Source organism: Lepus europaeus, chromosome 18, assembly GCF_033115175.1.
Source record: "Lepus europaeus isolate LE1 chromosome 18, mLepTim1.pri, whole genome shotgun sequence".
In the NCBI taxonomy this organism is placed as follows: domain Eukaryota; kingdom Metazoa; phylum Chordata; class Mammalia; order Lagomorpha; family Leporidae; genus Lepus; species Lepus europaeus.
Window position 1 is genome coordinate 73,634,590 of NC_084844.1, and position 72,089 is coordinate 73,706,678.

The 72,089-nt window shown below is 42.0% G+C and overlaps 1 protein-coding gene across 1 annotated transcript; it reads left to right on the plus strand.

Annotated features, from left to right (window-relative positions):
• Positions 1 to 2,762: 2,762 nt before the first annotated feature.
• On the plus strand, positions 2,763 to 49,033 carry LOC133776748 (zinc finger protein 883-like). The gene is made up of 7 exons (XM_062215968.1): positions 2,763 to 4,359; positions 4,849 to 4,928; positions 10,842 to 10,971; positions 18,912 to 19,044; positions 43,957 to 44,083; positions 44,329 to 44,421; positions 46,527 to 49,033. The coding sequence occupies exons 5-7, from the start codon at positions 43,960 to 43,962 to the stop codon at positions 48,077 to 48,079; spliced, it is 1,770 nt and encodes a 589-aa protein (XP_062071952.1). The 5' UTR covers positions 2,763 to 4,359; positions 4,849 to 4,928; positions 10,842 to 10,971; positions 18,912 to 19,044; positions 43,957 to 43,959; the 3' UTR covers positions 48,080 to 49,033.
• The last annotated feature ends 23,056 nt before the right edge of the window (positions 49,034 to 72,089 follow it).

The window sequence follows — 72,089 nt, forward strand, 5'->3', positions numbered from 1 at the left end:
GTTATTTTCATCCTCAGACGGTTATCTTCCTCGTTTGTTATTTTCGCTCTGAGGTGGTATTAGCATGGATAGGCGTTTGTTATTTTCGTCCTCAGACGGTTACTCTCCTCGTTTGTTATTTTCGCTCTGAGGCGGTACTAGCATGGATAGGCGTTTGTTATTTTCGTCCTCAGACGGTTATCTTCCTCGTTTGTTATTTTCGCTCTGAGGTGGTATTAGCATGGTTAGGCGTTTGTTATTTTCGTCCTCAGATGGTTATCCTCCTTCATTTTTTTATTTTCGCTCTGAGGCGGTATTAGCATGGTTAGGCGTTTGTTATTTTCGTCCTCAGATGGTTATCTTCCTTGTTTGTTATTTTCGCTCTGAGGCGGTATTAGCATGGATAGGCGTTTGTTATTTTCGTCCTCAGATGGTTATCTTCCTTGTTTGTTATTTTCGCTCTGAGGTGGTATTAGCATGGTTAGGCGTTTGTTATTTTCGTCCTCAGACGGTTATCCTCCTTCGTTTTTTTATTTTCGTTCTGAGGCGGTATTAGCATGGTTTGGCGTTTGTTATTTTTGCTTCAGGACGCCTTTTTTTAACCTGTTTTTTTCTTTTTTTAATTTTTTTGTTTCTGAGCAAGGATTATAACAGTCTGAAATGACATTCTCAGACTGAGTGGTTTATATATCCTTGGTATGATTTATACACTAGACCCCATAACAGGCATAGCAGCACTAAAATGTCAGATCACCGGTTAAAGTAAATGATCAAAAATAAAAATAGGCCAAAGCTTAGCCCTATTTACCTTTTATCTCCCCAGGTTACAAAGTAGTTTAACTATAGGCAGCTCTACATGTGCTCATTTGGAGACTCCCTAGAAGATCTACACTTAATAATTGGGAGTCCCTTCAACTAAATCTGATTAAGAAATTATAGCTAATACAATATATCCATGTAAAATACTTAAAAATAATTAAGCTTGTAAAGAGCTGTGTCTGTTTTTATTTTCTCAGGTCCTGTAAAGTGGTATAGCTCTGCATGCACTCTTATGGAGTTACTTCGAAGGGTACAGTTTAAAATTTGCTATAAAATTACAAATCCCCTTGGGCTAGATGGTAATGTTAACATCTTAAGTTTTAAGGCAATCATATAGGTGGGATTAAGTGTTAGAGTGATCATGTCAATAGGATTAAGTGTTTATTATTAATAATAATAAATTTAAAAGGAATAAATGCTCCAACATGGGAAGGAGTCCATACAGCAGACTCATAGAATGGCAATCGCCTTAAGCACCACTCAGTGACTTCAAGATCAGCCCTAAAGGCATTCTGGTCTGGCTGGAAAGCCCACAAGAGAATTTCAGGCGTGGAATGCCAGGAGACTTGTGCAGAAGGTCTGTACGTGGAGAACCTCCTTGGGTGAGATCCCAGTGGAGAAGAGTGGCCATTGAAAGATAAACTTTTTTCTGGAGGGAGGAGAAAACTTTCATTTGCTTATGACCTTGTCTGAATACTGATGAGTTTGCGGAACTCAGAAGGCTTCCATGTCCTAGGCAGCTCATGTCAAGAACCTTGGGTGATCACTGATGTCACACATAAGAATGTTAATTGTTAAATTAACAACAAAAGTCACTGTGTACTAACTTCCCATGTAGGATCTCTGTTCTCAAAAAAACTACAGTATTAACTTTAATGACAAAACTTAATTCCAAAGGTTTACTTTGCTCTATTGTGTGATAGTATGCATCGTAAGTTCTAGTCATGTCTAAGTGTCAGACTCCATTAACTGTGTTTTTAGGTATTTAAGGTTTAGTAAGTGCCTCAAATGTAAAATCTTACATATGTGTTTCTCTGTAAAATTACTATCTAATATGTTTTAACATAGGGTCAGATATTTAAAGGTAGTTGAGGAGATTTCTGAGAATGGCAAAGTTCTATGGACTTCGGATTCCAAGATTTGGATTCCAGGCTTCTGTGTATAGCTTTAAAGATGCCCTGATACAGTACATACTGAAAAGGGTAGCTACAAAAGTTGTTCCAGAGAACTAAGGAGCTTCTAAATAAAAGCTCCAGTATTGGGAATTGCTGATGACAGGATTCTATGGAACTTGGATTCTAGGATTTGGATTCCGAACTTTTGTATACAGCTTTAAAAAGGCCCTGATGCAGACTCTGTACTGAAAAGGGTAGCTACAAGAGTTATGGATTCCAGGATCTGGATTCTAAGCCTTGTGTTTGCTTAAAAGCCTCTGAAACAGACACTGTGCTGGACAGGGGAGCTGCAAAGGTGTTCCAAGGAATCAAGGAGTTTTTAACAAAAACTCCAACATTAGAAATTCCTGAGCAAGCCATTCATATGAAGATCCTCTTCAGATCAGTTTCAGCTTAAATAAAAGGGACCTGACCAGGTGCTAGTGAACATGACTACTTCTGTAAAATTAGAACTAAACTTCTACCTCTTAAGTCTTCACAGGTGTATACAAAAGACATTCCTGACTATTCCTATAAGCCAATCAAAAACCTTAGAACTCGACTTCTGGGAGTAACTGACTATGCAGGGACACAGACCTTGGCAATGATTGAGACTGCTCCAACCCACAGAGCAAATTTGTTAGTTAGGATAGACAGAGACTTACAGACACTGGATAGGCAGGGACTGTACTACACCCCTCATGAACAGGAAGCAATCACAGAAGAAATGAGTTGATGGCAATCAACTCCCCTTAGGACTAAGGGGATGGAGTCTCTGAGGGGGGAATGAAGTAGGCAGGTGCACTCTAGTAGGCCAGACCTACGAGATGGGACCCTGGAAAATCCAGATGCCGAATGGTTTACTGATGGCAGCAGCTATATGAAGGAAGGAGTTAGAAAGGCAGACTATGCCATAGTGGATTTTACTCAGACATTAGAAGCCCAAGCACTACCACACAATACTTCAGCCCAAAAGGCGGAGCTTATTGCATTGACTAAGACTTTACAACTGGGAAAAGGTCAGCAAGTTAATATAAATAGATAGATAGGTAGATTCCAGATATGCTTTCCTTGTGCTACATGCACACACAGCCATCTGGAAAGAGAGGGGCTTACTGACCCCTGTTAAATATGGAAAAGAGATACTGGCTCTACTTCAGGCAGTACTGGAGCTTTTAGAGGTGGCTGTCATCCACTGCAAGGGACATCAGAAGGGAGATAATTATGTTAACCAGGGAAATGCATGAGCAGATAGAACAGCTATGCAGGAAAATTTGGAAAGGGCCCTTATACCTCAATCTGTGGAAGTCATTAAGGAACTGCACTATATGGAGCCGGAGTTGAATGGGCCCAACAGCAAGGCTATACTAAAAATGCAAATGGATGGTGGATGCTAAATCATAATTATGCTACCAATGGTCACTCAATGGAAAATTATAAAGTAGATACACAACTCTACCCACTTGGGAAGAGATACCTTAGTACAATTGGTCTCCCGAGCTTTTGGAGGAAAGGGACTAAATACAGTCATAAAGGAAATGACTCTCTCTTGGCCACTGTGTTTACAGAATAACCCTCCCCATGTAAGGCCACCTCCCCTGTTGACTCCTGTGCAGAGGAAGGGAACAGACAGGTGTAGATTGGCAGGTTGATTTTACCAATATGCTCCCAATTAGTAATTATAGGTACCTCCTAGTCTTTATTGTTACTCTTACAGGATGGATGGAGGCCTTTTCAACCCGAATGGAGAAAGCACACAAGGTGCTTAAAGCCATGTTAAAAGACATCGTGCCATGCTTTGGACTCCCACGGTCACTCCAGAGTTACAATGGAACCCGGCAACTTCTGAAAATAATGATGACCATGCAGGAGACAGTGAGAATGGCGGTGACTGAAGGAGATCCAGCTCGTGAAGTGAACTCATTAGATGAGATAGGCAGAGACTCCCAGACCGAGAACAGGCAGGGTCTGCGCCCCTAATCAGCAGGAAGTAGCTACAGAAGATGGAGACTCAACGCCCATCAACATCCCCTTAAGATTAAGGTCTGGAGTCTCTGAGGGGGGAATGAAGTAGGCAGGCATACAGGTTGGATTTGTGAACTGGAAGACCACGCCCCTGTGTGACCTCATGCTCCTACCTGATGCCTTGGCCACGCCCTTGTGTGGCTTCATTCCCCTACCTGGCCTTACCGGGGTGCCCACCAGCCAATCAGGTTAATTGACCACTCCCCTTTGGAGTGGGTTAAAAGCCTGGGGCACAGTGTGCCCAGCCTGCTCTTTTTCCCTGGCGTCTTGCTAGGAAGGGGCTTGCTGTAGCCCCACACCTCCAGGGCGCATGGCCTTCGGGCCATGTGCTCTGGGCATCCTGGCCTAGATGCTCTTCCACGTGGCTGGTTCCTGGTGCTTGGTATGAACCCCTAATTACCTCTTTCTACTGAATAAAAGCTTAAAATGTACCATGCTGCCTCGTTTATCTGTGCCGGTATTTAGAATTTTTCTCTAAATATTAGGCAAGAACCCTCTTGGGCTTATTAATATTGGGGATTTAGTAATAAGCCCGTGGTAAAATTGTAAGGCACCCCAAATTCTGGTAGTACATGTGGCACCCCGGCTAGCATGTCTATGGAACTTTAAGGGGCCACGTTTTAGTGTGAATTTTAGGGGGTCTTGTCCGATATCAAGGGCTCTAGGTATAGACTTATAAAACAAAATCTTGAAATCTGGTGCCTCTTTTTTTAGACAAAAGACTAGGGAAAAAATGATATCAGTTGTATATGGGGAAGATAAGTACTTTGAGGGGAACTAAATGATGGCTTCTGTGCTCCTATGGAAGGTGGGAGTGTCAGAAATATGGCATTGATCACATATTTCCCTTTCTAAAACATCTTCCCTACAGGTCCAGAAACTGCTCAGGTGTGGATGTAGGTGGTTGAGCAACAGGCAGTCCTGCCTTCTTGATTCCCCATAAAGATACAGGTACAGTTCATTTTCATATTTGCAGTGCTTAAGAGTTTCAGGGCATACAGTGCATGATCTTGATTTTGAATGTTTTCTGTGTTTCTGCTTAATGTCATGTGAAAAGTTTTTGAAGTTCCCTTTTTATTTGGTGTTAACATTTCAGCCACTTAAATCGGGTTTGCTGTTATTTCTACACGAAAGCTTCATTACCAAGTGTAATACATTCAGAACACTTTCCCCAGGCCTTTTGTTTCCTGCTAACATCTTGGGTCCTGTAAAATCTTTTGGGTTCTAGACTCTGGATGTGTAAATTCTGTTAGCTCTGAACTGTTCTTTGTGAAATGTCAATCATATCTGCTAGGTGCAATGCCAAGGAAATATTCTTAGAGTAGAAAAATGCTCTTCTCATTTGCTATTGTCCTTCTGGATGGGATGGAGGGTGGATGACTGGAGCTGCAGGAACCATTTTGTACCATGAGGGGATGTTATGGATAAGGCAACAAGGCAAATGAGCCTCTCCTGGAATGAATATCTTTGAATCCTTAAATGTGAGAGAAGTGTTAAGCTACAGGTGGTTTTATTTTTTTAGACATTATTTATTTAAAAGGCAGAGTTACAGAGAAAGAAAAGTCAGAGAGAGGTATCCTCCATCTGCTGGTTCACTCCTCAAATAGCTGCAGCCACTAGGACTTAGGCTGAAACTGTGAGCTAGCAGCTTCATCCAGGCCTCCCACCTGGGTGCAGGGACCTGAGTACTTGGATTATGCACTTTCCCAGGTGTATTAGCAGGGAGCTCCAGCAGAAGTGGAGCAGCCAAGACTAGAACTGTCACCCTATGGGATGCCTATCATAGGCTATGATTTAACCCACTATACCACAATGCTGGCCCCTAAGCTACACTTTTAAATATTTACTTTGTGTGCCACTCATAGCTGGAATAAACTATAATACACGTGAGTCATTTCATTTCTTTGATACTGACAATAACCCTCTAAACAAGCACTGTGATACTCTCCATGGGCAGGTGAGAAAGTGGAGCCATAGAATCTAAACACCTTTCTCAGGGCCACACAGCTGAGTGGGAAAACTGAGGTTCCTGCACTCCTTTTTAGGCACTACAGTACCTTCCTCAAATGGAAGATGAATCAAACAGAAGAAATCCTGGTGGCTTTGTCTTTGTACTAAGACAAAATTGTGAGTCCAACTCTTTAGTGGCCTATTAGGTGACCGTGGATAGTTTAGTTTAAAATCCTTCTCCCAGACATCTTGTAGAGAGTACATGGTGTTTTCACTGGGATGTTTTTAGTTCAGGTCACTAAGAGCCCATCTCCAACCAGCTTGAACAATGAGGAGAGCCAGACACAGTGGTCCTGGGCTTGATAAATTCAATGGCTGAGTGACGTCAGTGAGAACACGGGTTCTTTTCACCTCTGCTCTGTGACTCACAGCACTACCATTATCTGAAGTTGATTCTCTTTGTGGCAAAAGGAATTAGGTTTGGAGCAAGCAATTGAGATTATCCACACTCTTATTTATGGGTAATAGAAAGAGAATGGAATTCCTTGTCTTTCTTTAAAAACTGAGGTGGGGGTGTGCTTGGCCCTGTGGTTAAGACAGCTCTTGAGAAAATTCATCCCAAATTAAAGTGCCTGGTACAAGTCTTGGCACACTTGCAATTCCAACTTCCTGCTAATGTGCAACCTGGGAGGCACAGGTGATGGCTTATGTAGTTGGGTCCCTGCCAACCATGTGGGGAGACCAAATTGAGTTCTCTGATCCCACCCTCAGTGTGGCGCAGCCCTAAATATTTCAGGCCTTTGGAGAGTGAAATGGCAGATAGAAGATCTCTTTCTGTGTCTCAAATAAATAAACATATAAATATGTAAATAAATAAATAATATCAAAGTAGAGGGTGTTATGGTACAGTGGGGTAAGCTGCCACTTGGAATGCCCACAGCCAATATTGGAGGACCTAAAATCAGGTCCCACCTCTGCTTCCAGTTGAGCTTCTTGCTAATGCACCTGGGAAGCAATGGTGATAACCTAAGTGTGTGAACTCCTGACATCCATGTCGGGGAACAGGACGGAGTTCCTAGCTTCAGCCTGGCCCAGCCCTGACTTTGCAGACATTTGGGGAGTGAGCCAGTGATTGGAAGTGCTCTTTAATACATAAATCTTTTAAAACTCTAGGTAGGATTTTCTCACCAATCACCTCCTGTCCAACAGCAAAGTTTGGAGGTATCATCAGAGGTATCATCTGAAGTGGGACATTAATAGACAAATGACCATCAAGGCCAGGGGAGTGGGTGCAGACAGCACTGTAATGTTTTAAGAGGAATGCTCCCTCTGGACCAACTACTCAGAGATCTTTCCTGCAACCCTCCCTCCCTGCCCCAAGACACTGCTTTCAGAGCTGTCTGTGGCAACAGAGAAGAGGTGGTCTGGAGAGTGGTCACTGAGGAGAGAGGAAGGGCGGGGAACCCCAGGGTCCCCTTTCTCCTGGTCTGGAGCCCCTTCTCCTATGTCACAGCTCTGCAGCAGAGCATGCCTGTCACCTCCCTCAGCCTGTGACACAATCTATTAGCATTGCCCATGGTTACGTTAGACTTGGGGACCACAGTGTGGTGTCCACTATGTCAACTTGAACTTCTAGGTTGGGGCTGGCACTGTGGAGTCATGGATAAAGCTGCTGCCTGCAGTGCCGGCATCCCATATGGGTGCCAGTTCTAGTCCTGGCTGTTCCACTTGCAATCCAGCTTTCTGCTATGGCCTGGGAAAGCAGTAGAAGATGGTCCAAGTCCTTGGGCTCCTGGACCCGTGTGGGAAGACCCAGAGGAAGCTTCTGACTCCTGGCTTCAGATTGGCACAGCTCCAGCCTTTGTGACCAATTGGGGAGTGAAAGAGCAGATGGAAGGCCTTTCCTTCTCCCTCTCTCCCTCTCCCTCTCCCTGCCTTTCCTTCTCTCTCTGTGTAACTCTTTCAAAGAAATAAATAAATCTTAAAAAAAACTAGTTTTTCCATGAAGGTGACACCTGAGTGTGTCCCTCCCAGGCAGCAAGGTTGGGAAGAGCTTGTCAGCTAGAAAGACCAGGGAGGTGAGACCAGAGAGCTGCTAGCTGGTGGAGCCTTATGACCTGACCTGTGTTTGGTGGGGGGGTGTAGCCTGTCCCCATTCCCTCCATCTGAGTGGGAACTGTTCCCCCAGCACAGTTCTAGAGGAAGTTGCTGTGTTTAGCTCCTGGCCCAATCACTGTTGTCTGGAAGGATTCACCAATTAAGCCTCTGCAGTGTGTATGGGAAGGGTTATGGGAAGGGCTTTGCTGTCCCCATTAAAATGCAGTAATGGAGAAACTGTCCCCAAGCACTGCCAGGTGAGCTCCACACCAGCTCTGCCCTCTCCCAGGGATTCAGCCTCCCAAGATGCACCACATCCATAGGCCCCTCCAACTCTTCCTTTCTGTGGGGAGAGGGTAGGTGGCAGAAGGCTGCAGGCTCTGCCTGTTGCTAAGGGGAAGTAATGGCAGAGGACCAAAAGGACCATTCCCAGGAACACCAGGGTTCTGTGCCTGTCCTATTACTATGCTACTCAGGCAGTTTTCTTCTGGTTCCATTTGTGAACCATGTGTCTGTCATTTAGAGACTGGGAGTCTGTATCAGCTTCATAACACTTTGCCCAGGGCTCACTGGTTCAGGTGCTCTGCATTCTCCCACAGCCTCCATGCTGCCCCAGGGAGTCCTGCCCACATTATTTTGATAAGTACATCTCTAAAGCCATTTAAAGTAATTTGTGTTTAGAAATGAAACGAGGTCATCATTACTGGCTGACTAGATGGCTATTTAAATGACTAACTTTACCTTGACTTAATTACTGATCTCCCAGTTGGAAGTTAATACATAATTATTTTAAGTTTTTTTTTTTTTTAAAGATTTATTTATTTTATTTGAAAGGCAGAGTTACAGAGAAGCAGAGAGAAAGAGAGAGGTCTTCCATCCACTAGCTCACTTCCTAAATGGTCACAATGGTCAGAGCTGGGCTGATCCAAAGCTAGGAGCCAAGAGCTTTTCCCAGGCCTCCCATTTGGGTGCAGTGGCCCATGGTCTTGGACCATCCTCTACTGCCTTCCTAGGCCTCAGCAGAGAGCTGGATTGGAAGCAGAGCAGCTGGGTCTCAAACCATTACCTACATGGGATGGTGGCACTGCTGGCCTCCATCTATGTCACAGTACCAGTCCCAATATGTAATTTTTAAACCAACACTATCTATTAAACTCTAAAACACCGCTGCCTGTGTTCTACATAAAACTCCCTTAAGTGGCCTCTCCACACTACTACTTTACCATGGCATCCCTGATACCAGCATTTCTTGCACCTGAATTAGCATTTCTCCTGAATAAGTAACTGTGCACCTGTATTGCAAGAGGTCTTTTAAGTGCACAAGAATGTTTTTTAAAGATTTATTTATTTGAAAGTCACAGTTACAAAGAGATTTCCATTTGCTGATTCAGTCCCCAAATGGCCAAGCTGAAGCCAGGAGCTTCTTCTGAGTTTCCCACATGGTATAGGGGCCCAAGCATTTGGACCATCTTCCACTGCTTTCCCAGGCACATTAACAGGGAGCTGGATCAAAAGTGGAGCCAGGACTCAAACTGCTACCCATATAGGATGCTGGCACTGCAAAAGGTGGCTTAACCCTCAAGAATTTATTTTGAATGACCATCTTTGTGACACAGCAGGGTAAGCTGCCACATGTGAGGCCAACATCCCTTATTTGAGTGCGAGTTGCAGTCCTGGATGTTTTGCTTCCTACTAATGCTCCTGGCAGAAGAGCTCCTACCACCCCTGTGGGAGACTCATATGGACTTCTGGTTCCCATCTTCAGCCTGGGCCAGTCCTGGCTCTTGTGGTCATTTTGGGAGAACCAGAAAATGAAAGATCTGTATCTCCCCTTTCCACCCCCCTATAACTGTCTTTCATAAAAATAAACAAAGTTAATTTTCCACCTGTGGCATTGGCATCCCACATGGGTACCAGTTCTAGTCCCAGCTGCCCCTCTTCCATTCCAGTTCTCTGCTATGGCCTGGAAAAGCAATAGAAAATGGCCCAAGTGCTTGGGCCCTAGCACCCACATGAGAAACTGGGAAGAAGCACCTGGCTCCTGGCTTTGGTTCAGCACAGCTCCAGCTGTTGCGGCCATCTGGGGAGTGAAACAGCAGAAGGAAGACCTTTCTCTCTGTCTCTCTCTCACTCTTTGTAACTCTACCTCTTAAATAAATAAAAAATTAAAAATAAATGGATTTTCTTTAAAATTTTTTTTTGAAATCCATGTACCATTTTTGTATAATAGACATTTTCCATGAACTTTTTGAAGACCGTTCACATGCATAGATTTCAAAATTTGTTGCATAAAATAAGATTATCTTTTAATTCCATTTTCCACAAACTTTTGAAACTCTCTCATATTTGCTTTTATTTCTATTTTTCTATAAACAGTATATATATTTGATTTTATTTCTTGCAAAACATGGATTGCATTTCCTTCCTCATGCTTTCATTCCAGTTTTAGTTTCCTCTTTTCTGCACTCGTAATCTGTCTTGCAATTTCTTCTCATCTCAGTCTATCCTATGTGAGGTTATCAGATCAGACTCCTTGGAGAACAGTTTTCATCCTGTTACTCTCTTGTACAAAAGTGGTTAAAAAAATATCATCATACTTAAGAATGAGGTATGCCTCCTAAGTAGTGGTTTATCCTGCTGCACCACAGTGCTCATCCCTGACATTTTATTTGCTATTTCCCTGGCATTTTGAATTGTTTTACCTAAATTCATTTGTTGGAGCCAGTGTTGTGATGCATTAGGATAATCTGTTGCCAATGATGTTGGCACACCATATGGGCACTTATTTACAGCTCAGCTGTTCTACTTCCCATCCAGTTCTCTGCAGTGCATCTGAGAAGCAGCAGACAACCCAATTTCTTGAGTCCCTGCCACCATGAGGGAGACTTGGATGGAGTTCCAGATCCGAGCTTTGATCTGACCCAGTCCCAGCCATTGTGACCATTTGGTGAGTGAATCTGCAGATGGGAGATCTCTCCCTCTCCCTCCCTGTCTCTCTTTCTTTATAACTCTGTTTTCCAAATAAATAAACAAATCTTTTTAACATATTTGTTTTTCAACCTTTTTTCTCCCTACCTTCTAGCATACTCCTTGGTGCTGCTGCTCTCTGTGGACTCATCCTCCTCAGCCTCTGACTAGAGCACAGCCACTCTCCAGTGCTGACATCCTCTGACACACATTTCACTCTGCTGTTCTCTCTAAACTGTAGACTCTGCTTGGGCAACCCAACTAACTCTCATGCATAGAACACACACCTGAGGACTCCAGAGCCTTAGACTTCAGGTCTGAACTAACTTTCATTTTCAGATGACTGGTGAAAAAACAAGTCTGGAAGCCAGGGTGTAGCCTTGTGGTTTAGATGCCTGTATCCCACATTGGAGTTTCTGGGTTTGATTCCCAGTTCCAGCCCCTGACTCCAACTCCCTGGAAATGCAAACCCTGAGAGCTAGCAAGTGATGGCTCAGATGATGGGGTTCCCTGCTCCTGGGCCAGCCCTGGTCACTGTGGACATTTGAGCAGTGAACTAGAGGGTGAATACCACTTCTCTGACTACTTGTTTGTCTCTTTGCATCTCCAATTAAAAAACAAAACAAAAAAGGATGTCTATATCTTTCATTAAAATAAATTCCTCAATGGCTAAAAATAGTTTCATTGTTAAAGTTAGCAAAAAATAATGCTTCTTGGTTGTAAATGATATTAGAATAATTTACAACTGTAAATCAGACTTCCATAGTGGATAAGGAAGAGAAAGATGAGAGCAATAATTTTTACTTCTGGCTTTGGTGCTTCTTTGTCATGTAACCTTGGAAAATTAATTTAAACTCCGGGAGCCCAAGTTGAGTGTCTTTAAAATTGCAGGCTCATCTAGTTGAGGCAAGTGGCATAAAGCTGAGACCCTTCCTTGTTTCTGTACCGAAAGAGCTAAGTGACATTAGCAAGTCATTTTACCCCTCTGGTTCTTCCTCTGCTGTGAAATAAGATTGTCTTTATATTTACAGGATTTATTCTACACAGTACTAGCTTGTGGTAAGGTTTGCATGACTGTCAGGTCTTCTACAACTCTACTGTATTATTAGCAGTTGACACTGAAGATGAAATGCTAAACAACATAGAACTGCTAGGACTGGGGCCCCCACTGTGGCACTGTAGTTAACACCCTGGCCTGAACTGCTAGCATCCCATATGAGTGCCGGTTCAAGACCTGGCTGCTCCACTTCCAATCCAGCTCTCTGCTATGGCCTGGGAAAGCAGTAGAAGATGGTCCAAGTCCTTGGGCCCTGCACCTGCATGGGAGACCAGGAGGAAGCACCCAGCTCCTGGCTTTGGATTGGCATAGCGCCGGCCATAGCAGCCATTTGGTGGGTGAACCAATGGAAGGAAGATCTTTCTCTTTGTCTCTCTCACTGTCTACCTCTCCCTGTCAAAAAAAAAAAAAAAAGAATCAATATAGTTATTAAAATTCTTAATTATAATCACTGAGTATTGGTAATTACTTTTTTAAAAGATTTTATGTTAATTTGGCAGGTAGAGTTAGAGAAAGAGAAAGGTCTTCCTTCCATTGGTTCACTCCCCAAATGGCCACAATGGCTGGAGCTGCACTGATCCAAAGCCAGAAGCCAGGTGCTTCTTCCTGGTCTCCCATGCGGATGCAGGGGCCCAAGCACTTGGGCCATCCTCCACTGCCCTCCTAGGCCACAGCAGAGAGCTGGACCAGAATAGGAGCAACCAGGACTAGAACCTGGCACCCATATGGGATGCCAGCACTGCAGGTAGAGGATTAACCTGTGTACCGCAGTCCCCACCTCAGTAGTGTAATTGCTGATAGTATACTCCTAGTATTGTATATTTTAGTTTACACAATACTTAAATTAGATAAAAATATAGGTAGTGATAGTTATTGCTTCTCTTACTTTTACTGGATTGGATCATAGCACATGTCAATAAACCTTATTTTTTTAAAGGTTTATTTTTTAAGGAGTTACAGAGAGACATACATCAAGAGATATTCCATCTGCTGGTTTACTCCCAAGTGCCTGCAAAAAGCTAGAGCTGGGATGATCCAAAGCCAGGAGCTTCTTTCAGGTCTCCTACATGGATTCAGGAGCCAAGTATTTGGGCCATCTGCTGCTTTCCAAGGCACATTAGCAGGGAGCTAGATTAGAAGCGGAGCAGCTAGGACATGCACCAGTACCCATATGGGATGCCAGCACTGCAGGTGGTGACTTTACCCAATATGCCATGGCACCAGCTTCAGCCTTTTCAATTTAATACTTAGAGATTATGCACTGTTCAACATCCTGGCTTTGGCTTGGCCCAGCCTCCACTGTCGTGGACATTTTGGGAGTGAACCAGAGGTTGAAAGATCTCTCTTCTTCTGCCTCTCTGCCTTTCAAATAAATGAGTCTTTGAAATATATACATATATGGGTCCCACACTGTAGCACAGTGGGTAAAGCCACTGCCATATAGGCACTGATTCAAGTCCTGGCTGATCCACTTCAATCCAGCTCCCTGCTAATGTGCCTGGGAAAGCATCAGAGGACTGCCCAAGTGCTTGAGCCCCTGCATTCCTGTGGGAGACCTGAAAGAAGCTCCTGGCTCCTGGCTTTGGATCGGCTCAGCTCAGGCCATTGTGATCATTTGGGGAGTGAACCAGTAGATGGAAGGTCTGTCTCTACACCCTCTCTGTAACTCTGCTTTTCAAATAAATGTTATAAAAATGAGGGAGAAAAGTGCACTTCTGTTGCTTTCCTCATTACCTAAAGTAACATAATCAAAATCTGTTAGGCAAGTGAAGGCAAATGAATAAGGGAAATTCTGAGATCTGTGTTGACCACGAAGAGAACAGTTTCCATGTATGTCTTCTGGAAGCCCATGTGAGTTGGAACCAAAGAAAAGAGGACAAAAAAGGGGGAGGCCCATATTCCCCATTTGTCTTCTTCCTTCATTGGTGCAGTGGAGAGTTGAGTAATGTAACATTGGTGTTTGTCTCCATACAGTTCACTTCTATTTAGTTGTTTCTCAATCCTCAAAAAGGGATTTAGGTCAATGTTCTATTCTCATCAAAGACCCTGATGTTTAATAAAAGATTCTGTTAGTAATTTTTACCCTGGGTAAAATTTTTACCCTGGGTGGGTCTAAGGATATGCTGTGACTTAGGTTTAGAAAAGAGCATCTTCCTTGCCACCCTCTTCTCAGCTCTGGGGCTGTCAGTTCTCCCTGCACAGACACAGTAATGCACACTTCTTCTCTACTACAAAGATCTTCCCCTTATGTTGGTCATAATTCTAGTTATCAACATCAAATCAGCTCACACCTGGACTGTAAGTATTCAATGACATTATTTATCGAAATAAATGTATTCAAGTATTCAAAGACCACTTCAAAGTTTAACTGCCTTCAAGAGTTTTTGGCACTTGTAATAGACACTGTGGTTTTCTACACACAAGCACTCACTATTTTATATACCATTTAACAATTCAAACATCATTTCAGGTTCAGCAATACACAAGAATAGCATGCATGAAATGGAGTCACAAGAACTTTAGTACTCTTCTACATAGTCAACATGTTACGTTAGTTGGGACTCAAAACCACTATGTGGTAACATGAACTGATTTAATGAAAGATATACAGCTAGGTAGTTAAGGCCACAGAATCCCAGACCTATTGATTTTAAATGAGTTTAGATCAACAGCATTCCATTGCATTATCTTCTATCTCACAGTCCTGCTTTTCCAACAAGACCCACCCCACTCACATCACATATTTCCTGCCTGTGTCTGTACAGTGGTGGAAGCTGTTCTGATACAAGCATCTCCTGGACAGTCACCAGCTTCCTGACTCACTACCTAGCTTGGAATCAATAGTTCTGAGGGAACTGAATTGAATGGCAGTCTCTTTGGCAGTCACAGACTTCTGCCTTAGGAAACAGAACATGTCCTCTACTCTGGGGCTCCCTTTTTCTCATCAACCATGGTGTCTGTGGTTTTTTTTTTTTTTTCTTTTTTGACAGGCAGAGTGGACAGTGAAAGAGAGACAGAGAGAAAGGTCTTCCGTTTGCCGTTGGTTCACCCTCCAATGGCCGCCGTGGTAGCGCGCTGCGGCCTGCGCACTGCGCTGTTCCGATGGCAGGAGCCAGGTGCTTCTCCTGGTCTCCCATGGGGTGCAGGGCCCAAGCACTTGGGCCATCCTCCACTGCACTCCCTGGCCACAGCAGAGAGCTGGCCTGGAAGAGGGGCAACCAGGACAGGATCGGTGCCCCGACCGGGACTAGAACCTGGTGTGCTGGTGCCGCAAGGCGGAGGATTAGCCTGTTGAGCCACGGCGCCGGCCGATCTATGGCTTTTCACTCAAGCCCTAGTAGAACTCTGATTCCAAAAAACAGGGATAAGTGTTCTACCTGGGGCTGGTGCTGTGGCATAGCAAGTTACACTGATGCCTACAGCACTAGCATCCCATATGGATGCCAGTTTGAGTCCCAGCTACTCCAGTTCTTACCCACTCCCTGCTGGGAAAAGCAGCATAAGATGGCCCAAGTGCTTGGTCCTCTGCCCCTACATGGGAGACCTGGAGGAAGCTCCTGGCTTCAGCCTGACCCAGCCCTGACCACTGTGGCCATTTAGGGAGTGAACTAGCAGATGGAAGACCTCTCTCTGCAACTCTGCCTTTCAAATAAGTAAAACATCATGTTGTACACCCTTTTCCAGGCAGTTGTACAGCTGGGGGTTGTAGCTTCTTGTATATTTTGGATAATAAGAGTTTTGATTTGAAAGCATGCTCATCTGAAACAAAGATCACTCATTATCCTTCGTTAGAGAAGGGAGCTCTGCTCTTTGAAAGTGAAAATCAGAAGCTGTAACATGTGATGAGCTCCACCTGCCAGGTCTGGGGATACTTAGTTGAAAGCCAGGACACCAGGAAAGGAAGCTTTTCAGATTCCCTGGCCCTTGCTTTAGTCTTATATCTTTACTTCCTGTGTTGCTTCTTGGTGCCAAGGGTGTACACTTTATGCTAAAATGAGGAATTTGGTCTTACCTCTTTGGGGGTTTTTTCTATGAAGACTGTATATATTTACCTTGGTTTTAAGGATAGCTTCTGGGGTGGGTGGATTTTTCAGAAGTTTTCACAAGCCAGCCAAAAGCCTATATTTTCTTCACAGAATTCAGTTTTTAAAAAAGCCTTCAATACAGCCAGAATATCTGTAGGAAGGGAAAAGTAGAAAAAAAAGCATGTGAAATTGAAGAACCGAATGATCAAATAATCCCTTGTGCTTTTCTAGTACTAGGATTAGCTATTTTCTAGTTTTTACTCAATCCTGGGGTCCTGAGGATTTAGCTCTTTAAAGACAAAGATGCCAGTAGGCAAAATACTTAAGTTGGTGCCATACTACTAAAACATAAATACTTCAGTTTGTTTTTAATGCCAAAATGTATTTGTAGGAGAGGCACAAATTGTCAGGGAACTAAGTCTCTTGTAAACACTGCCTGCAATGAAAAGCATCCTCAGCCTCCACCAAGAGCAGTGCCATTGCAGAGCTGAAGGGTGATTTATCTTCCCCACCTGGGGTGAATATGCTGAGATAAAGGGAGATAAACAGACCTTCTAGGTTAAGTCTCATTCCCCTTGCGGAGCTGCTCATTTGTGTTTGAGGACACAGCCTTTCTGCACTCTTGTGATACTTGCAATGGATTAAATTCAAGACTAATTCACATTTGCAGGCCAGCAGCTCCTGGAATGCTTCTGACCACAGCAGTGCTTCCTTCGGGGAAGGTCTGCAAGAGCAGTTCTGTAGTGAGTTGTGCTCAGAGCAGTTCCCCTCCCAGCTCAGCAGTGAGCTGTTCAGATTGCAAACACAGGAATCTCAACTTACTTGATGAAAGTTTGCTACGGGCTTTTCTTGCCAACTGTGGCCTTCCCAGGAGTGGTGGAGTTTTGAGGTAGCTCAATCGTGTCTTCCAATCTTTTACTCTTAAAAAAAAGTACATTTCACTAAATGACCATCCTTGAGTACACTACTGACCTGAATGCATTTTTACCAAATAAAGTCATCCAATAGCTACAAACAAACCAAAAGCCAATAGCAGGCTTACCAACCTAATATTAAACTCAGCACCGGGCCGGCACCGTGGCTCAATAGGCTAATCCTTCGCCTAGTGGTGCTGGCACACCGGGTTCTAGTCCTGGTCGGGACGCCGGATTCTATCCCAGTTGCCCCTCTTCCAGGCCAGCTCTCTGCTGTGGCCAGGGAGTACAGTGGAGGATGGCCCAAGTGCTTGGGCCCTGCACCCCATGGGAGACCAGGAGAAGCAGCTGGCTCCTGCCATCCGATCAGCACAGTGCGCTGGCCACGGCGGCCATTGGAGGGTGAACCCATGGCAAAAAGGAAGACCTTTCTCTCTGTCTCTATCACTGTCCACTCTGCCTGTCAAAAAAAAAAAAAAAAAAAAACAACTCAGCACCGAATTACTGAGCAGTTTCATGTGTTCCTCATAAAGTAAGTGCTGCTGTGAGGACTAAAGATAGGACTGCCCAAATTTTAATTTTCAATATACTGCACAGCTAATAAAGCAGATGCTGTCTCTGGCCCACAAAAGGGGACAGTTTCCCTGCAAGGTTAACCGCAATCGGGAGACATTTCACACCTGATGGAACCCGCAGCGGGACTACCTTGAGCCAGCTCCTCTGCTTCCCTTTCCACCTTCGGTCCTGGACGGGCCAGAGACCACGCACAGGAGGTGCCACCGGCTCACCCGTGCCCCCCTGTAACCCGCAACGCTCCTGGGAGGCAGATGCCGCAGAACAGTGATTTGTTCCATGGTTGTCACTGCGTGAGATCAGCCCATCATGAGAAAACGACCATGGACTCGAACGGGACATCCAACTGCAGAAGCACTGCCCCAGCGGCAGCGCAGGAGGGTGGATGACGGAAGGCACAGCGCGGCCAGGATCTCTAGGGACCCCGCAGGACTCTGCTGCCCTGGTTGCCTACAGCAGGCTGGCGGGAGAGGCTGAGGGTCGCACTCACCGGGTCTGCCTCCCTTCCTGGCTCTCCTAGCTCTCGACGCTGCCGCCTGTGTTCTTGTCCCAACGTCCGAAATTGAGCTCAATGGCCAAGAACGTAACACCACCCACGTTACCCGCACACACCGCAACTACCAGGTGCCCGCCAATGACCACCGCCTTTATAGCCGGCCAGGCATGGGGCAAGTCTGGCAGCGCCGGTCCTGTCCCAGGACAGGGAGGATTGGTCTGAGGCCCCTGGCCGGGTGGAGCCTGAGCCGCCCTGCAGCAGATTCTGGAAGCAAGGGAGCTGCTGATAGCTGAGGCCAGGCTCAGAGCGCACTCAGGGAGACGCCACGCCCGGCAGGGGCGCTGGGGCCCTGGACTTTCCCAGGCTGCAGTCCTGGGGCGGAGGCTGGCTTAGCCCTTCTTCCCCAGCCCTGCCCTCAAGTGGAGCAGGGTTCCCATGGGGGCAGCTTCCTTCACGGGAGGGCCTCGATTCAGGGTGCTGGCCTGCAGCCTTCCGGGAGGGAGTAGGAGACAGCGACTTTGTCAGGAGGCGACACCCGAGCTGGGCCTGCTTTTTGGGACAGCTCTGGATGCATGTCCGCGTGTGCCTGGACCTGCGGGGCTGCCTCTCGCCTCCTGGAGGATCTGGGAGCCGGGCGTCCTGGTGGCGGGGGCGGGAGGGCGATGAACTGAGCTCACCCTGGGTGCACCAGGCTCTTTGGAGCCTTTCAGAGTTGATGTCACCTCCTGAGTCACTCCTGGTCCGCTTGGGATTTGCCAGAACCCTGAATTAGGGGTGTGGTGGAGGTGGTAGTGGTTGGCTTCAATGCACTTTATTTGCGAATTCTTCAAACACAGTTTCTCCCTCCTCCTGCAGGCTTTAAGGTGATTGACGAGGACAGAGTCCCTAAGCTGCGAAGAGACTGAATTTTGGAAACTCCGTCCAGAACTCCACAGTGTGTATTTAGGTGCTCTTCCCTCAGGCCTGCAGGTGGACAGCAAGAGCAACAGTAAGATATTAATTGCTGTAGATACTCCCCGTTCTTTACAGTAGACCCGCCAAAAGAGAATGGGGGATGTGTGCTTGAACAGTGGAACCAGTCAGCATGCTAGGGTGAGCTGCCCAAGCGCTTGTACCCCTGCACCCACATGGGAGACCCAGAGGAAGCTCCTGATTTCCTGGCTTCAGATCGGCCCAATCTCTGGCCATTGCAGCCATTTAGGGAATGAACCAGCAGATGGAAGACCCCTTTTCTCTCTCTGCCTCTCTCTCTCTAACTCTACCTCTCAAATAAATAAATAAAATCTTTTAAAAAATGTAATTGAATGTTAAGTAATGTGAGGATAGGGCAATACAGAGATTCCCAAATTTTAGTTTAATACTTTTGACAAATACTCCCCAGTTACTTAAAGGAAGAGCAACTCCTTGTGTGCCTGCTGCAACCTTGCCACTATTTGAAGGGGAAGAGCTCATTGCCTGCCCTGAGGGGCAGTGCTGCATCCCCCTCAGGTGTGTTCACATGACTGTCAGACTGTCACTTCCCTAATGAGAGGATTAGAGCTGGCAGAGGGCCCAAGACAATTCTTTATATTTATTTCCTACAGTCAGATTCTTTATACCTATTTAAGTGCTATAGTAGTTACTATGCATAACCAGAGCAGCCATTCTCCCAGCCTCTTATTTGTGACAAGTTCAATAGTTTGTAGTGATTCCCCCCACCATGGAAATCAGTTTGTATTTATTTCTGTGAAGGATATCAAAACCAGGGTGCACTGTCCTCAAGGGACTTATGGATCTACAAATCTTCAAAATGGGTTTATAAATAATAAAATAGCAAAAAATTTGAGGACAGTTTTTACAGCATCAATCTTCAATTGTTAAACAAAGATATTTTTGTGTAAACAGAACAAAATTATATGGACATTCACAGTTACATTTTTTTTTGACAGGCAGAGTTAGTGAGAGAGGGAGAGACAGAGAAAGGTCTTCCCTCCATTGGTTCACCCCCAAATGGCTGCTATGGCTGGCACCTGTGCCGATCCGAAGCCAGGAGCCAGGTACTTCCTCCTGGTCTCCCATGCAGGTGCAGGGCCCAAGCACCTGGGCCATCATCCACTGCCTTCCTGGACCACAGCAGAGAGCTGAACTGGAAAAGGAGCAACCGGGATGGAATCGGTGCCCCAACTGGTACTAGAACCCAGTGTGCCAGCACCGCAGGCAGAGGATTAGCCTAGTGAGCCACAGCACTGGCCACATTCACAGTTACATTAACAACAAAGATGTATGGGATTTGCTCACCCTGTCACCAACCGCCTACTTGTTGGCCCCCGAGGACTGCTGAGGCTCTCTTCTGTACTGGGAGATAGCATTCCAGAGTCTGCCACTATGAAAGCAACAAGAGAGGTGTCAGGAACCTTTTGGCAAATGTGACTTCAAAAAGTTTGTGGAAAAATAAAAAAATGTAGGGGCATCTGTTCATAGTGGGTCAGGCTTGTGCACCTGGGAGGCAGCAGATGATGGCTTAAAGGCTTGGAGTTCCTGGCTGGGCCAGCCCCAGCTGTTATGGACATCTGGAAAATAAAGCAGTGGATGGAGGATCTCAGTTGCTGTCTTTCAAGTTTTTTTTTTTAAGGTGTTAAGTTCAAAAATAACTAAATAAATTGTGAGAGCTACACATAATTCATACTATGTATATTCCATATGTATGGCTTTCATTTCTTTGTACCTTTTTTTTTAAGATGGCAGAGAGAGGTAGGGAGATAGATCTTCTATCTGATGGCTCACTCGCCAGGTGCATGCAATAGCTGGGGCAGGGCTGGTACAGGTAGAAGTCATGAGCCAAGAATGCCCTCTGAGTCTTCCACATGGGTGGCAGGGGCCCAAGCACATAAGTCAACATCTGCTGCATTAGCAGAAAGCTGAAGCAGAGCAACCAGGACTGAACTGGAGCTCCCCTATGGGATGTCCACATCGCAAAAAGTGGCTAAACCTGCTGCTTGACAATGCTGGCCCTTACACCTATCTTTGAATTCCATGTTCCACAAACTCTTTGTATAATAGAAATGTTCTCTGCATGTTTGGAGGTGGCTCTTGGGTGCCAGTGGTGGAGGAAGTGGTCTAGAGGGAGGTAGCACAGTGCTGCAGGAGAACAAGGGTGCAGGTACTGCCTGCTGGCATCTCATGCTTTGCCTCCCTTAGAGCAAGGTGTGGATGGCAGGAGGCTGAACCATTTACCTTCCTGATTCAGACTTTGCCCATCTGTCCCGCAATTCCAGCCACATCTTGGCAAACCTGGCAAAATGCCTGACTGGTGGGGAGGTGGAGAAGCTCATCTGACCAAGCTCCAGCAAAGGGAATTAATTTAGAAAGTTATCAGTGTGCTTTCTACTGCTTTAAGGCATATTCACATGGAAAAAGTAACATTCTATTGTACAAACCATTCTGAGGCTCTTAGCATAGTGAATATATCTTAGATCCTCATCAGTGAAATCTTTAGGAATGTCAGAAAGCCTGTAACCTTCTTCAGTGATCTGAACCAGACGAGATCTGTAAGGGCAGAACTGCTCAGCAGCCACACTGCAGGGATAGGTATCTTTCCGATGATATCTTCATCTGCTCCTTGTGGTTGAAGCTATTGTATGAGCTCTTGATCTGTTTTCTGCCCTGGGAGGGCCTAGGGTGCTCTATATCATCTGTAAAGATTCAAAATTTGTTGTATATTAATGTCTAATTATAAAATTTCCAAAGTGACAAGCTGGATGTAATAAACTATGCCAGACTGCAAAAAAAAAAAAAAATACAAACATGGTATATTGTCTATAAAGTACAGAGGTAAATCTGTATTATAGAGATACACATCTCTACACATATCTCTATTTCTTTCACCTCTGAAAGTCTACATTAAGCTCTCGATGGAATGATTAATTAGGAATAGATTTCATATACTTAATTTTGTAATCAGTGAACTAGAAATAATTATTGTAGTATTGAGGATTGTACTGACTAAAACAGTATGTTTATTCCATGTTAAATACCATCATCGTATCTTTGGATTCCTTTTGTCCTACTACTTAGATATTCACAGGAGAGGGGAGGTGGGAGGAAAACCCAAGATCCATCAGGGTGGAGGGGGAATGTCAGAGGCTGTGGTTCTATTGTACTGCAGCATTTGTTCTGGAAGAACACATTAATGGACCCAGATTTTTCTAAGGTAACTGAGTGCCTATTTTCTCCTGTACACTTGTCTAGGTATTACATTTTCATTTATGTAAAAGTTTATTTTCTTCAAATAAAATATTAATTTGGATGAAAATGAATATATTAAGGAATTTTCAGAATGGGTCTGTGGCAGCCCTCCTTGGCTTTGTTTTTAGGCACTTATATCAGAAAAGAAAAGATAGAAAAGTACATCTTGGGTTCTTTTCCTCTCTACCATGACAGTCTTTGGTTAAGATTTGTCATTTTGTCATATTTGATTCTCTAGACTCCCTGAAAAATCCCCTACTTCATTAGATGGAGTCCTTGTCTCACCATGGCAGTGAAAAGTTAAAAATGTTCCAGCTTTGCATTTAGCTAGGTCATGGACACATGCCATGGCACTTGCCAGCCAAGTGTATCAGGGACATCATCTCAATCGGACTTACTTGCATGAAGAAAAGGAGCAGCAGATCCTTCCAGTGAAAGTGGAGAGGAGCAGGAGCTGCAGAACACTGCTGGGGGTGGGGGAGGAGTGTGCCGTGGGATGTCATGTGGTGGCAGTAGAAGATGGCCCAAGTCCTTGGACCCCTGAACCCAAGTGGGAGACCTGAAAGAAGCTCCTGGCTCCTGGCTTTGGATCAGCTCAGCTCCAGCCATTGTGGCCAATTGGGGAGTAAAGCAGCAGATGGAAGATCTTTCTCTCTCTCTCTCTCTGCCTCTCCCCTCTCCGTGCCTCTCCTTTCTCTGTGTAACTCTGACTTTCAAATAAATAAATCTTTAAAAAAAAAAGAGTTTATGCTTACGGGTAGTGGTCATGGAAAATATATGGGACATTTTGCAGCAAGATTTGGGATGAATTTTCTAACCACTGAATCTCCTAGAAATTAGAATACACTTCTAATGCATAACTTCCTCTTATACTTAATTAGGTTTTTGTTTTGAATTGTTTTTGATGAAACAGCAAGGAATTCTGAGTTATAGACTTCCTATTTCAGAGACAGGAAAACATTAATGCCTGCATTATAATTAAATAATGCCTATCACCCTTTCTTAAGCAACAAATGATCATAGATTCTCTCTTTGTTAATAATTAATGAGCATGGTGATTCTTCCCACCTTAAACACCCTCCCACCTACACTCCCTCCCCTCTTCCTCCTTCCTCTCCTATTGACATGGAATGCCTTATATAGCTAGGGTGAACATTTAACCCGCTTGGCCCTAGATGTTTATACACTTCAACTCTGTGTCATTATTAATATGCCCTTTTTATGACCAAGCTTATATCAGAACAACAAATTATATATTCACCTAATACTGACAGTCATCAAATCAATTTTTATTTTCTTCTCTATTAGGCAGTTCTTCAGGGGCAGAAATATTGTATATCATTTATTCATTCAACTAAAAGACTGACTGTCAAGATGCTGAGTTTTAGTGTCAAAGCAAATATGTTTCTAGACCCCATGAAGTTTACAGTCTGGCAAGAAAGAGCAATCTACCCAAAGAATATTGTCTTTCATAGTGAATGGTGGTGTGAAGTCAGTGGATAAAGATTTAAGCATTCTTAATCCAGCACCAACTCTAATCCCATGATCTCTAATTGAGAGAAGTAATCAGAGATATAGAACCCCATGTTACCCAGTTATCTCTTTGAATTTCTGCTTAAAAATAAAACATATCAAACAACACACAAATACCTAGCACTGCATATTTACATACTATCTTGATATTAAAAATAAGAAAAAATTACCATGAAATAATAGAAACTTTGAATCTCCTTTGTTTTCTAGACAAGTTATAATCCTCTGTGGTTCTTTACAGTGTAAATAATTTTTAGGTACTCTTTGTATCTCTCACATTTTTTCCCTATGAGAAATCAGATTTTAAAAACTGAGACCCAAGACAAAAAAAAAGATTTTTAAAACTAGTATTATATGTTGATTGGCTCTTTAAAAAAGATTTATTTATTTATTTGAAAGTCAGAGTTACACAGAGTAGAAGGGGAGAGAGAGAGAGACATCTTCCATCTTTTGGTTCACTCACCAATTGGTCACAATGGCTGGGGCTGTACTGATCTGATGCCAGCAGCCAGGAGCTTCTTCTGGGTCTCCCACACAGGTGCAGCTGCCCAAGGATTTGGGCCATCTTCCACCACTTTCCCTGGCCATAGTAGAGAGCTGGATTGAAAGCAGAGTAGCCAGGACTCAACCTCCACCCATATGGAATATCAATGCTGGTGGCAGCTTTACATGCTATGCCACAGCGCTGGCCCCTTGATTGGCCTTTAACTTAGACTTTTTAATGATATTAAAAAACACCATGTTTTTCCAAGCTCTTTCCATTCAGTTTCTCCTTTGTAAACTCCAGATAATACTGTCCCCAGAATTAATCGAAGGTATATAAATGATATAAGGCATTTAACCCCTTAACCTGTCTTCTTGAATATTCAGCTATGTTAGCTCTGTGTCCATTCCTCTGTTTGTCTCCGTACTAGATGAATAAAAAGACAGTGTAAAATGATTTGAAAAGAACTATAAGGGGTCAGTGCTGTGGCACTGCTGCCAATTGGGGAGTGAACTAGCCGACGGAAAACCTCTCTCTCTCTCGCTGCCTCTCCTCTGTAACTCTGGCTTCCAAATAAATAAATAAATCTTCAAAGAACTGTAAACACAAATAAAAATTGTATTCTCAAAACTGGATGTTAAACCATGCCTTCTACACCTCTCTTAAAAGTTACATTCTACCATAGCCATTTATGATTTCTAGGGCCAAAGCAGTAAATAAGATTTTTCTGGAAGAGACAGAGGTTATGAGGGAGCCAGGATTTGGGGTCAGTAGCAGCAGTGGGTGTCACTCTTTAAGATTTTGATTCAGGAAAGGAAGAACAGCAACTGATCCTTGAGATGTTGGGGTGGGAAGGAAAGGAAGGAGGGACTTAACAAAAGGAAATGCCCTCTGGTTGTGGGCACCCACCCCAGCCTGCACCCCTTGGGGAGGGCCAGCTGGTGTCTGTAGGGATGCTGTGGCCTGGACTCCATTTCCCAGAGTCCCCAGGAGCTCCGATGTAATCTGCCTTCCGAATGCCTGTGGGCATGCGCGTGCTAGTGCCCGCCCAAGGGTTGGACCAGAGGGAGTTCATTCCCTGGTCGAGGCCTGCCCTGGGGGCTGTGTTACTCCTCTTGCATTTACTGCATCTCCTGCTCTGCACGTGGGATCCCAGGCAGTTTCCGGGTGCTCACCCAGAGCCTGCCTCCTGCTGCTGCTTCCCTCTTCATCGTCCGCCTGTGGGTCCCACGTGCCAGGGACTCTTTCTGCCCCACTCTCCCCGCTTCGCTCCCTGTGGTTCCAGAAGAAAGGGTACCTACTCTTGGGACTTTCTGAAGCAGGTTTGGGGTACAGGAACGGGCGGGGAGGCGTGTGGGACAAGGGTGGGTGCCAGGGTGGGTGGAGGCCCCCAGTGAGGCTCACTTACTTCTCAGCGATCATGGCAGCTTTCCCGAGGTCAAGGGCTGGGACCCGGGCTGTTCTGTCTCCCACCTAGGCTTCCCAGGCTCCCAGCGCCTGGCCTGTCCCTAATGTGCTTTATTTAGTGGTTATAGGAGAGGGCAGCGTTCTGGGAAACTGCACATGCAGGGCAGCTGAGAGCACAGGGAAGGAAGGCGGGGAGACTCCTGCTCTCCAGTTAAATAAGCCGGGTTCCCACTGTGGGTGGTCTCAGAATGCAGTCTAGCAGGGCCTCCTGCTGTTTCCTGGGCTGGTTCCTGCAGGGTGGGGCTGGATGGTCTTCAGCAGAGAGCCTGGGGCACAGAGGGGTGGGAAGGAGGATCTGACTAGGATCTGCCCCACTGCTCTCATCCTGCACCTCATCTTCCTGGTGGGGTCCCCACGGACACACCTGCTGGGTGTGGCCCTGAGTGTTCAGCTTTTTCCCAGAGGGAGCAGTGTGCAGCCTGTGTAGCAGCTTTGTGCATTGATCCCTTTCCCATATTTGATTATCAGATTTTTCCAATCTGGAATTTGAAGCTGTTACAGAAACCTGGTGTGGGAAAACTCCCTTCTTTCAAACAGGCACAGAGAGAGTGGAGGGTCCAAGGAGTTTATATTAATGGCCCCAGGCTCAGCTGGAATGATTTCCTGAGAATTGAGCATTAAATTCAAGTTTCTTAGAATATGTATAGGATCACCAGCATCATACCTCAGCTGTTATAGTACTGGTGGGTTTAAATGCAGCCTACATGACTTAGGATCACATTTCCAACTATCGGTCGGTCCAGTATGTTTGTAAAAGAGATGCCAGGGACAGATTTACAAGGACAGATTTATGACTGGAGTTTTCAGAAGCAGAACTTAGGGCATCTTCACTCCCTAGACAAGATATCAGTGGGCAGCTGCTTCACTCATTAATTGTGAGCATCCACTTTTCAAGGTTTATGTTGGATGGGGTTCATTTCTCTTTCTTTGTCTCAGGTTGTGGCTGTATTTCTTCTACAAGGCCATGGAATCATAGCTGATGATTTATTTGGCTGCTTTTCATTTTCTGTCTTCAGCTATTTCTTCTCCAGTTAGCAAGGTTGTCAACTGTTTTTACCTGCCGCTGATCCCTTTGCAAAGTGAAAAGTGAACTAAAATTAATTCAAGTCTACTGTGTTGTCAATAACTGGAGTTTTTTTTTTTTTTTTTTTTAAGATTTATTTATTGGCCGGCGCCACATCTCAATAGGCTAATCCTCCACCTGTGGTGCCAACACACCTGGTTCTAGTCCCGGTCGGGGTGCCAAATTCTGTCCCGGTTGCCCCTCTCCAGGCCAGCTCTCTGCTGTGGCCTGGGCATGCAGTGGAGGATGTCCCAAGTGCTTGGGCCTTGCACCCACATGGGAAAGCAGGAGAAGCACCTGGCTCCTGGTTTCACATCAGTGCAGTGTGCTGGCTGCAGCATGCTGGCCACGGCAGCCATTGGAAGGTGAACCAATGGCAAAGGAAGACCTTTCTCTCTGTCTCTCTCTCACTGTCCACTCTGCCTGTCAAAAAAAAAAATTTATTTATTCATTTGAAACTCAGAGTTACACAGAGAGAGGCAGGCAGAGAGAGAGAGAGAGAGAGAGAGAGAGAGATATCTTCCATCCAATGGTTCACTCCCCAATTGGCAGCAGCAGCTGGAGCTGTGCTGATCTGAAGCCAGTAGCCAGGAGCTTCTTCTGCATTGAAGCTGTTTTTTAAAATAATTATTTGTTTATTTGAAAGGCAGAGTTACAGAGTGGCATAAGCAGAGATAGATGGCCTAAGCTGTTTTGATACAAAACCAGGAGCCAGGAGCTTTGTCCAGGTCTCCTAGGTGGGTGCAGGAGATGAGGGATTTGGGCCATCTTCTACTGTTTTCCCAGGCCACAGCAGAGAGCTGGATGGGAAGTGGAGCAGCCAGGATCCCAACTCGCACCCATATGGGATGCTGACACTGCAGGAAGTAGCTTAACCCACTATGCAACAGTGCTGCCCACTAACTGGAGCTCTTTTAATCTGAGTTTGCATAAAGTGGAGAATTACAGCATCATAAATACAGATAAGTAAGAGTTTTTCTCTGCCTAGTACTTTACAGTTACCCAGTGATCCACTGAGACTCTTATATTCCACACTGTGTAATTAAGAAGGGCAGTTATTTGTCTTATTTTGGGTTCTGTGTTTAAACCCGTGACATTTTGACATGGGAGGAAATTAGTTCTACATTTTCATAGAGACTGGTCTGTGGAAGCATCTATAGAAGTTATAACTGTGAGAGTGGTAAGAAAGAAGAGGGGAAGAAATAAGTGCCCCTTGCCCCCCACAGATATGTCCACATAGTGGAGTAGAAGATGTGCCCTGGAAAACTATGGCTGACTTTCTGTGACAAACTGTGTTTGAGTGCTTCACATGTTCTGATAGAAAGGTATTGCCACCAGGTTACTACTATATTTATTTATTTAGTTAGTTTTTAAAGATTATTTATTTGGAAATCAGAGTTACACAGACAGAGAAGGAGAGGCAGAGAGAGGAAGAAAGAGAGGTCTTCCATTGGGTTCATTCCCTCAATGGCTTCATCATTGTGAACCTTGCTCAGTTCCTGGCCTATACCTTTCCTTTAACCTAGTACTTTGCCATGTAGTAGCCCATGCAAACTGCAGACTGCATAAATGAATGAATACTTTGATGGTTGTGATTTCTTAGAGGAATATCATAAGGGACAGAAGGAATAAAAACAAAAAAAAGTATCCTCAGTTTATAGAAGGTATACTATTTTTGCAAGCGACAGAGAGAGGAAGAAGAAGGAAAGTGGTGAGACTGGAAAGTTGTGGCAAATATAGTAGGCACTGGTCAAATTTAACAGGCCCATTAGAAAACATTAAGGTTTCCTTACTTCCATGTAGACTCTGCCCTCTAGAGGTGAACAGGGTCCTCTAAAGCCACTTGTTGCACAAATGAAAACCCAAGCATTGTGTTCTCCCACATATGGAGTCTGCTATTGGTTTTGATTTACGTTTCCCTAATGGTGAGTGATATTGGGCATGCTCATATATGTCTTGACCATTTAGATTTCTTCTTCTGAGAAACATCTATTCTGATCATTGCCCATTTCTTTTTTTTTTTTTTTTTTCTCTGACAGGCAGCGTGGACAGTGAGAGAGAGAGACAAAGGTCTTCCTTGTGCCGTTGGTTCACCCTCCAATGGCCGCCGCGGCCGGTGCACTGTGGCTGGTGCACCACGCTGTTCCAAAGGCAGGAGCCAGGTGTTTCTCCTGGTCTCCCATGGGGTGCAGGGCCCAAGCACTTGGGCAATCCTCCACTGCACTCCTGGGCCATAGCAGAGAGCTGGCCTGGAAGAGGGGCAGCCGGGGCAGAATCTGGTGCCCCAACTGGGACTAGAACCCAGTGTGCCAGCACCGCAAGGCAGAGGATTAGCTTGTTGAGCCACAGCACTGGCCTTGCCCATTTCTTAACTGTACATTTTGCTTCTTGTTTAGAGTTTTTCCAGTTCTATATATGTATGTTCTGGCTATCAATCTTTTGTCATATGTAGAGTTTTCAATGTTTTCTGCCATTCTGTTTGTTAATCTTCACTCTGATGATTACTTTGTTGTGAATGTGTATCTTAATTTGATACACTCAAATTCATATGTTTTATTTTTGTTACTTGTGCTTTTGGAATCTTACCCAAAACTGTTCTCTAGCTAATGTTTCATAGTTTCCTCTATCTTTACTTAGTTTTTGGTTTTGTATTTAGATTTTTAATTCATCTTGAGTTGCTTTTACATAGTGTATGAGGTGTTGGGGTATATTTTCAGGCTTCTACATATGGATAATCACTTTCCTCTAGACCATTTGCTAAAAGGAATCTTCTTTCTCCTGTTTGTTTTAGTTTCTTTGTTAAATATGAGTTGCCTGTAGAAAAGTCAGTTTATTTCAGCTGCCTATTCTTTTCCATTGAACTATGTGTCTGTTTTTCCAACAGTGCTAACTCTGCCTCTATTTTTTTAGTTTTTTTTGAAAGGCCAGACACTTCTTCCAAGTCTTTCATGTGGGTGCTAGCACCCAGGAACATGGGCCATCTTCCACCGATTTCCCAGGTGCATTAGTAGGCAGCTGGATTGGAAGTAGAGTAGCTGGTCTCATAGCAGCAACATATGGGATGCAAGGTCAAGGCTCTAACCCATTGCACCACAGCACCAGGCCCTTCCTTATTTATTTCTGCAGTGATCTTTCATTATTCACTTTTTCTACTGCCCTGCAACTTGATTCATTCTTGTTTTTCTCTGGGTACTGGAGGATGGTAGTAAGTTGCTTCTGGGATATCTTTTTTGTGTTTGTAGATAGTTGGTCATCTATAGTCATAGTTTTAATTTTTATATTTCTCTGCCAATCATGAGAACCTTCTAGATGACTGCATGAAATGTTGGCAGAAATGAGGATGTATTAATTTGCTAAGAAAATACCACAGAGAATATGATTTAAATCACGGGATTTTACTTCTCAGAGTTGTGGAGCTTGAAAATATAAGATCAAGGTCCTAAAAGGCTCAATTTGACCTGCTTAAAAGCACTTTCTTCAGGTAGAGTCATGTTGGTGGTTAGCACTTCAGTGTTTGAGCTTTAGGGAGGCACATTTCAGTCCATAACATCAAAAGGGGCCCTGTGGTCTGCTTCAATGACAGTCATTTCTAGGGAGGACAGAAAGTTTGAAATCAGTGTTAGGATTTCTCACAGTATTACTGTCAGTGCTATCTCCATACAACGTGCATTCATGTACACACAAACAAAAATACCTGTACATATAAATGCATTCTACAGTGGAAATGTCTGTTGGTTGTGTACAGGTAACATCAATATAATAATCCATAAGATGGCCTGTAAGCAGACATTAAAAAGAGGATTAGAAAGAATGACAACAAAATCTGCAGTTACCTATATTTATGTATATATGTATGATATTCAATATTTATAGTTGCTAAAAGATGAATGCTGATGTGTGAGAAATAAAAGCTAAACCTTACCTTACAATATTGCAGCCTATTCTACATCAAAGGTGTCTTCCTAAAACCAATCACTGGGCCCACTCTGTGGCATAGTAGGTTAAGCTTCCACCTGCAGTACCAGCATCCCATATGGGCACTAGTTTGAGTCCCTGCTTCTGCACTTCCAATCCAGGTCTTTGCTAATGGCCTAGGAAAGCAGTGGAATATGATATCAATGCTTGGGCCCCTGCACTCATGTGGGAGACCTGGAGGAAGCTGCTGATTCCTGGCTTCTGGCACCTGGCTTCAGATTGGCCCAGCTCCAGCCCTTCTGGCCATTTGGGGGTGAACCAGTGGATAGAAGACCTCTCTTTCACTTCCTCTCTATATCTGTAACTCTGCCTCACAATAAATAAATACATTTTTAAAAACCTTTCACATTTTACATTTCTTAATTTTTAAAGATTTATTTATTTGAAAGTCAGAGTTACAAAGAGGGAGGAGAGCCAGAGAGAGAGGTCTTCCATCTTATGTTTACTCCCTAATTGGTTGCAACTGCTGGAGCTGTGCTGTTCTGAAGCCAGGAGCCAGGAGCTAGTTCTGGATCTCCCAAATGGGTGCAGGGGCACAAGGACTTGGGCCGTCTTCTACTACTTTCCTAGGCCATAGCAGAGAGCAGGATCAGAAGTGGAGTAGCTGGGTATTTAATTGGCCCCCGTATGGGATACTGGCACTTCAGGCCATGGTGTTAAACTGCTCCATCACGCATCAGTCCAATATTTTAAATTTCTGATACTCTAAAGTAGCACAGGACTACATTACATATAAGAAAGATGCATTCAAATATTATAAATCTAGTGCATTTTAGCAGACATTTTAACAAATACTTCTGCTTTTCTCAGAATTATGTATTAAATTAATGACATAATGAGTCATTGTCAGGTTTTTAGCTCTTTGACAGCCACTTATAATACTTAACAGCTTTTTCAAATTTATTGCTAGTGTATTTTTTTCAACACATGCACTGGATTTTACCAGTTTAGTGAACATGGCATTGCCTATTCTAGCATTTGCATTTTATGCATTTTCATGGCTCACATAATCAACATCTGCAAAGCCTCTAAAAGACATAAATAATAACATGAATCAGGTTTTTTAAAAAAGAGATTTATTTATTTGAAAGTCAGAGTTGCACAAATAGAGGAGAGGTACAGAGAGACAGAGACAGAGAGGTCTTCCATCTGCTGATTGTGGCCCAGCTGGCCACAATGGCTGGTCTGCGTCGATCCAAAGCCAGGACCCAGGAGCTTCTTCTGGGTCTCCCACGTGTGTGCTGGGCCCCAAGGACTTGAGACATCTTCTACTGCTTTTGCAGGCAATTGCAGAGAGCTAGTTCAGAAATGGAGCAGCCGGGACTTGAACAGGCACCCATATGGGTTGCCAGCACTGTAGTAAGCAGCTTTACCTGCTATGCCACAGCACCAGCCCCACATTGCATCTTTTTAAGATGATATGGATTTAAGTTCATGAGAAATTATTAGCATAGTGGGAACTGATAGATATGGATGATTCAGGATGGGCTTGTTAGGGATGGTAATGTTAATTTTCTTATAAAATAAAAATAAAATATGATCAGACATAAATGAAGACTAAATTTTATTAGTGGTGATCCAGAAAACACTGATCTCAGGTCTTTTTCTTCTAGTGTTAAGTTTATGTTTTAAAACTCATATTAAGTGAACAAATTTCATGTAATTTATATATACAGATTTAAGAGCAAACTGATACATCCTACCCTATCTTCCCTTTGTCTCATACTTCCAACTCCCTCCTTCTTGTTTTATTTTCTTTCAACTTTTACAACTCCATGCTTTGATTTTATTTTAGAATCACAAGCTTTAACCCTCTACAAAATAAAGAATTCAAGTAGTAGCAGAAATATCGATGAGTATATTTTCTATACTCTATCAAAGAGTACAGAAAAGCGCTGTGAACAATAATCAAATCTCAAAATGTCAATTTAACTCATGCTACATTTTGTTGTCTATATATTAATTACCATCAATCAGAGAAAACATACGGTATTTGTCTTGTGGGGACTGGCTTTTTTCACAAAGCATAATTGTTTCCAGTTGCATCCATTTAGTTACAAAAGATAGGATTTCATTCTCAATTATGGCTGAATAGTATTTTAGACTGTATATATAGCTCATATTCTTTTTCCAGTCACCAGTTGATGGACATCTGGGTTGATTCCATGTTAACTATTGTGAATTGAGCTGTTATAAACATGAGGGTACAGATAACTCATGCATATGCATATTCTATTTCATTTCATTTGGATAAATTCCCAGGAGTGGAATGGCAGGATCATATGGTATATCTGTTTTCAGATTTCTGAGGAACTTTTATACTGCCTTCCATAATGGCTGTACTAGCTTCATTCCCACCAACAGTGGGTTAGAGTACCTTTTTCTCTACCTCTCCACCAGCCTTTATTTTTTGTTGACTTTTTCAAAAGAATTCTTTATTTGAAAGGTGGAGTTACAGAGAGGGAGAGGCAGAGGCATAGAGACATAGATATTTTTTCTGCTAGTTTATTCTCCATATGAACAACAGGTGGTGCTGGTCCAATCTGAAGCCAAAGTTAGAAGCATCTCCCTGGTCACCCAAGTGGGTGCAGGGGCCCAGGTACTTGGGCCATCTTCTGCTGCCTTCCCAAGCACATTAGCAGGGAGCTGGATCAGAAGTGGAGCAGCCTGAACTCAAAATCGCAATCATGTGGGGTTCTAGCACTGCAGGCAGCAGCTTAACCTGCTACACAAAACCTCCATCTCCTGACTTTTGGTTTCTGTATGAGAGCCATTCTAACTGGGTGAGGCAAAAGGTCATTGTGGCTTTTATTTGCAGTTCTCTGATGGCTATTGTTCCTGAGCATGTTTTCATGTGTCTGCTTGCTAATTGCAATCCATCCTTGGAAAAATGCCGATTTATATCCTTTGCCCATTTCTTGACTGGATTGTTTGTTTTTTGTTGTTGAGTTTTTTGAGCTCTTTCTAGTTCTGGATATTTTACTTTTTCAGTTGCCTAGTTTGCAAATATTTTCTTCCATTCTGTCAGGTGCTTCATCTTGTTGAATGTTTACTTTGTAGTTCAGAAGGTTCTTAGCTTGATGTAATCCCATTTGAGTATTTATACCTTCATTGATTGTGCTTCTTGGAGCCTTTTCTAAGAAGGCTTTGCTGATGCCAGTATCTTGCAGAGTTTCTCTGATGTTTCCCTCTAGGAATTTGATGGTATCACATCATAGATTTAGATCATTGATCAATTTACACTGTATTTTTGTATAAGTTGTAAGGTAGAGATCTTGTTTCATTTTTCTGCATGAGAAGGTCAAATTTTTCCAGCACCATTTTTGAAGACTGTTCTTTGTCCAGGGATTTATTTTAGATCATTTGTCACAAATTAGCTGGTTGTAGATTTGTGGATTAATTTTTTGGGGATTCTACTCCACTTCATTCATCCACATGACTTTTTGGTGCCAGTACCAGGCTGTTTTGATTATAACTGTCTTGTAATAGGTCTTGAATTTTGGTATTGTGAGGCTTCCAACTTTGTTTTTGTTGTTTAAGATTCCTTTAACTATTTGGGGTCTCTTGCATTTCCATGCAAATTTTAACATTTTCTCTAGATCTCAGAAGGATGTTGTTGGTATTTTGATTGGGATCATATTGAATCTGTGATTGCTTTTGGGGGGCTAGTGCTGTGGTATACTAGATTGAGCCTCTGCCACCCACACTGGCATATCACATGGGCATCAGTTTGTATCCTGGCTGCTGCTCTAATGATCCAGCTCTCTGCGAATGGGCAGGGAAGTCAGTGGAAAATGGTTCAAGTACTTTGGCCCCTGCGCTCATGTGGGAAACCCTGGAGAAACTCCTGGCTCCTTGCTTCAGATCAGCCCAGCTCCAGGCATTGTGGTCATTTGGACTCAATTACGTATTTCTTTTATGAGGATTTTTGCATCTATATTCATCACAGATATGTTTCTTTCTTTTTTAAAATTTTTTAACTCTACTTACAGGTAGAGTTACAGAAAGTGAAAAAGAAACAGGGAGAAAGACCCTCTCTTCACTGCCTCACTCACCAAATGGCCGCAATGGCCGGATCTGTTCTGACCTGAAGTCAGGAGCCAGATGCCTCTTCCTGGTCTCTCATGCAGGTGTAGGGGCCCAGGCACTTGGGCCATCCTCCACTGCCCTCTCAGGCCAGAGCAGAGAGCTGGACTGGAAGAGGAGCAACTGGGACCAGAACCAGCACCCACATGGGATGCCAGATCTGCAGGTGGAGGATCAACCCAGTGTGCCATGGCACCGGCCCTCATCAGGGATATTTTTCTATAGTTTTCTTTTTCCACTGTGTCTTTTTCTAGTTTAAGAATCAAGGTGATGCAGGCTTAATAGAAGGAGTTTGAGAGGATTGTCTCTCTTTCAATTGTTTTGAATAGTTTGAGAAGAAATGGAATTAGTTCTTCTTTAAAAGTCTGGAAGAATTCAATAATGAGGCTGTCTGATCCTGGACTTTTCTTTGTTGGGAGGGTCTTTATTACTCATCCAATTTCTGTCTTGGTTTTGATTTATTTAGCTTTTCTATGTGTCTTTATGACTAAATTTTGGTATATTGTGTATGTCCAGGAATCTGTTCATTTTTTTCCTCCAGGTTTTCCAATTTATTAGCCATCACAACAGATGCCCACATCCTATATTGCAGTGCTAATCTGAGTTTTGGGTATTCCACTTCCAAATCTGTTTCATGTTAATATCCCCAGGAAGCAATGGATGATGGCTCAAATTCTTTGATTCCTGTCATCTAATTTGGAGAACTGTAACCTAAATGGGAACTTGAGAACCTGGTCTTGCATAGTTGTTGTAGCCATGTAGAAAGTGAACCAGCAGATGGGAGATCTCCATGTTTCTCTTTCCCTCTTTCTTTGTCTCTGTGTCTCTGCCTTTTTTATCATATTAAAATATTTAATTATTTATTTGAAAGAGTTACAGAGAGAGGGAGAGACAGAAATCTTCCATCACCTGATTCATTTTTGAGATGACTTCAATAGCCAGAGTGTGGCCAGGTTGAAGCCAGGAGCTTCTCCTCCAATGTGTGTGGCAGCAGCCCGGCACTTAGCCCATCTTCCACTGTTTTTTCAGTCCATTGGCAGGGAGCTGGATCAGAATTGAAATAGCTGATACTTGAACTGGTGCACATACAGGATTGCCAGTGTAACATATAGCAGCTTTGTCCACTGCACTACACCACCAGCTCCTCTTTCTGCCTTTTGAATAAATAAATCTTTTGAAAAAGAACTTTGGGTAGTAAAAGTCATCATGACTGAGCAATGGCAAATTGATTGAAGTGATCTACTTTTTTAAAGATTTATTTATATATTTGAAAGGCAGCACTACAAAGAGAGTGGGAGAGATTGATCTTGCTCCTCACATGGCTGCAATGACTGTGGCTAGGCCAGACTGATGTCAGGAGCCAGGGGCTTCTTTCAGTCTCTTACACGGGTACAGGAGCCCCAATATTTGAGTCATCCTGTGCTGCTTTTCCAGACACATTAGCAGGGAACTGGATCAGTTTGGAGCATTAATGTCTATGATACTCTCCTTGCAGTTAAAGAATTTGGAATCCATTTTGATTATGGGTGGGCCAAGTACAACAGCTTCCAATCGTCCAAGGTTTGGACTAGATGGGTTCTGAGAAATTTTGTTAAAATAGTTATTAATCATAACTCTCAGTTTAAGCTTTTCTTACCAAATTTTCATGTTTGCTGATGTTAACATCTATGGAAAAATTGGGTCTCTGGATTGCAACCAATGAAAGCATCCAGACTAACAGTAAATAAAGTCAATAGTCAGCAGAATGGTGTCCAGCTGAACTTAAATAGCTTTTCTTGTTTGGTAGAGGGGTAACCTCCTGCATTATACTGACATACTGACATAGAGAGTAGATATTGGAGCCTGTCCCTTGTGCCAAATGGAGAATGCCACGTTTTGGTTCATTATATATATATATATATATATATATATATATACACACACATAGACATATATACATATACACATATATATATATATACACACACATAGACATATATACATATACACATATATATATATATATATACACACACACATACATACACACAGATTTTATTTATTTATTTGACAGGTGTAGTTACAGATAGTGAGAGAAAGAGACAGAGAGAAAGGTCTTCCATATGCTCGTTTACTCCCCTAATGACTGCAATGGCTAGAGTTGGGCCAATCCAAGCTAGGAGCTTCCAGGTCTCCCACATTTTTGCAGGGACCGAAGCACTTGGACCATCTTCTACTGCTTTCCCAGGCTATTGCAGAGAGCTGCATGGGAAGAGGAGAAATGGGGACTAGAACTGGTGCACATATTGGGTGCTGGCACTGCAGGTAAAGGATTACACCACTGCACCACAGTGCTGGCCACAGTCTATCATTAATTAAGGACACCTCAGTAACCATGCTCAGGTTTTACTGTCCTATATTCATGGCCAAAGTCCTAGCAGACAACATAGTTTGGAGAATCGTAAGCACAAGTTGTGTAGGAGACTTCATTTCTCATACAGCACAGTTAATAACAAGGTTCCAAGAGGCGAAATTACTTGCATCATAGTCTTTGACAACTAATGGACATCACAGGTGATCTAGAGAATTTAGGTTTGTGAGCCCCTAGAGTGAAAAAGTCACTGAGAACACAAGGACAGTGCCTAGAGTTTATTTTGATGGATTTTAGCCCCTTTCATTGGAGGGAGGCCCAAAGAAGCTGGACTGATTTGTATACCTCAGAAGTGTGTTTTCAAGGTGAAGGCAAACTGAGACTGAGGGGCTTTTGGAAAAACTTTGAACAAAACACATTTGCCATACTTGGTTAAGACACAGCATTTATCTATTGAGATGCATCAGATGTGTTAACATTAGCTATAAGGTACAGTGGACATGGTGGATGGCATATAGGAATATGATTTTAGTAATCTATCATGAGGTGCTATTTTTTTACTGGATTTAGCAGGTATAATTGGGCTACCTAATGGGGTATAGCTTGAATAATCACCTTTCTGTTAAATAAATCTGAGGTAGTAAATGTTAGTATAGGAAGACATTGAGTTTTCTTTTATTGGGCCTTCTTGGTTATTTTAATCTGGGATCTGCAAATTCTCATTTTCTCTAGCCAAGTTGTAACTTAAAAACTTTATTTTATTACGCATCATGTTGGACTAACTTTGCCACTTCTGGGATTTTTTTTAGTACATCTGACAACTGGAAATTTAGACAATAGTATAGTACCAAGTAAAGTACTTATTTTTCTTCTGATACATATTTTGAAATTCTTCTAAAATTCCTATTGAGTACTCTTGTTAAATTTAGTTGCACCCCTGGTTAAGACTTATTGGAGCCACTCTACTGATTACATCTATGAAACTTTGTTAATAAATGCATATAGAACCTGGGAAAGTTGATTTATATCTTATGCTGTAGAGACATAAGACAGAACATCTTTTTTATCTTTTTCAATTATATAATTTAAAAATGAATTTTAGATTTTCAATAGGATCAAATTGTGTACTTTTCAGAAATGTATACATGCAGACAACTATAATTTATGCATTTTACATTTTCCTTCTTTAGATTTTTAAAAAGCTTTACTGAGATTGCTGCTGTGATATAGCAGGTCAAGCCCAGCTCTGGCCATTGCGGCCAGTTGGGAGTGAACCAGTGGGTGGAAGGCATCTCTGTCAATGCTTCTCCCTATCTATAACTCTTATTCTCAGATAAATAAAGAAATCCTGTAAATATTTAAAAATAAAAAATAAGGAAGACTGACCTCCCTCGAGTTGCAGAATAAAGTCACTGAAAGGTAATTACCAGCTCAGAGATGATACAGGAATTTGAACAGCACAATTCAGACATTATATCTAGTAAAAATTGACCAATAGCTGTGGGCCAAAAGTCAGTGCCCAATGACACTACCACTCAAATCATAATTTCATGTCCATTCTCACTTATACAGGAAAAGGAGTAAAAGCAGGAAGTCCATGGCATCCCTGTATCTGTCTCTGGGCCTAATTTGTGGGAGAAACCACAAATTAAGTTCAGATCTCAAAAAAATAAAGTTTTGTTAAATACTTAACTAAATGGAGTGATTCATAGATGAATTTCAGGAACTTTTGGGTAAAGAATTACCAGGTAGTGCAATTTCAATTATTCATGAACATTTTAGAAGGCACTCACCCCAATTTCCAGCCCTTTTAATACACTGAATAGATTCAAATAATTTTCCTCACTGCAAAATATGATGCATTGATGGGTGAAAAAAATGTTTTAGTAGGTAAGATCAAGCATCATTTTAAAAGATTAAAAATGGGTTGTTGAGGAACATTAGTTTCTTCGAATATTTTAAGTTAAAAAAATTCTTGGAGTCTTTTCCTGAGTATCTGTAAGAAGTATATATTTAGGGGGCTGGTGCTTTGGTGCAGCAGGTAAAAGCCCTGGCCTGCAGTGCTGGCATCCCATATCGGCCCTGATTCCAATCCCAGCTGCTCCACTTCTGAACCAGCTCTCTGGTATGGCCTGGGAAAGCAGTGGAAGATGGCTCATGTCCATGGGCCCCTGCAGCTGCACAGGAGACCAAGTAGAAGTTTCCATTCCTGGCTTTGGATAGCTCAGCTCTGGTTGTTGCAGCCATTTGGGGGGTGAATTAGCAGGTGGGAGACCTCCCTCTCTTGCTCTACCTCTCTGTGTATCTCTGTCTTTCAAATAGATAAAATAAGTCATAAAAAATATGTGAGGTTTTTAGAACCATATTTTAATTATGAGATTTAAAAATAACAATAAATTTAATGACAATTGCCAAGAATTCTTTCCATATTTGAATTTCTCCACTTATACTATGTTTCTTTCAGATGTAAATATGTCAAACCAAGAATTACTGAGGAATTGGATAATTATGTGGGTATCTCATGTGGTTAGGAAAGTTCTGATATATCTCCTCTGTGTCCCAGGAGGCTGATTTTCCAGCTGATATATGGATCATCTTCATTTCTTCCTAATGCAGGCATGCATTGGTATCTGGGAATCTAGCATCATCTGCCCATGATGTCAGCAGGTCAGGACCATGGGAAATCTCCTCTGGCCTCCTTCTCAGCATGTGCCATTCCAACCACTCCCACCATCTTCACAGAATTCCTGACCCCTGGGGCTTTCCTCATATGCTCAAGAGCTGTGTGGTTGGTTTCTGTGTCTGTGGGTGTTAGTGTGAGGGTGAAAGGAACCTTGGAGAGCAGGACAGGTGTCTGTCTCTTGGTGGCATAGGTGACAGCCATAGATCTGAGGTGTTAAGTCAGGTATTCAGGTGCACCCTGTAGATCTTGGCTGGTCGAGGAAGAGACACCAGTGGCACAGCCTCAGTTCTGGAGCTGGAGAAAGGGTGAATTTTTATTAACATATTTTAGAAAGTTGAAATTTTAAGGAATTTTTTGTCAGAAAATGCTGCACTGAAAGAAGACTGGAGAAAAGGTGAATAAGGTTGAGATTTTAAGGATTTTTTTGGTCAGAAATTGGTGCACTGAAAGAAGACCAATGCGTCTCCAGGTGTACAGAGTACAGTTCTAAAAATTCTGTAGAAAGTCTGTCTCATCCAAGACGGCAATGGGATGGAGCTGGGGGTTCAGGCCATTTGGGATGAAATGTGTGTGGGTGAATGTCTATTGCACCTCTGTCACTATTTACCTATCTGTAAGATTAGTGCTACTAGTGAAATGTCCCTGCATTCCCTGAGAAATCCTCGTGAGGTGTGTGCAGGCTGACTTACACTATGTGGCAATTGCAATTTTGGGGTTTCATGGTATATCATCTTCTAGTAAAATTTCTGTTTTCCTGCATTGTGCAGCCTGCCTTGCACTACTCTTTCAAGGTTACAGAACTTTATACAAGACCTAGTTTGCAAAAATGTGGAAGTTTGGATACTCTGTGACAATCCCGTTTGCAGAGAGAGAGATGTCTTCCATTTGCTGATTTACTCTCCAACTGGCCACAATGGCCAGAGCTGCACCAATCCAAAGCCAGGATCCAAGAGCTTCTTCCAGGTCTCCCAAGCAGGTGCAGAGGCCAAAGGACTTGGGCCAACTTTTACTGTTTACACAGGCCATAGCAGAGAACTGGAACTGAAGTAGAACAGCTGGGATTTGAACTTGCACCCATATGGGATACAGGCAGCTGCTTTACCTTTTAAGCCACAGTGCCAGTCCCCAAAATAACTTTCATTAGTGTAAATGTTACTGAACATAGTTTATTTGAACAATAACTAAGTTTTATTGTTTTTTGTTGTTACATTGTCATTTAATAAAATTTTGGCAATGCTTTCATTAAAGCAATGATAACTTCTGGTTAATCTCTGCCACTTAATAGAGGTGGGGGCACTTGCCTATATATTTCCATGTTTAAACGTTTATTCCTCCATGGTGAAGTTGACATTTTCTCTATTTATATATTCAAGATTCTTTATTCATTTTACCATTCCTTTTTCTACAGTGTAATGTAGAAGGAAAGATGAGAAATTTTCTTTTAAATCCTTGCATTCACGTTTTCTTCCAGGTATGGTTCAGGGCACCTCCTGATATTTCAAAAAGCAAAGAAAATTAATACATCACCTGCAAATTGTGTACTTTTTAAAACATATTTATTTTATACATTTGAAAGACAGAGTCACAGAGAGTGATAGAGAAAGAGAGCAAGAGAGAGACAGAGAGAATCTTTTATCTGCTGGTTCATTCCCCAAAAGGCCACAATGGTCAGAGCTGAGACAATCTAAACCCAAGAGGCAGGAGATTCTTCTGTGTTTCCCACATAGTTGCAGGGGTCCATGCACTTGAGTCATCCTCCAGTACTTTCCAAGTCATATTAGCAGGAGCTGTATCTGAGGTAGAGAAGCTGGGACTCAAACTGGCACTCACATGGGATGCTGGCTCTGCGGGCTGGGGCTTTAACCCACTGGGCGATCACACTGGCCCCTGTAAGTGGTTTTTTTATTCCCCAACTTGCTGTCAGTTTTCTTTTTAGATTGATAATAATTTATTAATGGAAATGGATAAAGGAAGATGAATTTTATTCTCAGGGAATATATAAAAACAAGATGAATGGTGAATATGTCATGGCTATGAAGCATTGCAGTTATCCAAGATAAGGCAGTTTTGTCGCTCACCTTTCTGTTGCCATAGCAAAATATATATTTGTTATATGATTTCTGCTGAAGCTTCAAGGACAATATTCTAAATTTTGGGGTCATGATGTCCAATAGAGTCTTTAGTGTTATACAGATGATGTAGTGGGCAGTGTTTTAGTGCCACCCTGGAAGTAAACACTTAACATTCTGCAAGGGAAAGAGTTACCTAGGGCTAAAACACAAATCAGTTGCATTTATTTTTAATTGTTAGAGCAATGCAGTCCTTAATAGTTTGAGGACATGAACTTGATCCTGAGCTAGGACGATGTCAGGAAAATAATCTACTGCAGGTTCTTTTATGTTTTAAGATTTTTTAAAAAGATTTATTTTTTATTTATTTGAAAATCAGAGTTACACAGAGAGAGGAGAGGCAGAGAGAAAGAGGGAGAAGAGAGATCTTTCATTCAACAGTTCACTCTCCAATTGGTTGCAATGGCTGGGCTGCACTGATCTAAAGCCAGGAGCCAGGAGCTTCTTCTGGGTCTCCCACATGGGTTCAAGGGCCCAAGGATTTGGGCCTTCTTCTACTGCTTTCCCAGGTCATAGCAGAGAGCTGGATCAGAAGTAGAGCAGCTGGGTCTCAAAACGGTGCTCATATGGGATGCCGGTTTTTTAAGCCAGGGCATTAACCTACTGTGACACAGTGCCAGCCCCAAGATTTATTTATTAACTTATTTGAAAGGCAGAGTAATAGAGATAGGGAGATATGGGTAGTGAGAAAGAGATATCTTCCATCTACTGGTTCATTCAACAAATGGACACAATGGTTGGCCAGGCCAAAGCCAGGAGTCTGGAACTCTATCTGGGTCTCCCATAACCATGGAAGTGGCCCAAATACTCAGGCCATCTTTCACTGCTCTTTCAGGCACTTTAGCAGGGAACTCAATTGGAAGTGGAGCACCAAGGACTCAAATTGTTTGTTCACCTGAATTGCAGGTGGAGACTTACCTGCTGCACCACAATGCTGGTGCCTACTGCAGGTTCTCAAACAAATCTCTCTGTATTCCCCTCAGTCACAAATGCAGATTATACTGCAGAATTTCTCAGGTTCTGTTCTTGGGTAAATAACTCCACTGCTTTTACTTTAATTTGTTATAATGTTATTTCAGTTCTTTAAATGTTTATGAGTAGAATAATTATAGAAAAAGCCAAAGCTGCTTTCTATTCTTTCTTGAATCTCCTCCCTTATTTTCAAATAGTTATGAGCTTGGTAGAGAAAGAAGTTGATGGTGTGAGAGAAAGCTAGTAGAGCTCCCATGTACTTCTTCACTGCCTAAATAATCATATCAAGCAGGGATGGGGCACAACTGAAGCCAAGAGTCAGGAATGGAATCTAGGCCTCCTTCTTGGTTGGCATCACCATTGCTTCCCCTGTTCTGCATTAGCCGGGAGCTGGAAACCAGAGCTGGCACTGAAATCCAACTTTGGAAATTTGATGTAGAGAGAATATCTGAGCTGGCATCATAAACACTAAGTTAAAGTCCTACTGTCTCTTTTAAAATATTTTTTCTCTGCCATAATTGCATTGACTGTGTATAGTATTTTCCTGGAAATTCTTCACTGTTCAATCCCTTCATAACTTCCCTGATGGTTTCTTGTCTTTTTCCCTGAATACTTCTACATTCTTCTGAACATTGCTCATTCCAGAGTGACTTTTGTCCCCCTTTCAGCCTACTGTGCAAATACCCTTGACATAGTCTGGCCTTTGTGAACAGAAATTCCTGTTTCCCTCCAGCTTGGGCATTGTTCACAGCCTTTATACCATAGGTTTGATCCCCTGCTGAATGCTTCTGTGAGGCTGTCCAAATGCTCAACCAATCTAAAATGAAATGGCATTCTTGCTTCTTCTTCCTCCATACCCATGTAGAAGATATACAACTGCCATTGATTGTTATGTGACAGAGTTGACATGTTGACCAGGAGTGTTTTATCACAGGTGATGATAGCATTTGAAGACCTGGCTGTGTTCTTTACTTGGGAGGAATGGCAGAACATGAACCAAGCTCAGAAAATCCTGTACAGGGATGTGATGCTGGAGACCTACAGCAGCCTGTTCTCCCTGGGTAAGTGTCACACTTCACATGCCCAATGGTAACATTTTCTCGCTATTTGACAAAGAAGTGAGCACTATTCATAAAGTTTAATGAGGGACAGGTATAGAATTTGAGTCCATGAAGAATCTGAATATCTACCACCTGGGAAGGATTTCAAATTGGAACATTTGTTGCATAGCTTCTGGACCAAGCTGTACTTCTTTAATTAACCCAAGATAGTGATTTCACAAAGTCTACATTGTTTCCATTAATAGGGTACTGCATGACCAAACCTGACTTGATCTTCAAGTTGGAGCAAGGAGCAGAGCCCTGGATGGGGGAAGAATGCCTACATCAGAGCCTTCCAGGTCAGTCTGCACATAACGGGCAGGGAGGCCAAAGTAGAAGCAGTGCAGCAGATATTGACTGGTGTTCTTTCCATGATTTTTTCCCAAGCCTTACTCCTGAAGATAGCTGGTCTTGTGATTCAGACACAGACATTCTACAGTATCTATGGAGATCAGTATCTCTGGTAAAGGCAAAGGAAATGAAGTTTTATGTGAAAATGAACAACTGATGAAAAACCTCCAGAAACTCAAATTATCACAGAGGAGTGTTTATAGAAAGAAACAAGAGGAGGTAACCAGGGCTGACGTCTGCACAATGAGTTAGAAATCAATTTTCAATAATTGAGCAGACTCTGGATTGCAGAAACAAATTATTTAAACTGGTGGGAATGTATAGCCAAGGTGGTATATTGGGACTTTCTGTAACTGTTGCAGTTCAAAGAAGCTGAGGATGTCAGGTTTCCTTAGAAATATGGGGAAACTGTAAGAGTGCAGATAAAACAGAGAATTTCATTAGAAAAATTTCACAAATGCATAAGTTAAAAACTGACACAAATGCTGTTTCCCTGGGAAGACAGAACTTGAGACAACCACATATTCAAATCTTGTCCCATGAATGTGATCCTTCTTAGAGTATAGACACATTTCACTCTTTACCTTCAAGGAAATGATCTAGTAAAACGTCCCCATATTTATGGTTGAAATATCACAGAAGTACAAAACCCACAATTTTTCTAAAATTTAAAAAGGGGCTCGCACTGTGGCTCACTTGGATAATCCTCCCCCTGCAGTGCTGGCATCCCATATTGGCCTTGGGTTCTAGTCCCAGTTGCACCTCTTCCAGTCCAGCTCTCTGCTGTGGCCCAGGAGGGCACTGGAGGATGGCCCAAATGCTTGGGCCCCTGTACCTACAAAGGAGATAAGGAGGAAGCAACTGGCTCCTGGCTTTGGATTGGCATAGTTCCAACCGTATTTGCCATTTGAGGGGTGAGCCAATGGAAGGAAGATCTTTGTCTCTGTCTCTGTCTAACTCTGACAAATAAATAAATAAATAAATAAAAATACATTAAAAAATGGACAGGGAAAAATTGGTTTCTAGATTACAGATGAATATATTTATTAAATATTAGTCCATTCTGTGAAGTCTTATTCATTTTTGTGAAAGTAGAAAGTGAGAGAGAAACAGTGAGAAATATATTTTCTATTAACTCTCTCCCCAAATACTAGCAACAGTTATGACTAATCTGAAGCCAGAAGCCTGGAATTTCACCTACTCATCTCTATCACAGGGTCCCAAGCACATAAACCATTATCTGCTGCTTTCCAGTATCTATTATCCCAGAACTGTATTGGAAGCAGAGTAGTCTCGGCTTAAACTGGCGCTGTTTTGAGATACAGGCATCTCAAGCAGTGACTTAAGACATCTTACCACAAAAACCACTCAATCATACTTGAAAAAATTCTGGTAGTAAACAGGATCATGGATGAACATTGGAAAATCTATGGATACAATTTAATATATTAATGTATTATGGAGAAAACCTGTATATTCATAAATATGTATCTTCTAATCATTTTGTTAAAATTTTATGATGGAACGAGCATACGAGCCTGAGCCATTCTCCTTCATTGCGCAAAGGATATAAACTTTGGAATGTATTCCTTGCCCTTGAAACTCAATTGGGTCTCACAGCCTATTGTCTTCATACCCCACCCTGCATTATTTTCCAGGTTCCCAAGGCCCCCCCACCCAGTTCCTGGAATTCCCCTCCACTGCTGCCCCCTACCCCCATGCCCAGCCTTAGCCCTCCTTAAAAAGGTCTAGCCCCTGGGAGTTGGGGCCTTCTGCCACCTGCTCCATCTTGTACACACAGCCAGTTAGTCACCCACCTCTGTGGATTAATTTTCTCTGAATAAATTCTGTCTGGCTGTAAATTGATACACTGTCTCCTCTATTCTACAACTCTTTTCCTAACATTTTGGTGCCCTGTGTGAGGAGGCACCAATGCAGAACTTTTCCTAACATCTTATCCCTCTTAAATACAAGTAACTTCATTCCTTTTACATGAGTATGCTAGGAGAAACAATTATATTTGATTCAGTGACATTTTTTTTTCTCACTTCAGTTGCCATGAAACTGGATGAACTGATTAAGACCAACCAGAAAAGTCTGGAGGAAAATCTGAATCAGGATGTTATGAAAAATAATAAGACATTAACTTCCAAGGGAGTTGAATTCAGAAAAACACTTAATTTAAGTATAAGCCATATTCCAAAACTGAGTATCAAAAAGAGAAACTATTCAGGAATAAAACCTGAAGAATGTAGTATATGTCAGAATGTGTATCCCCATTGTGGGCCTGATCAGCTACAAGCTGGAGAGAAATTTGATGCTACTACGGTACCTGGGAACACTCTCCAGTTCTGTGAGCCTCTTAATCAACAGCACAAAGTTCAGACCATGGAGCAGGCACTTGAACAAATTGGACAAGGGAAAGTCTTCAAAAGGAAGAACATATTCTATGAATCTGAGAAGCTTTTTATGGTAGAAACCTGTAATAAGCCAACTGCCACTATTGGCAAGACAACTCAAATACTACAAGATTTCCATAAAAAGTCTAACCTCAGTATACATCAACAAAGTCCCAAAAGAGAGAACGTTTATAAGTATATTGGGCCTGTGGAACCTGTCATTTACCAATCACATGTTAGAATGAATCATAGACCAAATATAGAGAAGAAATCCTATGCATGTAAAACTTGTGGGAAGTCATTCAGTAATAAATTCTGCCATCCCCTCCATCACAGCACTCATATAGTGGAAAACCCTCATGTGTGTAATGATTGTGGAGAAACCACTCACCAGAAGTCAGGTGTCATTAGACATCAGAGAATTCACACAGGGAAGAAACCTTATGAATGCAATGACTGTGGAAAAACCTTTGGCCAGAAGTCAAACCTCATAAATCATCAGAGAAGTCACACAGGGGATAAGCCTTATGAATGCAATGACTGTGGAAAAACCTTTGGCCACAAGTCAAACCTCATAAATCATCAGAGAATTCACACAGGGGATAAGCCTTATGAATGCAATGACTGTGGAAAAGCCTTTGGCCAGAAGTCACACCTCATAAATCATCAGAGAATTCACACAGGTGATAAGCCTTATGAATGCAGTGACTGCGGAAAAGCCTTTGCCCAGAAGTCACACCTCAGAACGCATCAGAGAATTCACACAGGGGAGAAACCTTATGAATGCAGTGACTGTGGAAAAACCTTTGGCCAGAAGTCAAGCCTCAGAAAGCATCAGAGAATTCACACAGGGGATAAGCCTTATGAATGTGGTGACTGCGGAAAAACCTTTGGCCAGAAGTCATCCCTCATAAATCATCAGAGAATTCACACAGGGGAGAAACCTTATGAATGCAATGACTGTGGAAATACCTTTAGCCGGAAATCAACACTCACAAATCATCAGAGAAGTCACACAGGGGAGAAACCTTATGAATGCAGTGACTGTGGAAAAACCTTTGCCCAGAAGCCACACCTCATAAATCATCAGAGAATTCACACAGGGGATAAGCCTTATGAATGCAATGACTGTGGAAAAACCTTTGGCCAGAAGTCACAACTCAAAATGCATCAGAGAATTCACACCATGGAGAAAGCTTATAAATGAAATGACTGTGGAAAAGCCTTTGGTCCCATCCTTGCATACCGAGGATAAATCCCACTTGGTCTGGGTGGATGATCTTTCTGATGCATTGTTAGATTAAATTGGCCAGAATTTTGTTGCGGATCTTTGCATGTATGTTCATCAGGGAAATTGGTCTATAATTACTTTCTCTGTTGTAGTTTTTTCAGGTTTAGGAATGAAGGTGATGCTGGCTTCATAGAAAGAATTTGGGAGAATCACCTCTCTCTCAATTGTTTTGAATAACTTCAGAAGAATTGAAGTTAGTTCTTCTTTAAATGTCTGTCAGAATTCAACAGTGAAGCCATCCAATCCTGGGATTTTCTTTGTGGCAAGGATCTTTATTACTGATATCATTTCCATCTGGTTGTGGGTGTGTTTAGTTTTCCTATATCTGTGTTGCTCAATTTACGTAGGTTTTATGGATGTCAGGATGGTGGAAAGCCTTTTTGCTGTAATTCATAACTCATAAGATATCAGAGAATTCACACAGGGAATTTTCTATATGACCTTTTTGTACAAGTTATATCTCATGAAATATTAGAGAATTCACCAAGGGGAGAAATGCATGAATGTAATAAATGTGAATAAGCCTTTGTGGTGCAAATCAGACCTCATCAAACATAAAAGAATTCTCATGGGGAGAAATTTTATGAATGTAATGACTCAGAGCCTTTTACCATAATTCAGCCCTCACTGTACATCATCAAATTCATATAGGGAAAAACCCCTTTGAAAGTAAAATCCCTTTAATTAGAAGCCATACCTCATAAGACAACAGGGAATTCACATGGGAGAGAAACATTATGGGTGTAATGAGTGTTGGAAAGCTCCTTATATCAGAATGCACAACATATATATCTAATGAATGAAATACATGTGAGAAAGCCATTTCACATAAGTAATGCCTCATAATCCATCATGGAGTTTGAACAAGGGAGAGACCTCAACAATATAATGAAGGTGGAAGAGCTTTTCCCCAAAATTCATGTAAGTATTGTGATAAAACCTTTTGCTGGAAATCACATCCTATCTAACAGACTCATGTAAGTGAGAAAGCTTATAAATATTATTAGTGTGAAAATATTGTCAGAAGTCAATGGTACATCAGAGAATTGACACAGGTGGTTTCTTAGGAGTATAATGATTGTGTAAAAACATTTTCTTTATTTCAGGCTTGTATAGATATAGAATTCACAAAAGGTAATATTCTTTGCATGCTGTGAATTTGATAAAACTGTTAGCCAGAAATTAGACATCCACAGACTTCAGAGGATTCATAAGGAACAAAATTCCATGCAATGACTTTGGAAAAAGTATTTCTGCTGTAAATCAGTCTTTAATTCCCATGAACAGACTCACAAATGAGAAAACATGCATGCATAAAAAAGTTTTGTACCATAAATTATCTCTAGATGGTAAACTAATAATTCACACAAAAGAAAAATCATGAGTGTAATGGAATTGGGAAACCCTTTGCTGTAAGGCAGATTTCCAGGAAGCTTAGCAAGATTACAGAAAAGTCTCTGAAAATGTAACATGTCTGAAAGAATTGTTGGCATCACAGAGTGGAGGATAGCTCAAGTGCATGTGTTTTTGTGACCTGGCATCCAAATTGGTATCTCTTTTTCTTTGATGAATTCCTTGTTTATTTATTTAACAGATTTAGAGACAAAGTATTCCTGTCCATTGATTTACTATCATATGCCCACAATTGCCATGGTAAGGTCTATGGCAAAATCTGAGTGCTGAGGGCTGTGAATAAAAATTCATCACTGATAATGCTGAAGACATTGGTTCCTGGTTTTTACACCGCTATGCATGAAAATGTTTTTCTAATTTCTTTTTCAAAGAGTTCATTGTTAATATAAAGAAATGCTTCTGATTTTTAAAATTTTATTTAAATAATTTGTGATCAGTGTGTACTAGTCAGACATTATTACAGGGTGTAGTGCAGTATTTGTACACATTTACACAGTAGAAACTGATCAAGCTAAGCAACTACAGTTTTATCAATTTGTTTAAAGATTTATTTATTTGAAAGACAGAGTTACAGAGAGAAGTAGCAGCAGAGAGAGGGAGAGGTCTTCCTCTGCTGGTTCACTCCCCAGATGGCTGCAATGGCCGGAGCTGTGCCAATCTGATGCCAGGAACCAGGAGCTTCTTCCAGATCTCCCACTTGGGTTCAGGGACCCAAGGACTTGGGCCATCTTCTACTGCTTTCCCAGGCCATAGCAGAGAGTTGGATTGGAAGAGGAGCAGCCAGGACTAGAACTGGTGCCCACATGGGATGCTGGTGCTTCAGGCCAGGGTGTTAGCCCACTGTGCCACAATGCTGGCCCCCAAGCAACTACAGTTTAATTCTTCTCCATGATTTGAGACTACCAGCTCCTCTCTTCCAGTTCTTTACACAGAACCTAATATGGTTGAATGTAGTCATCTCATTATATTATGGAACACCAGAAGTTCCTTCTGCCTCTTTGTATTTTGTTACCTATTATCCAATCCCCTTCTATCCCTAGCTGCTTCCCTTCTCAGCCTCTAATAATCACAGTTCTGTGTTCAGATCCATTATTTTCTTTCACTTCCACATGTGACAAGGACTATGTGACATTTGTGTTCCTGTTTCTGGCTTATTTCAATTAATTTAATAATATTTTGTTCTTTTTTGTATCTAAATGATGTTCCCCTGTCCATTTTTTTCATTGATGGACAGCTAGATTGGTTTCAAATCATGGCTGCAGTGAACTGTGTTATGGGAAAATTGCTGTATCTTTGATATGCTCTTCTCATTTCCTTCTAATAAAATTTCCTTCTTATATATAGCCAAGAGCAAGATAACTGTCAAACAGTATGTCAATTTTTATCTTTATTTTAAATTTTTGTTATTTATTTGAAAGAGTTACAGACAGAGGTAGAGACACAGAGAGGTCCTCCATTAGCTGGTTCACTCTACAGATGACTACAAAGGCTGGAGCTGTGCCATTCTGAAGCCTGGAAACAGGAGCTTCCTCTGGGTCTCCCACGTGGGTGGATGGGCCCAAGGACTTGGGCCATCTTCTTCTGCTATCCCAGGACATAGCAGAGAGCTGGATTGGAAGAAGAGCAGCTGGAACTAGAACTGGCACCCAAATGGGATGCTGGCCCTTCAGGCCAGGGTTTTAACCCACTGCACCACAGTGCTGGCCCAAATTTTTATCTTTTTTAAGGAGTGACCATACTGTTCTCCATAACAACTGTACTAATTTGTATTTTCACCCACCATATATGAAGGTTTTCTTTTCCCATATGCTCTCTAGCATCTGTTATTTTTTATCATTTTGGCATAAAGATGATATAATATTGTTCATGTTTTTGTGTATTTTGAAATCAGTTATTTTGTTTATTAAATATTTGTTTATTTGAAAGGTGGATTTAGAGAGAGAGAGGGATAGACAGAGATAGCTTTCATCTGCTGGCTCACACCCCAGAGAGTTTCAATAATTGAGCCTGGGGCATGCTGAAGTCAAGAGCTTCATCCAAGTCTCCCACGTGAGTGGCAGGGACCCAAGTCCTTCATCCATCTTCTGCTGGTTTCCCAGGTGCTTTAGCAGTGAGCTAAATTGGAAGTAGAGAATCCTAAACTCAAAGTGAAACTCACATGATATGCTGGCCTCACAGATTGCAGCTTACTCCACTTAGCCACAATGTCAGCCTCTCTATCAATTTAATTCCTCAAAAATAGGTCAGTAATGTTGGCATCTATCTCATTTTGTTTTCTCTCTGTTATTATTCAACTTATTGATGTCTTATTTTTGTTCCCATTATTCCTCTCAATTGCTCTACCCGTGGTCAGTAGCAGCTGCTGTGTTGCTTAAATGCAGTGTATGCTTTAGATTCCTCATTTACTGAGTGCATGTCATTCTCATAGCACTTCCCTGAGTTCTACTATGTCCCAAATCCTCTTCTAGGCACAGAATTCAGACCACTTTTCTGTTAGGCCTAGATCTTGCCTTTAACATACTACTTGGAATTTAGTAGCTCATGAAATCTGCAGACTGCATAAATGAATGAATATTTTGAGGGCTGTGATTTTGTGGGGAAACTTCATAAGAGACCGAAGGAATAAAATAAATCAAAAGTATCCATAGTATATAAAATGTATACTATTTTACAAGTCACAGAGAAGAGGAAGAAGAAGGAAAGTAGTGAGACTAGAAAGTTTGTGGCAAGACTAACAGGCACTGGTTGAGAACTTAATGAGCCCGTTAGGAAAGCAGTAAGGTTTCTCTATCTCCCTGTAGACTCTGCTCTCCAGAGGTGAACAGGGTCCTCTAAAACCCACTTGTTGCACACACAAAAACCTGAGCGTTGTATTCTCCCACAGATGTTGGAGACTGATATTGTGTTCTGATTTATATTTACATAATGGCCAGTGACATTGGGCATAGTCACATGTTTTGACCATTTACGTTTCTTCTGAGAAATGTCTATTCAGATCCTTGCCTGTTTCTTCACTGTAGTTTTTGGAGTTTTTCCAATATATATATATAAGTTCTGGAAATCTGTAAACATTCAGAGTTTAAATTTTTCCTGCCATTCTGTTCACTGTATCTACACTCTGATGTTTACTTTGTTTTGAAGAAGTATCTTAGTTTGATATACTCAAGTGTCTGTTTTTATTTTTGTTACTATTGCTATTGGAATCTTACCCAAAACTATTGTCTGTTGACAATATTTAGAGTTTCCCTATGTTTACTTAGGTTTTGGTCTTATGATTAGATTTTTAGTTCACTGTGAGTTCACTTTCACATAGTGTTGAGTCACATAGTTGAAGTCTATTTTCAGGCTTCTACATATGGATAATCAGGTTCCTCTGCACCACTTGTGAAAGAGATTCTTCTTTCTCCAGTTCATTTTAGTTCCTTTGTTAAATATGAGTTGCCAGTAGAAATTTGGGTTATTTCTGTGCTACCTATTCTTTTCCATTGAACTATGTGTCTGTTATTATGTCAGTGCTAACACTTCTTCTTTTTGTTTTTTACAGTTTATTTATTTATTTGAAAGGCAGAGTTACAGAGAGGTAGAGGCAGAGAGAGAGAGGTCTTCCACCCACTGGTTTACTCCCCAAATGGCCACAATGGCCGGATCTATGTTGATCTGAATCCAAGTGTTAGGAGCTTCTTCCAGGTCTCTATGCAGGTTCAGGGGCCCAAAGACTTTGGCCATTTTCTACTTTTTTCTCAGGCTATAACAGAGAGGGGTATAAGAAGTGGAGCAGCTAGAAAACATACTGGCATCCGTATGAGATGGTGGCACTGCAGATGGTGACTTTACCTGCTTTGTCATAGTGCTGACCCCTGTAATATGTCTTAAAATATGGTATGATGTCTCTAGCTTTTTTTGTTTTATAATATTGCTTTAGATGTTAAGCATCTCTCATGTTTCTATATGAATTTTAGCATCATTTTTTCTAGCTCTGAGAAGAATATCGTTGGTATATTGATTGGGATTGCATTGAATCTGTAAATTGCTTTTGGTAGTATGGACATTTTGATATTATTCTTCCCATTCACAAACATAAGTTTTCTGTGAGACTGTCAAAAAGCCTTGACAAAAATTGGACTTTATTACACAAAAATTGATCACTTTTTGTGATCATTTAAATCCATATTTTTGCACTAATATTTGATAAATAATGAGACTGAGCATTTTAGTAGGAGAAATTAAAAATATTTATTATACCAATTTCTTCAAATATTGTTTAGATTTGATATTCAAATATTGTTTAGAGCCATTCTCTGTAGTCCCTCTAAATTAGGATCTTTTTGCTTTTTGCCTGTTAAACTTGTCCCTTGATTCAACAACCCTTTTTAATGTAATGTAAACTTAAAATTGTCGGAGGCCACCCAACAAACCACATGGAGACATGCACACTCAGTCAATTCATCACCACGTTTATTGCCTCATCGCATTCCAGGCCAAAGTAGGGAGCCCGGCGATGAGGGACTGGAGGCAGTCTCCCTGGGGAAACCCTTCAGTCTCCAGCTGCGAGCACCAAGAAACACAAGGATATATACCCCAGGCCCCATACAGATAACATTCATTGTGGGCAATCATGCATAGCACAGGAACGAAACAAGTTTACAAGGTAGCAAAGATCAGGGTACAAGCTCTGCTGATAGAGCAAAGAACATCATACACCTTCATCAGAAGTCACATCCTGCCTGCAGGAATGTGTCTTGTGCCTTCAGAACAATAAGCACAGGAAACAGGATTAGATAAGGGACAGCCTCAGCCTGCTGCATCTCATGTCAGGCCAGGGCACTAGCCCCGACAAAAATATCATTTCATAAGCTAAAAAAATGACAAAGAAGGAAAAAGAAGGGAGGGAGGTTGAGTATATAATTATGTTCTTTGATTTGTTTCTATAAACCATATTGAATCTCTTAAAAGCTAATTAAAATTAAAACTCTAAATTGGACCATTATGACCAATATTTAAAACAAGTGATTAAAACCTGTAGATGTCTTCAATTTTGATTATTTCTTATTTAGAATATCTGAAAGAAATCTGGTTTCTCACTTTAAAGTAAACCAATGTACTCGAATTCAGTATTAAATGACTTTGTTTAAAAGTGTTATTTAATCTATTGCTTTAAGTGGTAATACTATGGCCATTGAAAAACAAAATCCTTATCATTTTTCATAAAACAGAAAGGACCTTTAAAACATCATCACTAAAAATATTAAGAGACCTAAAATATAACATTCTTAAAACCCAAGTGATACCACTCAAAATTTTCAAATATGCAGGGATAGTTCATGTCAAGTAACTAAATAATTGTTAAGTGTATATATGTAATAGCTTCTATAAATTCTTTTGGCAAGGGTTGGTACTGTGGCATAGTGGGTGAGGCTGCCAACTGCAGTGCTGGTATTCCATAGGGGCATCAGTTCAAGACCTGGCTGCTCCACTTCCTATCCAACTCTCTGCTATGGCCTGGGAAAGCACTACAAGATGGTCCAAGTCCTTGGGCCCCTGCACCTGCATAGGAGACCAGGAAGAGGCTCCTGGCTCCTGGCATCTGGTTGGCACAGCTCCAGCCATGGAGGCCAACTGTGGAGTGAACCAGTGAATAGAAGACCACTCTCTCTGCCTCTCCTTCTCTCTGTAATTCTAACTTTCAAATAATATAAATAAATCTTTAAAAAATTCTTTTGGCAAATAGATGAAGCTATTTGTTATACATTTCAAATAGCAAACATTCTAGAAAAATATATTGAATAACATTTAAGCAACTCATAAATATACACAGAAATTTCTCACCATAACAACATAGCAACCACTAAATTTCCAAACTTAATTTTCCACAACTTATAATCTTTAACTCCAGAAGGAGTACTAAATTGACAGAACAGTGGCCTATGTATCAGAATACCTAATTCTAATACAGAATTATCCCTGCTACAACTTACCTATGTGACCTTGATCAATTCACTTTACTTCTCTGGGCCTTGGCATTGAGCATCCTCATGTGATAAAGGAGGTTTGGGTAAGATCAGTTGTACTCAAGATCGACTTCAATGATCACTGTTTCCAAACAGGCACCTTAAGGGAAAGTAAAGCTTTAGATCAAAGCTTACATTTTTAAATATAAATATGCTTTAAACTCTTTCTACAACTAGTACAAAACAACACATTCAAATGTGTACCATGCCACTTTTCAATATTTGGGAATAATTAATGCATCATTTTAGAGCATTGTCTTGAGGCCAGCACTGTGGTGTAGCCAGTAAAGCCACTGTATGCAGTGTGGGCATCCCATATGGAAGCTGGTTCAAGTTCCAGCTGCTCCACTTTCCATCCAGCTCTCTGCTATAGCCTGGGAGAGCAGTAGAAGTTGGCCAAAGTCTTTGGGCCCCTGAATCTGCATGGGAGACCCTGAAGAGGTCCTGGCTCCTGGCTTCAGATTGGCATATCTCTGACCTTTTAGGCCATCTGGGGAGTGAACCAGCACATGGAGGACCTCTCTCTCTCTCTCTCTTCCTCTTGTTCATTATCTGTGTAACTCTGACTTCCAAATAAATAAATAAATCTTTTTAAAAAATCAAAAGAATATTGTCTTGCACACAGTGAACCACTAAGTACAAGACATTGTTAGTAATATTAGATTGAAATATTGAAATAAACTAGGCAATAAGCCTTAAGATGCAAATTAATACCAAGAAATATAATCTCAAATTTCTGTGTTCAACAAGGTAGTCTCTTTTTAACTACTAACTTTATACTGAATAAGATATTTTGATATTTTCTGAAGAGTAAATTTATCGGGGGCCAACACCGTGGCTCACTTGGTTAATTCTCCACCTGTGGTGCTGGTATCCCATATGGGCACTGGGTTTTAGTCCTGGTTGCTCCTTTTTCAGTCCAGCTCTCTGCTATGGCCCAGGAAGGCAGTGGAGGATGGCCCAAGTGCTTGGGCCCTGCACCTGCATGGGAGACCAGGAGAAAGCACCTGATTCCTGGATTCCGATGGGCGCAACTCCAACTGTGGCAGCCATTTGGGGAGTGAACCAATGGAAGGAAGACCTTTCTCTCTGTCTCTCTCACTGTCTATAACTCTGCCTGTCAAATAAAAAAAATTACTAGTTTTTCATAAAATCTGCAGTTTTGAAAAGGTTCTAAAATCCTTCCAATTCTAAATGTCTATGACTCCTAACTCATTAGCATGTATTGCATTCTTTACATCTCAGTAATCATAATTCACTTTTAAATGATTAACAGATCTGCTGTTATATATAAATACATGCTTTTCCAAAAATCATACAATAAGCAGGCTACATACCTTACTTCAAGTAAAACTGCCATATCCAGTCCTATAAATTGTAAATAAGACAGTTTCACTTGTTCAGCATTATCAATTATAAATTCCAATAGCATAGCAATAGTCATAAGAATAAAGGGGCCGATGCTGGGGCATAGCAAGTAAAGCTGTGGCTTGCAGTGCTGACATCCCACATGGGTGCCAGTTCAAGTCCTGGCTACTCAAATTACTATCCAGCAGTAGAAGATGGCCCAGGCCCTTGGGCTCCTGCACCTGTGTAGGAGACCAAAAAGAAGCTGCTGGCTCCTGGCTTTGGATAGGCACACAGCCACTGTTGCCAAATGGGGAGTGAACCAGCAGTTGGAAGATGTCTCTCTCTCTCCTTCTCTCTGTGTGTAACTCTGACTTTCAAGTAAAATAAATCTTTTTTACAAAGGAATAAATGAAAAGGAAGATGAAGATTACAAAATTGTTTAACTTTTATTTAATAAATATAAATTTCCAAAGTACAGCCTTTGGATTACAGTGGCTTCCCCCCCCATAATTTCCCTCCAACCCATAACCCTCCTATTTCTTGCTCCCTCTCCCATCCCAGAATATTACAAAATTGTATGAAGGACATTTGTACAGTAAACAAATATATTGATTTCTAATGTAATATTTGAATACTTGAAGCAGGAAAGCTAAGTACTTCTTTGCCAAAATAACATTATTTGTCCAGTGTAAAACCCATTTTCCATCCCAATACACAAAGGGATTTGTGGCAATAAGGAAAAAAGAAGCCCACACATGCAGAAATTTTAAGCAAAACAAAATAGAGAATGTGTATTTAGTTTCATGTAAATCACATGAGAATTAATAGTATTCCACCAATTTCTAACAAATATTTTTAACTTTAATGAATGAATAAATTTTCAGTTACATAGCAGAAAACTTCTACCTTCTCCCATAAAATTGAAACAGAAACTTTTTAAAAGTAAAAACTGATGAAAGAATTCTGCAATACATGTTAATGTTAAGTAGCCCAGCAGAGTTTATTTGGAAATACAAACACACACACAGAAAATAATTACATTAAAATCTTACTGAATAGTTCGTGATAATACAGGATCCAATATAGTGTGCAAAAGATTCTGGATTTCCCAGTCACTTTGTATAGGAAATGATTTGCTTTGCTATGTAGCATGTAACTTTAGATTCCTGAACACCTCCACTTTGCTTCTTACTTACCCTGAGTCCCAGCAAATACAGGAACACAGCTGCTGAATCATTCATTTTCCAGGTCTGGGAGTATCAAAGAATTAATGAGTATAGAAAGTTGTACAGCAGAGACCAAGAATATCCAAGGGAGGTCAGGAAAATCAATTGAGCAAGTCAAAATACTATGAATGTATACTGAATGTTCTGTTTTTAATATGTCTTACTTGCCTAAAAAGACATGAGGGCTATTGCTCTCTCTCTCTTAATACAACTAAGGAGAAGATATCACCAATGCTGGAGAAAAATGAATAGACAAGCAGAGCTAATACAAAATCCCCAAAATCCAAAATAGAAAAACTGGATATGCACTTACACACATCCTGAAGTGGCAATGAAGTAGAACAAATCTAAAATTGGAAAAAATTCTTTTTTAAAGATTTATTTATTTATTTGAAAGCAGAGTTACACAGAGAGAGGCAGAGAAGAGAGAGGGGTCTTCCATCCACTGGTTCACTCCCCAGTTGGCTGCAATGGCCAGAGTTGCGCTGACCCAAAGCCATGAGCCAGGAGCTTCTTCCAGGTCTCCCACATGGGTGCAGGGGCCCAGGACTTGGGCCATCTTCTACTGCTTTCCCAGGCTATAGCAGAGATCTGGAAAGGAAGTGGATCAGCCGTGACTCCAACCAGCATCCATATGAGATGCCAGCACTGCAGGTGGTGGCTCTACCCACTACGCCACAGCGCTGGCCCCAAAAATTCTTGTCAAATTAAGAACATTTAACCTTTGTTTTAGAATGAATTATTGAAATATCTAAACTGGGGGAATGCATAATTTCTTTCTTTAGTAATCAGAAGAGAAAAAGAACACTTAAAGGCTACTGTGACACCACACAGAAGGAATGGAGAATCATGACCTCAATTAGCCTAGGGACAGAATAAAAGGGAGGGAAATAGGAACAACAGAATTAAGATGAATAAGCTTTGACAGCTGAGAGAATTTGAATGTAAAGAAAAGGCATGCAGTTAACTGAAACAATAGAGGAAAGTCTGAGAGGAAAAATCATTGTTAAGACATATTAATGGGGCCAGTGCTGTGGCTTAGTAAAGTCAACACCTGCAGTTCTGGTATTCTGCATGGTCACTGTTTTGAGTCCCTGCTGTTCTACTTCTGATCCAGATCTCTGCTGATGGCCTAGGGAAAGAGTAGAATATGGTCCAAGTGCTTGGACCCCTTCACCTGGGTGTGAGTGCTTAGAGGAGGCTCCTGGCACCTGGCTTTGGATCAGCACAGCTCTGCCCACTGTGGCCATTTGGGGAGTGAACCAGCAGATGGGGGAACTCTCTCTCTCTCTCTCTCTCTCTGTGCTTCTGCCTCTCTGTAACTCTGCCTTTCAAATAAATAAATCTTTTTTTGAAAAAGACATATTAATGAAATAATTACATAGAAATTCCAGCAAGCAATAGAAAAATGGTAGTTAAAACCATAGTTATAGCCATATCAGGACAAGGATAACAACCTTCTACTTTCACACTCTCACCCTTGAAATTCCCATATGTTTGACATCATTCTCATTATTTGAGATTTCACAGCATTTCTCTTTTTTTGTTTTTAAGATTTATTTATTTGAAAGAGTTAACAGAGAGAGGAGAGGCATAGAGAGACAGGTCTTCCATCTGATGGTTGGCTTTCCAAATGGCTACAATGGCTGGAGCTGTGCCAATCTGAAGCCAGGGGCCAGGAGCTTCCTCTGGGTCTCCCATATGGATGCAGAGTCTCAAGGTCTTGGGCCATCTTCTACTTCCTTCCCAGGCCACAGATGGGAAGTGGAGCAACCGGGTTTCGAACCGGCACCCATATGGTGTGAGGGCGCTTCAAGCCAGGGCGTTAACCCACTGTGCCACAGCGCCAGCCCCCACGGCATTTCAATGCAAATTAACGGTATTTCCAGTGCTGGCGCTGTGGCATCACAGGTAAAGCCATGCAGAAGTGAGACGCATGTGCACCAATCCAGGCCTCCCACCCTGCTCATGCACTCCTGGGCCTGGCACACGGCACCTCCCCCTGCGAGTGTCACAGTGCCCGAGTTTCTCTCTCTGCTGGGATTGGCTGCCGCCCCAGAAGACCCGCCCTTCGTTGACAGGCCTCTTATGGATTAAGTGAGCCGTTGCCACCCGCTGGGCGTCCAGGTGGAGCTCCGGGTCCATCGCAGGCCGGCAGCTGCTCCCTGGAGCCAGGCGCAGTCAGCAGCTCTGCGGGCACTGGAATGAGCTCGCTCAAAAGCCAGTCCCAGATGCTCCTTGGCTTCCCACAGGCAGGGTGCAGGGCTGGAGGGCCTGGCTGTTGCTGTGCTCACCTTGGGTGCACAGCAGGGTGCGGATTCAGGGTCCGCTCCCAAGTCCTTCAACAGTTGGAAAGGAGAACACAGACGTCCGCTCAAGAGTCCACGCTTGCCCCGACTGAGGACTGATTTCAGCTCGAGGCTCCAGGAACCTGTGCGGCCCAGGTGGCTCAGCCGTTTACTCAGCCGCTCCATCACCGGGCTCACACGTGGTGCAGTTCTGAGAGGACAGCGGACAGGAGCAGCCCGAGTGCCCAGACTTGAGAAGTGTAGATGCAGTGAGGAACCTGGAGAGCTTGTTGTTGAGGGGTTCCTGTGTCAGATGGGGAGGGGCTGGGGGAGAAACCGCTGCTCTAATCCCCGAGATCGCCTCGTGTGTGGGGGCATCTGGGGACTCATGCGGGCTATTCGGGACTTTATTCATACTATTTTATCATTCTTGTCTTGGTTTTAATGGTGAAGATTTTCTGGACTCACAAAATGTAAAATTGATGATTTCTTGAAAATGACAATGGCAGCACTCACATGTCAGCGAATCCTGCACATTTATTTGTGTTTTAAGTGATTTTGTTGTGATAGTAGTAGAGATATTTATTTTTTATCCCTAAGTATGAACAAATCCCTATGTTAATTTTTCTGCGTTATGCTATACGTAATTCCAGGGACCACCAGTCATCCCTCAGCTTACTTCAGTAAGTGCAGTTAGGTCAGTTCAAGTTGAGGTGCCTCAGCTGCCTACCTCCGCTTCCCAAACCAAAGGCTTCACTTCCCACACAATTCACTGAAGTCCCACATCCTCCAAGAAGCTTTTTCTGTTGTTATTCTCACTGTTTGAATCAAATGAACCCTCTCTTCCTCAGGTAAGGGCAGCAAATACATTTATACTGTAATTGAAAAAATATTTCAGGTGGTGTGATAGTACAAAGGGAAAACAATAAAAGCTATCCAAGACATACTAACAAGAGGAGTGGGCATTCAGCCTAGCAGTTAAGTGAATGCTTGGGATGTGCACACTTCACATCTGAGTGCCAGAGTGTTTTTTAGGGGTCAAAGTAGGTCCAGGCTGCTCACCACTAGACAGGCCATTCACCAGTAATGAGTCAGTGAAGGGAAACAGGTTTCTTGAAGAAGCCAGCATTCTTGGGATAGAGAGCGTTTGGGATCAAAGAGGTCTGCTCTTACTCCAAGAATGCTGGCTTAAATAAACCTATCTAGTTGCATCAACTCTTTTCTCTGGTGAATTGGCTGTTCAGGGCTGACCTGCTTAGGCCTGATTTTGACTGGCAACAAATGGCAGCCAGGAGTGGGCGTCTAGTCCTCACATGTTACTGGGGAGAGGCGTGCACTGCTTGTGTCCACCAGGTTGCTCTTGGTGAGCTGACCCCAAGGCTGGGATTTCAGGGCTACCCTCCTTAGCTGCTGAGTCCATTTGCATGGACGCCTTAGCTCTTGTCCTTACTGTGACATCAGCCCCTGTAAACACTTTGTTGGTACAGGGAAACAGTACTTTTGAAGTCCTGGAGCTCCAAGACTGGGTAGGTTAAACTCAGTGCACATTGGAAATCCTGTTTCTGTGCCATTTGCTTGGGCTCCTGCAAGTCAAACCTCACATCATTGGTTCTAATTCTGGTTGGTGTGAGACAAGAATCTAAGACTAATCCCAATCCCTCTGCAAGGAGGGTTTGGTTTGGGTGAGTACACTGTGTGAGAATTAATCTCTGGTAAAATATTGGCAACTCACATTCCATCCAAAAGCCCTCTAAGCCCTATCCTAGCTGATTAGGGTAACGTCTAGTTGTGGTTCAATGACAGAGAACAAAATTGGAAATACTGCATGGCTTTATTGTATGTATTAGATTCCAAAGAATGAGGTCTAGGGACTCCCCTTGTTCTCTCAAAGCCAGTTGGAGCTTTCCCCAGAAGCCCCTGGTACAGTTGCCAGTGGGGAACAAGAATCATAAGAATAATGCCATTATCTGCTGCCTTCCAGTCACATTAGCAGGGAGCTGGATCAGAAGCAGAGTAGGGACCACCATTATGGTGGCAGGGATGAAGCTAATACCTATCATAGCCACATGCAGTATGGGTGTCAGCTTGAGTCTCAGCTACTCCACTTCCAATTCAGCTCCCTGTTGATATGCTTGGAAAAGCAGCAGAAGATGACCCAAGTCCTTGGGCTCCTGTGCCCACATGAGAGACCTGGAGGAAGCTCCTGGCCTTGGCTTCAGCCTGGCATAGAGCCGGCTGTTTTGGCCATTTGGGGAGTGAACCAGTGAATGAAAGAGTCTTCTCTCTCTCTAACTGATGCTTTCAAATACATGTTTTTTTGGTGTTTTTTTTTTTTTGAAAGCAGTACATCCAGGACAGCATCAGGCAATTCTTTATGTGATGCTGGCATTGCAAGTGTTGGCTTGACCTGCTGTACCACAGCATCAATCCCCGTTTTATACTTTTGATGCTACTGTGAATGGATTTTCTTAATTTACTTTTCAGTTTGTTTTCAATGTATAGAAATACAAATGACTTTTGTGTGTTGATTTTGTATCCTACAAGTTTACTGAACTTATTTATAAGTTCTAATTTTTTTGATAGAGTCCTTTGAATTTTCTACACACTAAATGGATATACCTGTACAAAGAAACAATTTTACTTTACACATGGAAAGGCTGTATATGGGCTGTACCATGGAATTATAAAACAACCAAGATGCAGAAGGGCAAATAATTGGGCAAGGATATCCAATATTGTAAGATTATCACTTTTGTCTGAATTAGTCTATGAATGGAATATAGTCCCCATTTAAGTCCCAATAATTTACACTTTAATAAAAATGTTTAAAAAAAAAAGACCTAAATGAATGATCTCTGTGAGTGAGATCCCAGTGGAAAGAACGGGGCCATCAAAGAAGGAGGTACCCTTCTCCGAAGGGAGGAGAGAACCTCCACTTTGACTATGACCCTATCGGAATAAGATCAAAGTCAGCGAACTCTAAAGGCTTCCATAGCCCTGGCAACTCATGACTAGAGCCTAGGGAGATTACTGACGCCATGAACAGGAGTGTCAAATTGTTAAGTCAGCAACAGGAGTCACTGTGTACTTACACCCCATGCGGGATCTGTCCCTAATGTGTCGTCTAAAGCCAAGTGATGCTATGACTGGTACTGAAACAGTATTTTTATACTTTGCGTTTCTGTGTGGGCGCAGACTGATGAGGTCTTTGCTAATTATATACTGAAGTGATCTTCTGTATATAAAGAGAATTGGAAATGAAAAAAAAAAACAACCTGGTGTTAAATGGAAATGGCATAGAAAATTAATTAATTTGAAAAAAAAATTATGTAGGATCTCTGTCTTTAATGTGCTGTACATTGCTATTTAATGCTATAATTAGTAATCCAATGGTAGTTTTTTCACTTGATGTTGCTATATGGGCAAAATGTTGAAATCTTTACCTAATATATACTAAACTGATCTTCTGTATACAAAGAGAATTGAAAATGAATCTTTACATGAATGGAAGGGGAAAGGGAGTGGGAGGGGGGAGGGTTGCAGGCGGGAGGGAAGTTATGGGAGGGGGGAAGCCATTGTAACCCATAAGCTATACTTTGGAAATTCATATTCATTAAATAAAAGTTTAATAAAAAATGTTTAAATATCCTAATAATACTTCAAAAATTTAAAACACAGCATTCAAAAACATGGGATAATACACCTGCAGAATATTCATGACTATTAAAAGGAAACAGAATAGTGATTCATAATCATCCTGCCTATGTATGACATCATCTAGAACTACAAAAGCTACAACAGTAAATTGTCACCACAGGAAAGAACAAGCAAATCATGTCATTTGCTGAATACCCTGTGAAGGGTGCCGCAGGAATTGTTTACACTGTGATGTTTTCATGTTAAAGGTGATGGGTGAAGGATGGAGACTAATCCAATTGTGGTCGATAGGAGGAGGGGCCAGTCTTTGGGTCATTGTGGGAGCACACTTTGAGGGTGGTTCTCAAGAGAGGTTTGATCATTTGAGTTCAGGTTCTGCCTAATTGTTGTTGCCTCCACATCAACCATGAGCAACATCCATCTCTGTGAGAGTATGGGACCACCAAAACCTGTTACCTCCAACTATGAGCTGCATCCAACATTTTCTTTCCCAAAGAAGCATCTCAGTTATTGTAGTTAAAGTAATGGAAAGTACAGTAATACATATCCTTAATTATTTGGATTTATTTTTAGAACAGAATTAAACTCTAAAAGGGATAGAATCCCCACAACTACATGAGAGAAACAGATATATAAAAAGGGTTATATGACATATCAGTTAAAATCAATTTTTCAACAAAAGATACTGAAGTAACTGGCTGTTTGAGAGTATTTGGTTGGTTCTTTCAGATTTCCACCCACAAAATTAGATTTCCTCCCATAAAATATTAGGGATTTCCCAAAGGGAAAGTGCCCAACATTTGGAATAGTTAAGGTAATACACATTAAAACAATTCTGCACTTTCCATTCATGATATTAGAAAGACTGGAACACAACAAAATTGTATGTAGTGCAAATGAGAGTATTAAATTGAAAAACTCTGACCAACAATTTGGGAATGTCATGTGAAGTTGCTAATATGCACAGTTAAGCCCTAACAACTTTACCATTTTACAGATTTTAGAAAACTGCTGTTTTGACATCATAGGTCATAGAGTATCCAGATTAAGTGTTATTTCTTGGCATGTCTGTGAGGTTGTTCCTGGATGAGATTAGACTAAAGCAGCAGAATTCATAGTACATTGCTCAGAGGGGTTGGGCACGATCCAACCCATGGAGGTTCTGAATAGATAAAATGCAGAGGAAGGAGAAATTCATCCCTTTTGCTTCTTGCCTTCTTGTCTGAGCTGAGAGGTAATTTCCCTCTCCCTTTGGGCTGGGATTAACACCACTGGCCCTCTGGTTCTCAGCCTTTGATTTCAGATTATCAGCTGTCTTGGGTCTCCAGCTTCTGATAGCAGATGTGGGATGTTTCGGATTCCATAGTTGTATGAGTCAATTCCTTATAACAAATCTTTCTATATGTATCCTATTCATAGTGTTTCTCCAGAGAACTCTAATACTCCCTCACATATATATGCACTATCAGGCACACAGAAATATATTTTTAAAAAGATTTGTTGGAGCCAGCATTGTGGTGTAGTGGGTAAAGCCACCACCTGCAGTCCCAGCATCCCATATGGGCATTGGTGAAAGTTCTGGCTGCTCTAGCTCTCTGCTACAGCTGGAGTAGCTCTGTTACAAGGGTAGACTCCAGGGTTTTTTTTTTTTTTGTTCTGAACATCAGTTGCCTTTGGATGGTTTTGCTTCTGTAATTCCAGGTCTTGACCCCAGCAGGTGGCTTCCAGTTCTGATCTCTTGGTGTGATCACTTCTCATTTGCCCTGTGTTGGGATACTGCTAGAATATGACAGGTGTTGGGGTGACTCTCACATGCTTGCACTTCACAGATATTTAGTCAGTGGGAAGCTTTTGCCAGACATTCTCCTGTGAGGGGGGAGGCTAGTTATAGTCGAGAGGCCTTTCCAGCACAGAACTTATATTTTGGTGGGTGAGCATTAACATTTACCTTACTGAATACTGGGTAATGTGAATGCATGAATGGTTAATGTGGTTTAAAGTAGGTAGATTTCACAATAGCCCTTGGAAGGTATGTGCTGTTATATTAAGGTGCTCAGTAAGTTCTTTAATATTATTTTGATTTGTGTGTGCTGTTTGTTTCCCGATGTGAATAAAGTTGCATTGCTTAAAACATAAGGAGTAGGCCATCATTGTATTCATAGTTACCTATTCATGTTCTAAACCAATTAATGGCCCTGTGACATTGGTGGTATTGTGTAAATAAGATTTTTCTAACTACTTAACCTTCAGAACACTTTCAGGTACTTTAAAAAGTTTAAAAGTCAGACCTGGATTGATAAGCATCCCTCTTTTGGTTGCTGTCACTAAGATATCTTTGCTTGCTCTTTAGAGAATTCATTTTAATAACATTGGTTTCTCAGAAATCATAATGCTGATTCCTAATTTCTTTTTTTTAAAGTTTTTTTTTTTACTTACTTGGGAGGCATAGTTATAGATGACAGCGAGAGGGGTCTTCCATCCACTGGTTCACTCAGAAAATGGCCCCAATTGCCAGAGCCAGGACAATCTGAAGCCAGCAGCCAGGAGCTTCCTCCAGCTCTGCTCCATGGGTACATGGGCCCAAGCACTTAGGTCATCTGCTGCTTTCCCAGGTCTTCAGCAGGGAGACAGATTGAAAGTGAAGCAGCCAGAACTTAGACTGGCACCCATATGGGATGCTGATGCTTAACCTACTACACCACAGTGAAGTCCTTGTTACTAATTTTTAAAGTGGTACGATACACATCAAGATTTAAAAGTGTTCTTGTAGTGCAGTGTCATTACATAGCAGGTTAAACTTCTCCTTGTGATGCCAGCATCCCATATCTGATCACCAAGTTCAGTCTTGGCCACTCTTTTTAGATCTAGCTACCTACTAATGTTTATGGGAAGGCAGCATTGGAAGTGTCTGAGGCCCTGCCACCCATGTAGGACACACAGTGATAGAGTTCTTGGCTCCTGTCTTCATCATGGCCCAACATTGGATGTCACAGGTATTTAAGAAGTAAGCAAGTGAATTGAAGAGCTGTCTCTCTGATGCTCTGCATTTGTGATAAATGAAAATAAATATTAAAAAATCATGACAGTCATTCTGTATAAGCCAATATTTGCATTTTTGTTTTTATTTTCCTTTTTATTCTTTTTTATTATTTTTTGACAGAGTGGACAGTGAGAAAGAGACAGAGAGAAAGGTCTTCCTTTTTCCATTGGTTCACCCCACCAGTGGCCACAGTGGCCAGCACGCTGCAGCTGGCACACTGTCTTGATCCGAAGCCAGGAGCCAGGTGCTTCTGGTATTCTATGCGGGTGCAGGGCCCAAGTCCTTGGGCCATCCTCCACTGCACTCCCGGGCCACAGCAGAGAGCTGTACTGGAAGAGGAGCAACCAGGACAGAATCCAGCACCCTGACCGGGACTAGAACCCAGGGTGCCAGCACCGCAGGTGGAGGATTAGCCTATTGAGCTGCTTTACCGGTCCTTTTTATTCTTTTTAAGAAATTTTATGCAACCCTGTTCCATTTTTTCTGTGTGGATAGCCCTTTCCAAATGGATGCTTCCACCTGTAGCACTAGTGCCTTAGCACCACGGTTACCTGGCAGATCCTGCCAACTTTCCTAAAGCAAGACTTGAACTCACCAGGAAGTATCAATGTATTTTAATGGATATCACTAAAGATGAACTCTCCTAATGTTCAGCACTCCAAATGATTCAAGGATTCAAGATTTTATTTCATTGTGCCCTTGGATTGGTGGTAAATATCCCATGTAAAAAAAAATCCTGAAACCTCCAGATGAAAATGTCCTTAATTATTATAATTTGTCAATTCCATTCCAAAAAAAAAAAAACCAGAATGAGGAAACAGTCCCAGAAAAGGAACCAAATCATACAGTTTCTCAATGCATTATCCAAATGTATTATTCTCCACAGGTCAATGTCAGTTTTCAGTGCAATAATCTTCTCTTTTTCATCTAAAAATAAACCTGCAGGAAGCAAGGACTGTATGGAGGAACTGAGGCTATGTGTTCTAGCTCTGTTGAAGGCAGACTGTAACCATTTTAGGCCATAAGACTGTGACCATTACCCCCTGACCTCCTCTTGTTATTGTTGCAAGTCAGGATGAAGCTGCAGTAGAATGGGGCTGATCTGTAACCTCAGCCAACATTGGAGCAGATGCTCATGAGCTGATCAGCAGCCTTGGGGAAACTCTGTTTCCTGGTGTCAGGCTGGGAAACCCTCAACCATGAGAGGAAGCTTTCGGGCTGTGAGTAGCTTCCATGTACCACAACTACAAGAAAGATGGGGGTTAGAGAAGCGAATTCCATATGAATTCATTTTCTTATCTTTGATTAGACAATAATGATCAAATCAGTAAATTTTTTCTTGGAAGAAGATGGAGATGGATTCAAACTGATCTAAGTTTGCTTGTGTCAGATGTTTTAGACCTTTGCATTCCAGTCATTTCAAATGATTTTGGAAAATTGTTTCACAATTATAACAATTATATGAGAACAATTATATAAGAAAACTGGTAATGTGAAAATTAAGTTTAGTTAATATAAAAGATGCAGCAGTTATTAATCTTAATTAAAGATTGTTCTTGAATAAATCATAATTCTACCACAGTAGAAATAAAATGATTCTTGTTTTTTTTAATTTTCTAAAAATAAAAATATCAAAACCCTACAAAGGAGTAAGTATTTAGCCTAGCTTTTAAGATGTCTGCATCTCATATGGGATTCGCTGGGATTGACACCCAGCAAAAGCTCTTGATTCCAGCTTCCTGTGACTTATGCATTTAGGTCTCTGCCACCTAGCTGTGAGACCTTGCTTGAGTTTGTGGCTCCTGGTTTTGGCCCAGCCAGTCATGGCAATTGTGAGGATTTGGTGAGAGAACCAATGGAAAGGAGTTTCTCTCTCTCTCTTTGATCTCAAGTAAATAGAAAGTCTATGTATTGGTGAATTGTTTTGAGGCTAAGTCTACCATTCTGGAGTGCTACATTCAACAAGTTAAATACTAGCCCATAATTTGGATAAGTCTCACCCTTGATACGCAAAATGTTCTTATACCAGTGTGGTGACATAGCACCGGAAACTGAAAGAATCATGGCTAGCCTCCTGTCCCCCACCTCCCCAATCTGGAGATGAGTCTGAGGATGTGAGAAAAGTCAAGAAGGATGAGGACCACTATTGTGGCAAAGCAAGTAAACCTGCCACCTGCCACACCAGCACCTGGCTTGTGGCTTGGGACTGGCTCAGGCTTGACCATTTTGGCCATCTTGGGCTTGAACTAGCAGATGGATATTTCTTTCTTTCTGTCTCTCCCTCTTTTTCTAACTCTTTCAAATAAGTAAGTAATTTTTAAAAAGCTCAGAACAACTATTTTTTTAAAGTCAATAGCTGGGTGCTGTGAAGGATGTTGATGTCATGTACTAGTTCTTGTAATCAAGGTGTTTCTGTGCTGTTGTGACTGATTTAGATAATGAGAATTTTACACATCTTGTGGAAAGTTTCATGCATTTTCCATTGTGTCTGTTGAGTCTCCATTGCAACTTTTTCACAATTAACCAATGAAAGCTGTCCCTCCCTCTTGCCCAGTCAAGAATTTCCCCTTTACAGCATATAGAAACCCTAGACAACCACCCATAAATGGATCTCTTCTTCATGAAGATTTCTTGTTTTGCTTTCTCTCTCTCTCTCTCTTTCTCTCATTCTCTATTATTCTCTCTTTTTTACAATAACTTAACTTATGGTTTACACATTCTTTGTCCATATTCCTAATTCTTTGTGATCCAAAGACATAAACCTAAGTAATTACAACTATAGACTCCTGAAAGAAAACCCCCTGACAACAGACAAGTATTTTTTTCCTGTGGTTGATTTCTTTTTTACTATTTTTAAAAAGATTCTCTTTATTATTTGAAATGCAGAGTTACAGAAAGAGAAGGGAGAGAGAGGGAAAGAGTGAGAAATCTTCCATTCACTGGTTCATTCCACAAATGGCCACAAAAGCCTGGGCTGACCAGGGTGAAGCCCGGGCTGACCAGGGTGAAGGCAGCATCCTGAATCTACTTCTGGTTCTCCCACATGGGTGCAGGGGCACAAGCACTTAAGACATACCCTTCTGCTTTTTCAGGTGCATTAGTAGGGAGCTAGGTCTTAAGTGAAGCAGCCAGGTCTGGAACCAGTGTCCATTTGGCATGCCAGAATTGCAAGTGGGGGTTACCTAGTACACCAAAATGTTGGCCCCTGTGCTTGCTTTTTCTAAATATTTTGACCCTAAAAGTAGCTTAGACTTCTTCTGTTAAAAAGTGATCTTTGAATACAGTATGGAGGAAGAGAGATGATAACATGCAAAGATGGTTGCAAAGAAAAATGGCAACATATAACAAAATGTGTTTTTCAATTGCTCACCCCGGGCCAGGAGTAGAATATATTTCTTTAGGGGACAATGCTGTGGTGCAGATCAATATCCTGGTCTAAGCACCGGCATCCCATATGGGCGCTGGTTCAAGGCCAGGCTGTTCCACTTCTGAGCCAGCACTCTGCTATGGCCTGAAAAAGGAAAGCAGTAGAAGATGGCCCAGGTGCTTGAGCCCCTGCATCTGTGTGGGATACCCAGAGGAAGCTCCTGGCCCTGGCTTCAGATAGGCACAGCTCTGGCTATTGCAGCCAACTGGGGAGTGAACCATCGGAAGGAAGACCTCTCTCTCTCTTTCTCTCCCTGCCTCTCCTCTCTCTGTGTAACTTTGACTTTCAGATAAACAAATAAATCTTAAAAAAAAAAAAAAAGAATGCAGGGCCGGCACTGTGGCTCACTTGGTTAATCCTCCACCTGCAGTGCCAGCATCCCATATGGGCACCAGGTTCTAGTCCCAGTTGCTCCTCTTCCAATCCAGCTCTCTGCTGTGGCCCAGGAGTGCAGTGGAGGATGGCCCAAGTGCTTGGGCCCCTGTACCTGCATGGGAGACTGGAAGGAAGCACCCAGCTCCTGGCTTCGGATCAGCATAGCTCTGGCTGTAGTGGCCATTTTGGGGGTAAACCAACAGAAGGAAGAAGGAAGACCTTTTTCCTGGTTTCTCTCTCACTCTGTCTAACTCTATCTGTCAAATTGAAAAAAGAAAAAAAAATAAAAAAGAATGCATTTCTTATAAAATCACTACTAAACAGTGTCACCCAAAACTTGCTATCAATACAAAAGGAGTCATGATTTTTTTGGACAATTATGTGATCTTGAAATACTAATATAGCTAGTAGTAAGTAATGATGATTGTAAAAAGTAAAACAACAGTTCAAAGAAGACAGACTATATATATTGTTCTGATGTGGAAAATTGTATCAAAAATATTTCAATGACTATTTTTTGACTAGTTTCTATTAGCATGTTTGAACTATTCTCCCTCTTTCTAAGCCCTTTGAAATGGAAGGCACTCCATCGTTCTTAAACAGTAAAAAGTTCAGTGGCAATCTCTGTCGCCTACAAGGCTACCTAAGTTGACCTCTGAATTCTCTTCCAGACAATGGTAATGTCTTGATGATAAAGATGTTTTCTTGAACAGAAGAACACTTCTTTGGCCTAAGCTTATGTGCACAGAAATGAGCTTCCTTAAATGTGAACAATCTTGTTCTGGGTATGGATCTGCAGTAGTGGAACAATCTATAGAGGGAAAGTTTCTGTGTGCCACCATTATCCTTATGTTACTGTGCTGCCTTATCTGTGCTCCCCTTTGTAAGTCAGTACTTTTAGAGGAGCTTCTACTTCTATTTCTACTTCTATAGCAAAGTTACTTCATGAGAATTTAGAGATCCTGCTTATGCATCCAGGAAAGCAGTGGCAGATGGTCCATGTACTTGGATCCCTGTCGCCCTGTAGGAGACCAGTCCTGGTCATTTTGGGTATTAGGGGAGTAAATCAGAAAATGGAAGATCTGTCTGTTGCTCTGTCTCTGTAATTCAATTTACATACAGGAAATCATCTTGTCATGATT

Bases quoted from the DNA above. Each gene is read 5' to 3' on its own strand.
- LOC133776748 (XM_062215968.1), top strand. From the start codon at position 43,960: ATGATAGCATTTGAAGACCTGGCTGTGTTCTTTACTTGGGAGGAATGG. The intron at 44,084-44,328 runs GTAAGTGTCACA...TTCCATTAATAG, and splicing joins CAGCAGCCTGTTCTCCCTGG to GGTACTGCATGACCAAACCT. The intron at 44,422-46,526 runs GTCAGTCTGCAC...TTCTCACTTCAG, and splicing joins CCTACATCAGAGCCTTCCAG to TTGCCATGAAACTGGATGAA.